General features: G+C 42.5%; 2 protein-coding genes across 4 annotated transcripts in view; one reads left to right on the top strand and one right to left on the bottom strand.

Annotated features, from left to right (window-relative positions):
• Window positions 1–13,107, top strand: part of Ociad2 (OCIA domain containing 2) — a 15,468-nt gene extending 2,361 nt beyond the window's left edge. The window contains exons 2-7 of the mRNA XM_021162934.3: window positions 625–750; window positions 4,601–4,697; window positions 7,515–7,568; window positions 9,160–9,207; window positions 10,488–10,605; window positions 12,926–13,107. Of these exons, the coding sequence (XP_021018593.1) occupies window positions 685–750; window positions 4,601–4,697; window positions 7,515–7,568; window positions 9,160–9,207; window positions 10,488–10,605; window positions 12,926–13,007 (465 nt within the window). The 5' untranslated portion in view covers window positions 625–684 and the 3' untranslated portion in view covers window positions 13,008–13,107. The remainder of the gene's footprint in view (window positions 1–624; window positions 751–4,600; window positions 4,698–7,514; window positions 7,569–9,159; window positions 9,208–10,487; window positions 10,606–12,925) is intronic.
• Window positions 13,108–23,503: 10,396 nt separating this feature from the next.
• On the bottom strand, window positions 23,504–45,233 carry Ociad1 (OCIA domain containing 1). 3 transcript variants are annotated; one of them, XM_021162930.3, is made up of 9 exons: window positions 45,022–45,233; window positions 43,461–43,523; window positions 42,806–42,886; window positions 36,664–36,717; window positions 33,738–33,785; window positions 32,607–32,742; window positions 30,557–30,732; window positions 26,830–26,982; window positions 23,504–24,002 (listed from the first exon to the last, which is right to left on the bottom strand). In XM_021162930.3, exons 2-9 carry the CDS (start codon window positions 43,516–43,518, stop codon window positions 23,965–23,967), a joined length of 744 nt encoding a protein of 247 aa, XP_021018589.1. In that variant the 5' UTR covers window positions 43,519–43,523; window positions 45,022–45,233; the 3' UTR covers window positions 23,504–23,964. The 3 variants fall into 3 exon arrangements, with proteins under 3 accessions (XP_021018589.1, XP_029333303.1, XP_029333302.1); XM_029477443.2 differs by lacking the exon at window positions 26,830–26,982 and having other exon boundaries at window positions 30,512–30,732; XM_029477442.2 differs by lacking the exon at window positions 26,830–26,982.
• Window positions 45,234–61,181: the final 15,948 nt, after the last annotated feature.

The raw sequence follows: 61,181 nt of genomic DNA, 5'->3' as shown, positions 1-61,181 counted from the left end.
TGAGACATTTTAAAGACCTAGTTTGTAGGCAGTAAAACATGTGCACAATAAAACCCATCACTGTTGGTAAGTGTGGGTCCATGACAGGATGTATAGGTGTGTATTGGGGAGTCTTTAGAAATTGAGATTTAGGGACTGAAGAGACCTAAGGTCAATTCTCAGCACCCACATTAAGTGGTTTACAGCTGTATATGTGTAACCCCAGCTCCAGGGCATTTGACTCTCTGATCTCCATTAACACTGATACATTATTACAAATTTTAAATCTTGTGTGTGTGTGTGTGTGTGTGTGTGTGTGTGTGTGTGTGTGTGTGTGTGGATAAAGGCACTTGCCACCAAGCTTGATAAGTTTGATTCCCAGGAACCACCAGACAGGAGAGAACTGACTCCTGCAAGTTTGTCTCTGACCTCCTTGTGTACGTGACATAATGTGCCCCCACTACACCCCCAATAATAAATAATTGTTTAAAAGCTCGAGTTTCTACATGGCTGCAGGTTAAAACAGATAACGAAATGAAAGCAGTAAGCTCTCTGTCAGTGGTGCTGATGTGAGGGGTGATTTGAAGCCTGGGGCATAAACATTCAGACCTGGTGTATACAGTGAGTCTCTTCTCCTTCTCTTAGTCCTTAGGACAAGGAGGATACAGAGCACTCGACGGCAATAGAAGAAAACTCAACAGCGTCATGGCCTCAGTGTCCACTCATGGGAACCAAGAGAAAAGCCCCCACTTGCCGCCACTGAGCAAGCAGGTAGGTTTGAGCTTGAGATTCTGCCATCTAAAGAAAACGGTCACACGAGACTCTCACTAGAGCCTGCCCTTGGTCAATCAGCCATGACTCCGTGTGTGTGTGTGTGTGTGTGTGTGTGTGTGTGTGTGTGTTCCTATAAGCAAAGGCCAGGGATTGATGCTCACCATCTTCCGTAGTCAGTTCACATCATTTCCAAAAATATTTATGTGTTTGTTTATTTGTCCATTTGTTGCTTATTTACTTAATCATTTCTTTTTCTTTCTTTTTTTTTTTTTGTTTGTTTTTTCGAGACAGGGTTTCTCTGTGTAGTCCTGGCTGTCCTGGAACTCGCTCTGTAGACCAGGCTGGCCTTGAACTCAGAAATCCGCCTGCCTCTGCCTCCCGAGTGCTGGGATTAAAGGCGTGCACCACCACGCCCCGCTACTTAGTCATTTCTTTAGCGTGTGTGTGTGTGTGTGTGTGTGTGTGTGTGTGTGTGTGTGTGTGTGCTGCACTCACACATGCCATGGCTGGCGAGTGTGTGGAGGTCAGGGGACAACTTGCAGGACTCATTTCTCTCTGTGTACCATGTGGGCTCAATGGATTGAACTCAGGCCATCAGGCTTGGTCACCAGTGCCTTAGCCTGCCCTGCCAACTCGCCAGCTCTCCACTTTATGATTTGAGACTGGCTCTCTCACTGAACCTGGAGCTCAGTGGTTCAGCCAGACTAGCCGGCTTGTAAGTTACAGGTCTGTCTCAGTTTCTTTAGTCCTGAAATTACAGACACATGCCCCTACACCCCGATTTTCAAGTGGTCCTGTGGATCCAGACTCTGTTCATCATGCTTGTGTGGCAAGCACTTTACCAGCTAAGACATCTCCTGACTCTTTTTTTCAAATGCTTTTTCTCAGCCAGGCTCTTTGTCAGATGGACACAGGAAGGAGGAAGGAAGATGCGTTTGGGCTGTCTTGAAAAGCACGTTAAAATTTCTGTTTGCAAACTCTTTACTCTTCCCTCTTTAGAATCTGGCTTAACTCACTCAGCACAGCAGTCAGTTGCTGAGCAGGCATTCTGAGGCAGAGTGAAGCTATGGTTTGTCTCTAACAGAATGACACAGTCTTATCTTCCCATTCTTGTCTCCCAGGGTTATGATCCTGGGCACACGCTGCTGCATGCTGCTTTCCGCATAACCGGGTTCATAATTACTAATTAGCCGTCAGATCGAGGGCACAAAGCCGGCGTGCTAGGCAGGGTGTTGTGGTTCAGGAGCCTGTGGATGAACAGGAGAGCAAGTGTTTGATGGGTGACTGGAGCTCTCTGGAGTCCGCTTTTCAGCTGTAACATGGTTTCTGGGTGGAGAGAGCATTTGAGCAACAAAGTACGGGAGAAACAAACAGACAAATGACAACAGCTGCATTTGGACACCCGAGCTGTCCTGTAAATGAGAGAATCCTAAAACATTCATGGCTTCTGAAAAAGATCTCCCAAGCCCCACTTGGGGACGACTCTCTGATCTTAAGTGCTGGACTCTCAGAAATTATGGTGGTCAGATCTCTCTCTCTCTCTCTCTCTCTCTCTCTCTCTCTCTCTCTCTCTTTGTGTGTGTGTGTGTGTGTGTGTGTGTGTGTGTTACCTTGTTCATGTTGGGAGGTTTCCTTTATTTCTGACGTGGCTACAGACAGACCAAGAAACAAATACAGATACGGCTTGATTTACAATGGAAATTTGCCTCAATTAACCTACTGTAAGTTAAAACTGTTTTCGGTTTAAAATGTTCCTGGGAGTCCTAGCTTAGCACTATGGTCCACTGGCTCCAGCTGGGTGGAGGTGGAAGTGCCCCTTGCTTATGGATGCCCCTTGTAATTTCACAGCTAACCTGAAGCTGGCCCTCCATGCTGCTGTCCAGCATCATGAGTAAATACCGCACGGCATAGCATTAGACTAGGACAAGTTTAAATTTCAAAGTGTTTAGTAGTTCCTACTGAACGCGTATTGCTCTCAGAACATGTGTCTTAGTTAGGGTTTCTGACCAATAGAAACTTGAGGAGGGAGGGAGGGGCCTTTTGGCTTATACTTCTACATCACAGTTCATCATCAAAGGAAGTCAGGGCAGGAACTCAGGCATGGCTGAAACCTGGAGGCAGGAGTCATGGAGGGGTGCTGCTGACTAGATTGTACACACCATCACCACCACCCCAGTTTGTTTAGCCTATTTTCTTATAGCCCAGGGACGTCACCATCAACAATGGGCTGGACTCTTCCTCTACAGAGGCATTCTCTCTCTCTCTCTCTCTCTCTCTCTCTCTCTCTCTCTCTCTCTCTCTCTCTCTCCAGAGATCCTCTACATAGTCCTGGCTGTCCTGGAACTTGCTCTGTAGACCATGCTGGCCTTGAACTCACAGAGATCTCCCTGCTTCTGCCTCTGAGTGCTGGGATCAAAGGTGGGTGCCACCTCACTCGGTTGGAGGCATTTTCTTCTTGGAGATTTCCTCCTCCAGATGACTTTAGCCGGTGTCAAGTTCATGACCTAAAGCTATGAAACACAACATGCTGAAGTAGAATAAAACTCTGAGCCACTAGGCTGGGGAGATGGCAAATGCCCAGGGAGTTTACAAACTGCCCGCTGTACAGGCATTGAGGATCTGGGTTCGGATCCTCAACAGTGACATAAAAATCCAGGTGCCACACACACCTGTAATCCTAGAGCGAGGGGGACTGGGACAGAGGATCTTTAAAGCTTGCTGCCAGGCAGCTTAACTGAATTAAGTGAGCTCTGGTTCAATGGGAGATGCTGTTTTTTAAAAACAAAACAAGACAAGATAAGACAAGACAAGACAATACACACCAACCAACCAACCAACCAACAACAACAACAAAATAAAACATAAAAAGAGATACACAGCCATTGGCAACCTCTAGCCTCCACACATCAGCATGTATACGAACATGTGTACTTACATGCAACACACACACATACACACACACACACAAATATGAGCTGCTAAGTCAGGGCCATCTGTGTTTACTGTGGACACATGGAAGAGTGCTTGCTCTGAGGACCCAGAGAGTAGACAGTAATAACAGTTGCCAGTCCCACTGGTGTGCATTGCCATAGCTGCTGAGCTGACTGCCGGAAGCCACGCTCACCTCTGCATTCCTCCACTGTGCTGTAAGGAGGGGCAGAGACATGAGAGAGAGACCTGCCTGCACTATTATAGAAGCATAGGCTCCCAGGGCCCTCCTGCTTTGTCAGAGCATCATTGGGTATGTGTGCTGAGTGTCAAAACGATGCCTGGACCATGAAGAATTCTCAGGATATGGTGACCAGCATCCACATGAATAGCCACAAGCAAAGAATCTAAAACAAAAGTAAACGACTGGACAAAATCAACAAGTCTGTCTTCACCAAGGATGCTATACTGAGGTGAAGGAGCCATAGGCCAAGGAGCAAGCCAGCATTGGGATCACCTTTGGCCTTGGACAGCGTGGAGGAGAGCTGGAACCTGGTGCCTGCAGTTGTCAGCCTAGGAGAGCTGTGCACACACTCCGGTCTCTGAGCTTCCCTGTCTCTTGAGCAGAAATTCCCCCTTGTCTAAATCTAGGCAGCATGGCCAGCTGGAAACCAGTGACTGTTGGCCTCTGGTCTGTGCCGAGAAACATCCCATTCCCTTCCAGAGATCACGCTGTGGAGGTTTCCTTCCTGACCTCAGTTTGTCATTGTCTTGCTTTTGTTTGTTAGTTTTCTGTTGTGATAGGACCTCACTATCTAGCCCAGGCTGGCCTTGAACTCAGGATCCTCCTGCCTGAGCCTCGCTGGTGCTTGGGCTCAACAAGCACACACTGTCTAACCCACAGTGTCTTTCTTTACAGAGCCTGTTGTTTTGCCCCAAATCAAAACTGCACATCCACAGAGGAGAGATTGCCAAGATTATCAGAGAGTGTCAAGAAGAGAGTTTCTGGAAGAGAGGTACTCTCACACTCTGGATCTTAATTCATAGTTTAATAATCATCAATTTAATAAAAAAATGGTTTGGTTTAATAAAATTCCTAAATAAATAAATTAATAATCGATTTAATAATTAATGTTGTAACAATAGAATGCCTTCGTGTCCCCTTAGAAGAGAATCACGATGACTGATGAATTTTGAGTAGGAGTTTTGCATAAGTCCCTAAAGAACTTGGGTGTTTATTTATGGACATTTAGGGCTCAAATCTATGCTCATGTCTTCAGGCAGAGATGATATTCACGTACCCGGCACTTTACCTCGGCCGGTAAAGACAGACACACACATGACTCTTCACGCACGCACGCAAGAACATGGGGCAGAAATATTATATAGTGTATATTACTTCCACAGAGTAGACCTTTGTAAATTCCACCAGCATCTCAGCTCAGAAGCAGTGTCAGGTTCATCTGGACTTCAGGCCATGGCTTTGCACATAGAGAATGGTTCAGAAAGGGCTGCTGATGGGCAGGAGCTGGCAGCTGGCATCAGCCCATCAATATTTCTCTGCTTACTGTTTTCTGCTGAGCTGCTTCCCCGTCCCATATAAGACAAGGCTGTGAGTTCAGGCTGTATTAAAATCCTTTGGGGTTTAAAAAATTCATAATTTGACATTTGAAAGTGGCATCATGGGACCTAGCCATCCAGCCCCATGCTGTGTACATTTCTGACAGACGCCTGATTGATTCTTCTTGATATCATAAACCATCCAGAGTCTGAATCGATCACTTTACAAGTGCATCACTATGCTTATTGATTGGTTTCCTAGACTCCCATTTCTTTTTCTGATAACCTCTGGACCAGCAGATTAACTGACCTGATAGATTCTCACTGCAGTGTGGCCCATTAGCCGGCCATCTGGTTCCTGGCCTTGATGGGAAATCTGCTTGCTACACCAGACTCCTCTCGGTTGCTAGGAAAGGTTAAAAGCTTACTGCAGCTCTTTGCTTTTGAAGAGGCCACCTGACGCATTGTGGGAGAGCTATAAACCCTGCATGTCAGACTCCATTGCTTATACTAAAAACCTTAACTAAACACGGCATGTGTTTAGCAAGAATGGAGTCTGGTTATAACCTTCAGTGTGCTCTTCAGGCAGATGTCCAACAGTGGGACAAAATGTTACGAAAGAGACACAAATCAGAACAGAAACAACAGGAAATTGCCCTAGATTGAAACAGATTGAACAGTCAACACACCACATACATCCTTATCTTCCACACTGGAAAAAACCTGCAGCTGTGCAGGACATTCCTGGAGTAGGTGGAGAGATTTGAACATAGATTTTGTATTAGAGAATGTCATTCCTCTTGAGTCTGAGTATTCAAACAGAAACTTCTTGACTAGGCTAGTGGTATTGTGGTCTCTCAGGAGGAATTAACTTGACTATAGAAACTCCCTGTTTAAAATAACCAGTTATAAAGAATGATGGTGTTTGCAAATCTCAAATGTCTCAGAAAAAATTAATGACAGAGATACAAAGCAAAGTATAGGGGTGCATCCAGAGATGAATCTGTAGTGAGCCTAAAAGAAGGCTTTCTACAAAAACTCATGGCATTGCTTTTCAAACTTTATGTTGGATTGAAAATATCAAAATATAGCTGGGTGGTGGTGTCGAATGCCTTTGATCCCAGCACTTGGGAGACGGAAGCTGATGGACCTCTGAGTTCTAGGTCAGCCTGGTCGGAGATTGAGTTCCAGGACAGCCAAGGCTACATAGAGAATCCCTGTCTTGAAAACCAAAGAAAGAAACACACACACACACCCATGCATACACCATACGTGCACACACACGTAAGCACACACACACACATAAGCACACACACACACACACACACATATATATATATATATATATATTCCAATTTCTGCTAAGCACACACACACACTGAGAGACCCGTGTTGTAGCCCTTGGAGTCACGTGTATAGAGTGTTCAGTAAACATGGATGTCAGGCTGGAGAGATGGCTCAGTGGTTAAGGGCACACCGATTGCTCTTCCGAAGGTCCTGAGTTCAAATCCCAGCAACCACATGGTGACTCACAACCATTCATAATGAGATCTGACGCCCTCTTCTGGTGCATCTGAAGGCAGCTGCAATGTACTTAGATATAACAATAAATAAATCTTAAAAAAAAAAAGAACATGGATGTCAGAGATCAAGTTGAATGTGGGTGTGGGTTTAAATTAATGTTGTGCATCAGGCTGAGCTGCTGGGATGAATCCAAAAAATTTTTCCATGTTGTTTTAAAGAAATATGTGTTGAATAGTAACGTATATAAAGTTAGCATAAAACTGAGAGCGGTGGCGCACACCTTTAATCCCAGCACTTGGAGGCAGAGGCCGGTGGATCCCTATGAGTTGAAGCCCAGCCTGGTCTACATAGTGAGTTCCAGGATAGCCAGGGCCACATAGTGAGATCCTATCTTGAAAAATAAAAGTGAATAAAACTCTCTGCCAAGTTAGGTAAGAAAAAAAAAAAGCTTAGAGTGATTATCTCTAATATCCAGGTGAGGGGCTGAGTCGGTCGTCTTTTTAAATTGATTTTTAGATTGTATTTGGTGCAGGTGTGCACTCACACACGCACATGTGCATGTGTGGGGTCAGATGACAGCTTAGAGTCACTCCTTGCACCTTGTATGCCCTTGGGGGTGAGGGGTGGGGGTCAGGCTCAGGTTGCCATGTTTGGAGATGCGTTTGCACCCAGGGAGCAATCTCCCCAGCCCAGAGGGACCGTGTGATAAGGCACTGATATTGAGGGCCATTTGTTTGTTTGTTTTACAGCCCTGCCTTTTTCTCTTATAAGCATGCTTGTCACCCAGGGACTCGTCCACCAAGGTAAGAGTGGGCATTCACCAAGGCTTTAACTTCAGAGAGCCCAGTTTCTGTAGCTTTCCCCGGAACCTTTGGATGCTTATTTTACTGGTTGAGCCCCTCATCTTTGGAAAGACTGAATGTATTTAATTACTTGATAAAGAGTTACGGGTGGCATTAAGGTCACTAGCTGACTTTATAATAGATTATCATTGATTTATTTCTCATCTAAATAAAGGATGGAGAAGGAGACCGGGGGATGTAACTAGAGATGTCAGTGGGTGGTGTGAGGTTTGGACTCAACATGACTGATTCTGAAGACCAAGGAAAAGGCCATGAATGTAGAGGCTACAGGTTCCTGTTGCCAGACAACAGAGGCGGCTTAAGGAAGGAGGAGCTCATTTTGGTTCATTGTTTAAGGAAGGATGGAGTCTGCCATGGTGGAGAAAGGGTGGTAGCAGTATCATGAGGCAGCTGGTCACATTATAACCAAAATCAGGAAGCAGGAAGTGGAATGGAAGTACGTCAGGCTATGAATTCAACACCCATACCCAGAGATCATTTCCTTTAGTGAGGCTCTACCTCCTAAAGTTTCTACCACCTTCCAAAACAGCATTCTCAGCTGGCTCTCATTGGGTTAAAATCAAGATATGGATACAGTTGCATTTCTCCTGGAAGTTCATCTTTTTTCCCCTGTCCAACTTCTAGAGGCCACCTTCTCTTCTTGGCTGGTGACCTCTTCCTATGTCTCTAAAACCAGCTGGGCTGAGCTAAGTTTTCCCACCTCTGATCTCTCCAATACCATTCATCGATCGTTTTGATTATGTTTAATCCACCTGGCCCATTCGAAACCATCTCCCTATTTTAAGGTGATCTGACTAGGCATTTTATACCTTAATTCCTCTTTCTGTAGTATAATAACCCCAGAGTTGCCAAATAAGCCCACTATTCTGCCTGGTGCCTAGCATAAGCTACAATGTTTTCATTTAAAAATTGTAATGAGCTAGGCATGGTGACACCTGCTTTCAGTTCCAGCACTCAGGAGTAGAGGTGTATAGATTTATGAATTGGAGGCCAGTTTGGTCTATATAGCAAGTTCCAGGCGAGCCAGGGCTACATAGAGAAACCTTGTCTTAGATAGATAGATAGATAGATAGATAGATAGATAGATAGATAGATAGATAGATGGATGGATGGATGGATGGATGGATGGATGGATGGATGGATAGATAGATAGATAGATAGATAGATAGATAGATAGACAGTTTGATCGATAGATCATTAAGAATTAAATTACAGCGCACATACTATGAACCTCCCTGTTAAACTTTCTCTGTTAAATTCCTCTTCAAAGACCGTGACTAGTCTCTTTGAGTCAATTTAAATCAGCCTTTAATTATGGGTTTCCTATTGTTTCCGCATGTTAAAGCCAAGATTTACCATTTGCCTAAGACAGCTCCTGGGAGTTAACTTAAACCACAGATCGATCATAAAAACATTCTTCAGACTAATGACGCACTCATTTTAGAAATGTTATATCGTGGGCCTTGATTTTTTTCTTACAAAGTTAAATAAATTGTTAAATGAAATAATACCTTTCTATATTACATTTCAGGTTATTTAGCCGCTAATCCAAGATTTGGATCATTGCCTAAAGTTGCATGTAAGTCATAAATACAGATTTGGGATGGGGACATAGCTAAATGGCTGAAGTACCAGGCCCCAAGTTCATTTCCAGCATCAAAGCAGACGAAAAAGTAGATTCATTTTGACAAAGTTTATACAACCAAGGATATGAATGCCCAGCTTAAGTGTGTTGCCTGGACCGATCCTTGCAAAGCACTTTCCTTTTTTTATCAATGACCTAAAGCTTCGTGGTTCACCCCAACACTTTCTGACCTGCTGGTTAACATCAGGGACTTGGGCCACTGTCTTTCTTAAAGCATGAGCAGAGACTGGCAAGATATATATAGCTTCTTCCTGATCTATGAGAGATAAATTCATAGATAGCCCCCAGATACCCAACTGCAGGGACTTCAGTCCCTCTTACAAGTGATGTGGCACTTACCTCCAATGGTGTCCTCTTTTTAAAGACTCTCCAGTTACCATTAGGACATGATGCAAAGCAGACACCATGAATGCGGTTGTTGTATGATACACTTGGGGAATGATGGATAAACGACCTGTACATGTTTGAAATGGGTTTTGTTTTTTGTTTTTTGTTTTTTTTTCTTGAATACTTGGTTTCCACCTGCTGTTGGTTAAACACAGCTATGGATCTGGTGAGAATGGAACCGGTGGCTGTAGGTTAACTGCTGACAACAGAACCTTTAGTGGCGGATTCACTAGGGTGGTGATGGTTTTTTCTCTTGGCTTGGACAATCTTTTAAAAATATTATCTGGAATGCATATTAAAAAGTGAGTGATTTTTTTAAAAAAATCAGAGATGTTTTAATATGAAATTTACTGCAACTTCAGGGTTTCATCTCCTTAATACACATAGATGGGTTTTGGTAGGAGAATTCTCCAGTTAATTAATTGAGTCTCATTTCCAGCTAGAGAAGATTTCCTGTACAGGAGGCCCCCTCCCTATTGACTCCAGAGGCATGGTGGGGGGGGGCACCAACAACTCCAATAGGCTTCACTACGCAGTAACAGAGAGGCTACCCATAGTCACAACCCAGACCTGCCCTCCCTCCTCTTCCAACTTCAGCTGGGTCATGTCCTGGATGCCCAGTCTGGGACAGCCTTAGTGAGTGCTCCATCCTGGCCCTCCTGACGTCAGCTCAAAGCAGAGATCAGAAAGTCTCCAGAGATGAAACCTGTCCTTAGTGGAGACTTGGTTTAATGTAAAAAGGACGAGGGTTAAGAAGGCATAGCAATGGTTAACAAATAGGATTTTGAGCTTCGAAATTGTCTGTTTTTCCTAACCTGCTTTTACAGTGGCTGGTCTCTTGGGATTTGGCCTTGGGAAGGCTTCCTATATAAGAGTGTGCCAGAGTAAATTCCATTCCTTTGAAGATCAGCTCCGTGGTGCTGGCTTTGGTCCTGAGCATAACAGGTTTGTGGTCTGATGGAGGGATTGTAATCAAGATAATGAAAGAAGTGAAGTAGCTGAGTTAAATGATGGAAGCCTTTAGTCCCAGCACTGGAGAGGCAGAAGTAGGAGGATCGCTGTGAGTTCAAGGCCAGCCTGGTCTACACAGTGAGTTCCAGGGGAGCCAGGGCTACATAGTGAAGCCTTGTCTTGAAAACAAACAAACAAAAAGAAGTGAAGTGAGACTTTACTCACTATAATATGAAGCACATAAATAATTTTATTTCTTAAGGAAAAACTCTTTAACCCTCAAGCTTTGATTTATTACTATTCAACTTCAATAATTATCTATTATTTAACTTAATCACTACTAATCATGCTACTTAATGTGCATTTAATGAATACCTACTACATTCTAGGCCTTGTATAAACCTCTGAGGAATGCATTGCACAATTGCTCAACATTTAAACAGTCTTCCTTACTACAGAGATTTTCAGAGCCTTTAATCTGTCTCTGTCTCTGACTCTCTCTCACACACACATACACATACACACACACACACATACACACACATTCACACACATACAAACACACACAGACACACACATACACTCACATAAACACACATACAAACACACACACACTACATGTCCTGATAAAAACAGTCTCTACAGGGACATACATAGTTGGACTGAAGTGTACAGCAAGTCCCCTGCTCCTGTGGACTTGAATTGAAAGTCAGTTCTACCACAATTTTCTTATACTCTCGTCTCTAGGTTCCTCATCTGTCTAAAACGACCAGAATAACTTCCCTGGGGTGTTGTGAGAAAGGAAAATAATTATTTATGACATTCAAACAAATATTACTTCTATTGTCTTGCCACAGAACTAGTTGGAAACACAGTCCTCTGAAGACCTCTCACTTGTCACAGTGGGCTGCATCTTTTATTTTAGAGACCATCTCATGTAGCCCAGGCTGGCCCCAAACTTGCTCTGTAGCTCAAGGATGACCTTGATCTTCATTTCTGCTTCCCTGTCTCTCCTGAGTGCTCCTGTGACAGGTATACACCACCTCAGGCTGTTGTATGTGGTGCTGGGGATTGAAAATAGGACCTTGTATACTCCAGAAAGCACCCACTGAGCCAGTCACGCTATGTTCTACTTGAAGGGCAGCAGCAGAAACACCGTGGGACTAGATGTCAGGGTCAAGTTGTCTTCCTGGTGGCCTGACTTTAGAATGCTACCGTCCCTGGTCTGGTAGACGTGGGTGGTCTCTAACCATCGCCTCTACCCTGAGTTACTCATAGTCCAGAGATTCCCACAGAGGACACTGGCAGTTCTAGGAAGATGAGACTTCAACATCCGATTTGTTTGCAACCCCTGACATTTCCCTTTATGGGTTGCAAGGCCAGCGGGGAAGCATTAGCTCAGTGTTTACTGACAACTCCAGAGTGGCTCCATCCTGGCAAAGCTGTGTTTTGGAGTCACCTTACGGTGCACTTGGCCCAGGATTCTGATGTGTGTAGGGAAAATAAAGAAAGGCAGTGTCAGCAAAGGAGGCATTGTGATGACTCTTGGTTTTGGAACAATGATGAAACCTACATTTTTCCAGAAGCCGTACTTTCTGTTTCAGCTTGGCATTCTATAGCTGTTTCGCCCGCCCGATTCTGGCATCAAAAACCCCACTCGGGCTGGCACTGGTGGAAGGTAACGCAAGGCTTAGCCCTGTGTAAAAGGCTACTACCCTCTCACCTCAGAGGCGGTAAATACACGGCCATTTGCTTTTCTAACAAAGTCAAGGTATAACAAGCTCCGACCAATGTTGCAGTCCAAGAGGCGGTGTGTACTTATTGCTACTTTTTAGGCAAAAGTCTCACCAAAAAAAAAAAAAAAAACAACCCATAGGCCTCTTCCCAGCCTAGGTCCTGAGCTCGGAGACTACAGAAGTGAGCCACTCCACCTGGAATACTTTGTGATTTATTTATTTTTTTGTTGTGGTAGAAATCACTCCAGTGATTCAAGGTCAAAGAGTCACTGTGTTTAGCTTTTGTGTGACTCCAAGCACAAATACAACCATCTGTTTCAACATAAACATTGAATGATATTTGGATAATAGTAACCTAAGAAACTATTATCCCACTTAAAAAAAAAAAGGTGAGCTAGTGAACTATAAAATCAGACATGTCTCTGTATTGCTTACTGTGGTAAGATGAGCACTTGGGAAGATAGGAGATAGAAGACACACAGACAGACACAGGCAGACAGACAGACAGACAGGCAGACAGACACAAGAGTTCCAATTGTCAAAGTACGAGTCACCATCTGTTTCTGCTTCTCTCCTAGGCACTGCCTGCTCACCTGTGAGGACTGTAAAACCAGGCGTGGATTAAGCGAGAAGGCAGGGTCACAGCCATCTGCTTCTTAAACCGAGTCTGTGGTTTCCAACCGTTTTTAAACCTCTGACTTTGTACACATTTAAAATTTCAAGTGTACCTTAAAATAATATACTTCTATTGAAACAGAAACCTGTAATTCTCTCACCCCTTTGAAATGCTTGCTGGAGAAGGCTCTCGATTGACATGAGCGTGGCGTATTCTTGGCTTCATTGGGAGCTATCACACACTACACAGGAAAGAAGTTACACCCTGCCTTGCTTAGAGCTTCCTGGGAGATCTTTGAATAGCTTCTGGGTCTTCATTCCCTGCACCCCCGCACCCCCCCCCCAGTTCGCTCACTCTCATTTAATTTTTATTTTCAGCATTTTAAGTTTCCTGGTAGAGAACAGGAATGAGTGATGTGGAAGTTGGTTGGGAAGTCAAGACCCATAGAAAACTCATGTCTATGGAACTAGAAATTCAAGAAAGGTTGTGTTTTAGTATTGGAAGCCCATTCTGAGGTCTAGAGCTGAGTGAGGTCTGTAATTGGAAAACATTTCCTGTGAAAGGGTCACCATTCAAACCTAGGTGGTCAACAGTGTAATCAATGTGACTTGGTGGCTCATCACAATGGTGGAGCTATAAAAGTGACCATCATCTATCCGTAGGTGACCTGCTTGGCTCATGGGTCCATTCTCATGGTCAGCACTCAACAGTGGGTTCTTTTACCCATTATTAGTGGCCTCAAATAAAAAAAGACATCTTCTTAACTTGGTCCCCCAGACCACAGCTTCCTGGAAGGAACAATGTAGGACTGAATTAATTCTAAAAATAAGAAACTCTGGGGCTGGAGAGATGGCTCAGCACTGACTGCTCTTCCAGAGGTTCTGAGTTCAATTCCCAGCAACCACATGGTGGCTCACAACCATCTGTAATGGGATCTGATGCCCTCTTCTGGTATGTCTGAAGAGAGCAACAGTGTACTCACATAAAATAAATAAATCTAATAAAATAAAATAAAATAGAGAAACTCTGGGAACCTTTGGGATCGGAGGCAGCCAATGCAGTGGTGTGAGCTGGACTCCTTCTCCAGCTGAGTCTGTTCATGGGAAGTTTGGTCCTCCCTTTTTAGAACCCTTTGCTTAATTTAAGTTAGCTGAGCACTGTGTGAAAGCTGTCCTTGCATCTTTGCAGCCTCTCAGGAAAATGCTTTGTCTACACATCACCATTTAAATATGGGGTGTGTGGTGTGTGTGTGGGGTGGGGGGAGTGTCTCTGTGTGTGTGTGTGCGTGCGTGCTTTTACTCAGCACATCTGCAAGCCTAAATCATGGAGGTAAAAAAGGGAAATTTCACTAAAGGTGAAATTCCATTTGATGTGAAATATTTCATTTTGAACATCAAAAATATTTTTGTGTGAACACTGAACGAATTTGCCTGCGTTGATTTTTTATATGACATACCCTGTTTGACAGTCAATAAAATTCTATTTCTGAAAAATCACAAGGCAGAGCCAATACGCTGGCTTTTTCTTCTTTTGTTGTGTTGGGAGTGGAGTTCAGGACTTTGTAAGTGCTAGACAAGTGTAGGAGGCCCAACGGTCCCTGTGCTCCCAGGTAAGCACATGGAATGTTAATCACTCATGGTTGTTCCTTCAAAGGGAGGGAAACATACCATTATTTACCCAGAAGGCTGGGGACTGACACAGTTAATAACAGTCCAGTGACCTTTGCACTATGAGGCCAAGACCACACCGGATCCTCCCCCAGGTTCTTATCATGAGGTCATTTTAATTTTTTTTTTTGCAGCCTATATATAGAACCCATCTATATGTAAGGTGTCACATGTACTCAATCTATAGAACCCATGTTTATGCACGTGTACTTTACAAAGAATTTCAATGTAGTCACTTCTGATCTTTCTTTGGCTTCCTTTGTTCCTCAAGGAGATACGTGTACACTTTATAGTGCACAAGTGATTGCGTTATCGCCAGGAACGTTGTCATCAAATTGCGCTGTATTTAAATATGTCTAAGACAAACTATGCAACGCCAGACTCCCAGAGTTTGAACCAACACTGAACTTAGTTGTGTTGAGCCAAACTACCTTCTCTTCCGTGGATGTTACTCTGCTGGCTGTGGTGGTGGCAGGGACATCTTCCTCACACACACTGCAGACAAGTGCTCTACCAGTAAACTACATCCCAGACCCTATTCTGGCTTCTTGAATACAGTTTGACTTTTGACTCTGACAAGTAGAAGTTAGTGGTTAAGATTACTCAGCTCTTGACATCAATTTAGCATTCAGCACAATCACGTCCTCCATGACAGAAAGATCTCTCTCAGGAAACAGTCAGTCAGTTACAAACCAATCTCTGGCTACCGGGGAAAGAGGTGTCACCACCATCAAATAGAAACTCTTAAAAATTGTTGACATCTTTATACTTCTCATTTAAACTGAGTTTATTGTTTGGGCTGTCTACTTTTTTCTTAGTGGATAATTTGTTCTTTGAAATGCTTAACAATGGTGATCTGTCTTGTAGAGGAATTTTAATGTAGCAATTGGCTGCTCCGGGAAGGGATCGCCTCCAAAGATATTCTAGGTCTATGTGATGTGGCTGGAATAACACACCTTGAATCCTTCTGGCTGGAATACAGACACGCCCTTAGCACATACTTTACAACAATGACAGTAAAGTTAGTTGGTAGAAAGCAGCACTCATTTTGAAAGTGACATCTAGGGCTGGAGAGATGGCTCAGTGGTTAAGAGCACTGACTGCTCTTCCAGAGGTCCTGAGTTCAATTCCCAGCAACCACATGATGGTTCACAACTATCTGTAATGGAACCTATGCCCTCTTCTGGTGTGTCTGAAGACAGCTACAGTTCACTCACATGCATAAAATAAATAAATCTTTAAAAAAAAAAAAAGTGACATCTAATTGAGGGGCAGATGAAGTGACAAATCAGAGAAAGATTCTACAGAACGAGTTAAAGATATGCCCAATTCTCATGAGGATAGGAAAAAGAGGTGACAGAGAGAGAGAGAGAGAGAGAGAGAGAGAGAGAGAGAGAGAGAGAGAGAAGTTGAATGCAGTGCAGTGGAGTTGAGTTTGTGCAATTCAGTAGTGCAGGTTAGCAAAGGCAGTTGAAGCCACAAAGAGCCAGAAGATTAGAACATATTGCCAGAGTTAGTTTAAGAACAAGCAGAGCAGACAAGACAGGCGGTGGTGGCACCCGCCTTTACTCCCAGCACTTGGGAGGCAGATTTCTGAGTTCGAAGCTAGCCTGGTCTACAGAGTAAGTTCTAGGACAGCCAGGGCTATACAGAGAAACTGTGTCTCGAAAAACCAAAACCAACCAAACAAACAAACAAACAAGCAGAGCAGCAGAAACCCTGTCTCACAAACAAACAGAGAAACCCTGTCTCACAAACAAACAAACAAACAACAACAACAAAGAGCAAGCCGAGCAATTCCGTGAGAAGCCAAGAGAAGCCAGTTTGAATCAGTCAGCTTGGAGAAGAGTTTGAGCTGGAACAGCTGAGCTGAACCAGCCACCAGAGTTCAGAAAGAACTAGAACAGAAGAGTTTGTTCAGCAGTGAGTGACCACAATTACATTTGGTAAATAAAAGCTACATTTACATTGGTGTATGAAGCAGTCCACGGGGAGAAACCTGGCAGGACCCCTAGTAGGTCCTGATCCTTCTGCTGTGGATCCTCAGTACCTGCTAGGAAGCAGGTACCTGGAGAAGTCTGCCACGGTGTCAGGGGCAGTGTCGCCATCTTTTAAACTTACCAATCACCAGCACTCACCATCAATTGGGCCATAAATTTGTGAAAGAACTTTCATGACAGGGCTTGGGGTGGGGTGATTGGATGACAAAAAGCCTGTCAAGGGACAGCAGGTCACATGTGCAGAGATACACTTGCAAGAAAGCAAGTAAGATAAAGTGGTAAATGCTGTCCCTAGCCAGCCTCATCCAGAGACTTTCTTTCCCTGGGAGATAGAGCATAAGATGTAACCCATTATTGATGCTGCTCAGTTCAGTGTCCTGGTTAAGCTATTGAATGATGAAAATATCTTGAGTCAAAACTACATTTAGTAGACCTAGCTTACATAACAGCAGACCTTAGCCTTGCCCACTCTAAATGTACTAAGAACACGGCCGACAGTTGAATAGTGATCTAACAGGAAGCCTGTTTTATAATAGTGTTAATTATCTCATAAGATTTGTTGAACTCTGTAATGGATTGAGAAACAAGACATTGTATGGTTTACCCTTACTTACATTTTTATCCTTATCATAGAACACAGGCCGAATCATCCCAGCTTGGAGACCACATGTGTATTTTAAAGATAATTAGTGGAAATTAAAATGTGCTATTAATTTACTTTACCCTAGGATGTACCTACAGAAGAGACAAATTTGCTATCTGAATTGACAAGCCTATCTCACACATTTGGACTTTGTCTAGACAACATAATGAAATGTTCTTAGCAGAGAATGACTGAGGGAAGAGCCTTGCTCAGGAAGAAAACTCGAAATGATTTAATGTGACATCTCGTGGAGCACTCCGAGGATGTTCTAAGGATGCATCTGTATCTTTCAGGACCAAGCTTAGAGGTGCCCAGGACAGTCCAGTGTTCATAGACCATCATAGGCTCCAACAAAACTAGGCTCTCTTGAAGCCCTGATAATAATAGGCTTGCTTACCTATGTGCAAAGAAGGCTGGGAAGCCCCCATCCCCATGTGGTGTGTGCCCAGGTACCCAGGCAGACTTGGAGGGGTTAATTCTAGGAGACCTAATGTCCTTATGAGATTACCTAAAAGGTCGCACTCAGCAGGACCTACAATGTGTGTGTGTGTGTGTGTGTGTGTGTGTGTGTGTGTGTACACATGGGCTGAATGCATCAGTGAATCATTGTGAAAATGTCAAAGGCACAGAGTCAGAGAGTGAATAAATACTACGCTTCTTAAAGTAGTAAGAATAAAGACTTGTTCTATGAGGCGGGAAAGTATATTTATTTCTTGGGCTATACACAAGGAGATGGCTGGGAAAGACCTTTAACCCTAGCATTTGGGAGTCAGAGTCAGGGTGATTGACCTCTGTGAGCTTGAGGTCAGCATGGTATAAATAGTGAGTTCCAGGACACACAGAGCTATGTTAAGAGAGACCTTGGCTCAAAAGAAAAAAGAAAATGAAAAAGGGAAGGAAGGAAGGAATGGAAGGGAAGGAAGAAAGATAAAGAAAAGGAGAAAGAGAAAAAGAAAAAAATGAGGTCAAATAACCAACTCCATTAGCTAAGGCAAACACTTGTCTCTCATATTTTCCCTAATTTGTGTGAACCTGGAGTTCAAAGCTGGAATTGAAGTGCATTCTACATAGAATATTTAATAATAATAATAATAATAATAATAATAATAATAAAAAGCAGGATAATTAACCTATGCCTGTTACCTTCATCTAAACATAACTTCCAACAGGATCTTATATACACCTATTCATTATAGACACATTATATATTTATAACATGACATAATGAATATATATGCTTCTTACGGTTTTGACACTTGCATGTGGGCAAGGATGCTGTTTCCATGCTGGCCCAGGAGATGCTCTCCATTTTCCCTTAGCATCACAAAAGCAACAGAATACGGCCTAATGAAGTGCAAGCGTCCTGCCTTTAATACTCAGTGCTAACTACCAATTAGCAACAACTCCTCCAAGTTTTTCAATCAGAAAATGTAATTTTGTATATTTAGAATTGGCCTCGAGTCCAGGATCAGGGAGATTATAAAGAGAGGCAAGGCACATATGAAATACAGAAATGTTCTCTGCTTGTCTCCCTCATAGAAAAACTTCAATCTTTAATTTTTTTCCCCTTCCTCTCAGCCTTTCCCTCACCCCACCCGCAGGGAGGTTGAGGCTAGACTCTAAGTTACTGTATGTTTAGGATGACCTTGAACTCTGATCCTCTTGCTTCCTCTCCTGAGTGGGGACTACGGATGTGTGCCACCATACCCTGTTGTGGTGCTGGGTACTGAACCCAGGGCCTGTGTATTCCCGGAAAGCACCCTCCTGAGCTACATCCTAGCCCAAATCTTCAATTTCCCCGTTTTTGATGCAAAAAGGTTTTGAACTGTTTCAAGACCTTCCTGGAGATCAGCTGAGTGGTGCACTGGATTGCACTGACTCAATCATATACTTAAAACACTGAATGTGTGCACTCTGCGGAGGCACTGCCTAGGGCATGAGACTGAAACGGTGAGATCAACCAACAACACTCCAATTTCCTGGTGGTTACACCTGCCTGTTCCCAGGCTTGAGACCACCGAGTACCACTACCCTACTCCATGCGGAGGTCACTTCTGCACTCAAGATGGTAGGCGAGACTCCAGGCTCTCCATGTGACCTTCCTAAGGAACAACACCAGATGCCCCTTGCTTCAATCCAGCCCATAGCCCAGCAGCTCCGTTCTGCAGAAGAGCCCTGTGTAGGGCTCTGCTTTAGGCCTTACTGCACCCGGCCAGAAACTCCTTCAGGACAGGATGCTTGACTTTGGTGTCAGATGCCAGGAACTGGAGTTTTGAATGATTATAAGCCACCATGTGGGTCCCTGGAGTTGAACCCCAATCCTCTGGGAAGAGTAGCAAGTGCTCTCAACAGCTGAGTCATCTCTCCAGTCCCATTGTTTTCACTTCCACATCCGAGTATGTGGTGTTCCTGGTAAGTGCTTAATCTTTATTGGTAGAATGATTTACAGGGACTAAGGTACTTCTCCAGCCTTTTGAACAAATAACCTTTTGGGTGTAGGCTCTGTCTTGAGTCCTTTCTAAATAAGAACCTCAAATAGTGACTTAAGTTCATAAAGAGTTATTATCTCACTTCTAAATGTAGGTGGGAAAGGAAAGGGGGTTAGGAACTCATGGCAAACAGTGACCCTGGAAGGTGGGAATCAGCGAGGACCATCAAGTTCAGCATGAGCAGCGACCCTAGCACCTCACGTGGAATTCAAAGGTACTCTCAACTAACAGTGGTTCTCAAGCCAATCTCAGCTATGTAAGACTTGTCTCAGAAAACCAAAACAAAGCACCATCAAAAATAACTGATAACCGGCTGGAGAAGTGGCTCTCAGTCAAGAGAACTGGCAGCTCGTCCAGAGGTCCTGAGTTCAATTCCCAGCAACCACATGGTGGTTCACAACCATCTGTTAAGGGGATCTGATGCCCTCTCTGGCATGCAGGTGCATATGCAGATAGAGCACTCATACATTAAATAAATAAAGCTTTTTTTTTTCATTTTTTTTAATTAGGTATTTTCCTCAATTACATTTCCAATGCTATCCAAAAAGTCCCCAATACACTCCCCACCCCAGTCCCCCACCCACCCACCCCCACCCCTTGGCCCTGGCATTCCCCTTGTACTGGGGCATATAAAGTTGGCAAGTCCAATGGGCCTCTCTTTCCAGTGATGGCCGACTAGGCCATCTTTTGATACAAATGCAGCTAGAGTCAAGAGCTCTGGGGTACTGGTTAGTTCATAATAATGTTCCACCTATGGGGTTGCAGTTCCCTTTAGCTCCTTGGGTACTTTCTCTAGCTCCTCCATTGGGAGCCCTGTGATCCATCCAATAGCTGACTGTGAGCATCCACTTCTGTGTTTGCTAGGCCCCGGCATTGTCTCACAAGAGACAGCTATATCTGGGTCCTTTCAGCAAAATCTTGCTAGTGTATGCAATGGTGTCAGCGTTTGGAAGCTGATTATGGGATGGATCCCTGGATATGGCAGTCTTTAGATAAATAAATAAATCTTAAACAAATAAAAAACCTGATAACTCCTAGTCCTACCTTCAAGGAGGATGGAGAAGTAACATGTCTGTTCCACATGTCAGTAGGGTTCAGGGCAGTGCTTACCTTCAGCGGCCTGTTTGATTCTCGTCATCTCTTTCCCTCCCCCTGCACTGCTGCCATTTGCCAGTCGTTTAGCCTTTTCCTTCCTACTGTGAACAGGGCACACCTATCTTGTCGAAATAAGAGATCTTCTGCATGTCCCTGTCTCTGAGGCCGCAAGAGGATCCTGGTCAGAGGTAGCCTGCAGACTGTCACAGCAGCTTCCCAGCCGAGCAGGGTCTCGTTCCCACTGTTAATCTTACTCTGCACCACGCACAACAGCTCTGCTTTTCTATCAAACCCTTACTGTAAAATTGGTAGCTACAAGAGGGTTTATTTTGAGATCGAGCCGCAAGTAGATGCTGTCAGGACAGGCAACAGGGAGGGTGTCTGGGGTGATCCATGAAGGATTACTGAAGAGTTCTTAGAAGCTGCAAACAAGAGACCCTTAAAGCAGCGAGGTTCAACAGCACTCGTGTCTGACAAACTTGCCAGTCTTGGGAAGCTCCTAGAGCAGCATTAAACAAGAGCTACCTGGCCTTTCTGTTGCTCTTTCTGATGCTGCACGGAGACATATCTAAATTACTCCGTCTCAAAATGAAAACTGGGGAAAACTAAAAATCTCAGAACAGTGCTTCCTACTGGCTCAGTGTTCTGCTCAGGAATAGTGACCAGATAAAAATGAAACTCAAATGATTTTTATTCAAAAGGGCTGGAAATATAATTTAGTGGTAAAGCATTTGCCCAGAATATGCAAGGCTCTGCGTTCACTCCATCGTACAGAAGGAAAAACTGTTCAGTCTCAGAACGATGACAGTGCTTAAGCCATTTCAAAGAGGGGACAGAGACAGAGGCTTAGATGACTCAGGAGCTAAGAGCACTTCTGCTCTTCCAGAAGACAGATTCTGTTCCTGCTATCCACAGATGGTTTCACAACCATCCTCAATTCCAGTCCCATGAATCCCATCAGTCTTCTGATCTCCATGGCACCAGGCATGCATGTGGTGCACATACATGCAAGTAAAATACTCACATATATAAACCTTAAAAAAGAAATTTTTTAAAAGGCATTTTGTACTTGCTGGTTTTGTGTCAACTTGACTCAAGCTGGAGTTATCACAGAGAAAGGAACCTCCCTTGAGGAAATGCCTCCATGAGATCCAGCTGTAAGGCATTTTCTCAGTTAGTGATCAAGGGGGGAGGGCCCATTGTGGGTGGTGCCATCCCTGGGCTGGTAGTCCTGGGTTCTATAAGAAAGCAAGCTGAGCAAGCCAGGGGAAGCAAACCAGTAAGTAACATTCATGGCCTCTGCATCAGCTTCCTGACCTGCTTGAGTTTCAGTCCTGACTTTCTTTAGTGATCAACAGCAATGTGGAAAGTGTAAGCTAAATAAACCCTTTCCTCCCCAACTTGCTGCTTGGGCATGATGTTTGTGCAGGAATAGAAACCCTGACTAAGACACATTTCAAACATACAAATGGCTCTCTCTATGGTTTCTTGGACATGCCTTGGTGCTAGTCCATGGGAATCCAACAGACATGGGAGACTTGTGCAATAAAATGACTCATTGATCCATGAGAAGTTCAAAGTTTTAGAGAGGATTAAGTTGGTTCCAGCAGGATGGCATGAGGCCTTTGGCTCTTCAGCTCCCTGTGAACAGGATAGGCTGAGAAAACTCCATAGACGCAAACACAAGAGACCTTTATGGAAAAGGAGGATTCAGGGTAGAGGGTCAAGAGCCTGCAACAGTAGACAGAGGGAGGATACCTAAGTCCCATTCATAAGAAACTATATGAAACTGGCCAGACCTCAGAATTACTAAGGACAAAAGACTGGCGTTTGGCTTTAAGTTCTTCAACAGCAAGAGCTAAATAGTGACATTATGCCTAATAGATTAGCATATTGAAAGTTTGCAAAGCAGGTAACAAGAGTTCACAGGTCTCCAAGATGAGAGGAGCTTTACCCAGAGTAATCTACCCAGACCAGATTCTAAGAGCACTTGCACTTTTTTTTTAAAGATTTATTTATTTATTATATGTAAGTACACTGTAGCTGTCTTCAGACACTCCAGAAGAGGGCGCCAGATCTAGTTAGGGATGGTTGTGAGCCACCATGTGGTTGCTGGGATTTGAACTCTGGACCTTTGGAAGAGCAGTCAGGTGCTCTTACCCACTGAGCCATCTCTCCAGCCCGCACTTGCACTTTTTATGAGCTGTGCAATAAGACTCCTAGGAAAGAGGGGTTTGTTTGTTTTGGTTTTTGTTTTGAGACAGAATCCTTACTATGTACCACAAGCTAATCTAGAAGTAATCATTAGGGCTGGTGAGATGGTTCAGAGGGTAAAAGCACTGATTGCTGTTCCAAAGGTCCTGAGTTCAAATCCCAGCAACCACATGGTGACTCACAACCATCTGTAATGGGATTTGATGCCTTCTTCTGGTGTGTCTGAAGACAGCTACAGTGTACACATCATATATTTTAAAAATAAATAATCTTTAAAAAAAAAACAAAAACAAAAAGACAGCTATTACTGTGTATTGGAGTCTATTTGCATCACAAATTTCTTTTGCTTAAAATACCACTTACTTAAGACCTTTACATGAAAACGCATTAGCAAATTTCAAACAAAGCCATAAAAATGTGAATGACAGTTGCTCCGTGTTTTTACATTTTATTCATCACAAACATTAAGATGCTCGAGAAATGCTGGAGAAAAGCCTTTTAATAACTGATGCGAAGCTGAGCCCTAGGCGTGTGCTTGCTCCCCCCTCCCCCCCTCAACATGCACTATCAGTTATCGTCACATGGGCTGGGCTGATCGAGAGTCACAGTTGAGTTTCATGAGTCTCTCCCTGTAACTGAAACCAATTTCACCAAGTGCACACAACTGTGGCATAAACCCACCATTCTCAGTGCCCAGGCCGGTACATTTACACAATAGCAAACATAAAATCTGAGTCTGTAAAGCATTGTATGTTAAATCACACAAACCAGGATTTCGTTTTAACTGTATTTATGAAATCTGCTGCTGAGTCCAAGCATGTAGGTACAAACGACACCTGGATGAAGCTGGATATGGAAGGAAGGCCTTCAGTAGGTCCAATGATGGGAGTCTTTCACTCATCCCAAGTATCTCCATATTTGTTTACTTTGACTAGGAAAAAAGCACAAAGAACTGATGATTCCAAACAATCACAGACACCACGTGAACTCTGCTATGATGATGAGACGCTCGCTGTGTTTGCACTGGATGAGAAAGACCCTCTGAGCGCCAACTGTAGTGGGGCTGCCTACAAAGGCCCTATTATCAGACTACAGAGCTGTGCAACCCCCATTTTACAGGTGAGAAGGCTGATTAGTAACTTGCCCAAGGTATAAGCCTTAACAAGAACTGAGATGGAAAGATCTGTTTTAAGTCCAATGTCTGAGTGTTTGCCTTTACAGATTTACCTAAATGAATATGGGGTACATACCAAAACACAGTTACCAGGAAGTTATTTAAAAAGACAAAACAAAAGCAACTAATAAACTAGAATTTTGCTTTTCATAAAAAGTAATACAAGTATAATTGATCTTGCCTATCAACTGTTAAATGACAAGGAGAAACTATTTCCCATATTCTGGCATCTCACACTTTAAATTTCAAACTCACTACTGTCTTCTGTTGACAGCTCTGATGGAAGCCAGGGCCTCCCTAGGGCAGCTGGGACAGCACCCTGAGCTACACCCAGCCCTATTCCCTGCATCCCTTTAGTTTCTATTCTCCAGAGATTCCATCTGTGAGTTAACAGCTATGGCGAAGCTCAGGTAATTCTAACAATGCAGAGATGAGGCTCTTCTGAGAGTCTAGAAGTCACATTCAAATCACGGTCCATTGCCCCAGTGTTCTATCAGTTTGCTTTGTTCTTTATAACCATATGATATTTTTCTAGAACCATACCTATGATGTGTGGTAGTATTGCTCTGTTAATATGCTTTCTATCTTCATTTCTAGTGAAATAAATACTAATATAAATAATCCAAATAAAGCTCAGTTTTTGTTTTGTATTTTTTTTGAGACAACAGAGCTTCTTGTCTGTGTAACAGCCCTGGCTGTCCTGGAACTCACTCTATCAACCAGGCTGGCCTCAAACTCCAGAGCTTTATCTGCCTTTGCCTCCCCAGTGCTGAGACTCACAGCATGAGCCACCATTGCCCAGATTAAAGCTCAAATTATTAATACTTTCAATGATTCTGGGTCTACACTGTACCAATGTCCAAATTTCTATCTAGATTTAAGAACATTTTAGAAAAATAAAAATCACAATTTCATAACAGGTATTTTCTTTACATTGTAATATAAAGCACAAGAAAATCCTCAATTTTTCTCCTAGAAGGAAAAGAGCTGTTTTCCTGTGCCTTATTCCTGTGTCGTGGAACAGCACCCCAAGAACGTCCAGTTCAAGCTCCACATGCCAAATGGAGCAAATGCCACAAGCACACCAAAGCTTTCCCTAGCCTGTTACACTAAAACGTGAGTAAAATAAATTAAAATACAGTAGTTCTTGTCTGACTCATGAGTGCAGATGTATCTGTGAGACACGGAGTAAAGAAGCATAAAAAGGGGCAGAAAGCTTACTGCCCTCGTGTGTGCGTCAGGATTGCACACAGCCTCTGTCAGCCAGCACAAAGGCCGTGCCTACAGTGAGGCCACAGCGGCATTCCAGGTCTCATATCTACTCCAAAGGTACAGAGTTTTACAGCAACACTGAGATGCCTCAAGGCTGCAGAAGCAGCTGTAAGATAAGCAGCTGTCAGCAACTAGACAGACTTGGCTGTAAGTTACCAAGGACTGCTGTGCAGTTTTGCACTTTGCCACACATGGTCCTCCAGGAGGCATTAAGACTTGTCCCTGCCTTTGATAGTTTATTTACCCATTACATATTTATTACTTTGTTGTGCTATATATAGAAACCAGGGTCCTGTGCATTTCTAACCACTTCCCTCAACTTTTAAATAGGCACACAGAAAAACATGGGCCAGCCCTTGACATTCTTTAGAAGTCATAAAATTCTAAATAAAAATGGTTATTAAAAATGTGTCCAAAGTTTTACTTTTTGAACATATTGCTGTCCAACAAAATTAAATTATAACTTAGAGTTTATGAATTATAGAGAAAAAGTAAAATTCCTCCTCTGGAAAAGCCATAGAAGCCTGCCTGTAAGATGTATAACCCTTTCAATTACACAAACGTTCAATAAAGCACCTTACTACTCAATTGTGACTCCATAATTTTGCTCGAATACCATTACTGGACAGTCATCAGCCTCTGGTCGCTAGCCCTGGTTAGGCGACAGACACACTCAATCGTTAGGGAGAAGGTATCAGTTCCCAAGGTGATTCTCTGTAAGGAAGAACCCTGTACTAAGAGCTGCTTTCCTTGTTCTGTCTTCCTAACTAACTAACGTTTGTTTTCTTGCACACAACATTCTTTGAAATACCTTAAAGTGGGAACTGTGAAATAAGTAACTTAAAAAATTATTAGTTGGCAGTAGTGGCACGTGCATTTAATCCCAGCACTCAAGAGGCAGAGACAGGCATATCTCTGTGAGTTTGAGGTCAGCCTAGTCTAGAGAGTAAGTTTTAGGATAGTCAGGGTTACAGGAAAAAACCTTGTCTTAAAAAAAAAATGTTTGTTATTATTTATATCAAATAAATAAATAAAATGTTGTATGTTGCATCATGTTAGAGTTCAATTTTCTGAAGTTGGTTATTTCTCTCTAGCATCCATCAGATCCCCAGGGACTAAATGCAGTCATCAGCTTGGTGGCAAGTGCCTCTACCTGCTGAGTCATCTCACCCACTCTTAAGTGACTATTCTTCTAAAAATAATTTATTTTGGTAAATATCTTGAAGAGTTAGACATATTAGCATAATAACCTCTTAAGCTAAAACTTCAGTTTCCAATCTAGAGTCATGAGTAGACTCAACTGTCATCATACCTTCTTTTTGGGGCACTCTTTCCTGCATAGGCCTGACTGAGGGGTCAGTCTTGTGGGGTAAAGTTACTCCATAGGACTCTCTGTTCTTACTCCTTAATTCCTCATATGTAACACCTTTTCTTTTGGGACTTTCTTCAAGGTTGGGCTCAGGTCCTAAAACAACAAACAGTTAATAAGTGGTCATAGGAAATGGATAAATCTAAAGTGACTAAATTTTGCAAATGCCTTTTACTTAAAACTGAAACAAAAAGATAAAAAAACATAAGAGCAAACTATTGCTACCATTCCAAAGATACTAGAGGCGTCTCCCAAGAGAGCTACAGAAGTAGATCCCTTCTCCCCTATATTTCTAAAATTTAAGATTAATGTTGAAATTTTTATAAACTTAGCCATGGCCAGAAAAAGAATAGTAATTATAAGATCTAACAGTATGGCTTTAACTTACGAAATGCTGCAGTCATTATGCTATGTATAGAGTTAGAGAGTCTACTGGTCACAACAGAACAAAGCTTGACAGTAAATCATATTAATAAATCTATGGGCACATACAACTTAAAATTTTTTTTTAATGGATGTTTATGGTATTCGAACAAAAATACTTAAAATAACTATTTCATCGTAAGAACCAGCCTTTAAGCAGAGTGGGCCTCATTCCACCAGTCTGACTCACAATACTGAGGTGGAAGAAAAGGTCAACGTCAGCCACTTGCTCTCTTCCCTACCAAAGAAAGCTCATGTGTGAGCAACGTCAGAAACAACACCGTGGACTCTGTCGTTACTGACATCAGAAACAACACCGTGGACTCTGTCGTTACTGACATCAGAAACAACACCGTGGGCTCTGTCGTTACTGACAGGTCAAAGATGCAACACAGTTTAAGTATAGACATAGCTAAAGGGCCATACAAACATTTCAAAAGAATAACTGATGAAAACATTCAGTGCCTGTCCTACTCAAGTCCATACACCACACAGAAAGTACTTTCCAGCAAGGTCCACAAACAAGTCATGTTATTTTAGCAATATACAAACTAAATTTTGAATCAATTTTTATAAAGGGTATTAATTTAAAACCCGAGAATAATCAGAATCTTTCAAGCAACGAGAATTAAGTAGCACTTTCAACTTTAATCTTTTATTTTGGTAAAGTATACTGTATCAATATAAAACAGGATTTCAACTGGTAATTTGCTCTAATATGCCATGATTAGAAACTAATATTTGCTGGATAAAAAGAAAAATAATTCTTACATTAATTTAGAAATGATCTTATATTCATTTTAAACATTTGAACTGCATTAGTGGTAAGCAACCAATGAACTCATTTCCCCTCCCAAGAGGATCTTTAAAGTCCTGATGTCGTCAGGACTGCTGGGTCTGCAACCCTCACTTGACTAGCCACTGGGCAAGTCCTTGGGCAAATCACTAAGCCTCTCTGAGCCCTGTTTCTCCACCTGTGACATAATGCGACCACATGACCTCTACAACTCCTTCCAGGTCTCTTTCTGATGCAAAAAGAGAAAAACATATTTTTCTGATGCTTTGTGATAAATGAAAATATAAACCCCACACAAGGTTGGCAGAGATTTCACATTTTCACCATGTGGAAAGCTGACTGAAAACACTATGGCAGGATACTGTGAATATACTTTACAGCTCTGTGCAAGTTACTAAGACCTGGAAGGAATAAGAAAGCGTGTAACAGCAATGGCTAGAACTAACCAACAGGTATGGCAGAATGCCTTCTCATTGAAAAGATCACTAAGTCTTTGGATCCTTGAAAAAGAGCTAACAAGGGGGCAAACAAGTCTCCAGCAAAAGTAGAAGGTGTCTTGGAAGGGACAGCAGCATCTGGGCAGAGCACGGGGGTAGAAGTCCTGGGGGTGGGGGGTGGGCGGGGTTTGACACTGCAAGGACGGTGGACAGGGATGGATCCACAGGGGCGACACTGGTGAGTGCTAAGTTTGATCTGGAGGGAGGATGACAACACACTCACAACCCCACAGCTGGACAGATGAATGAATGGCTGCCTCGGAGGGCACTGGTTATATTAAGTATGGATCTTTCTCACTTGTGGGTAAAGACCAAAGAGACTTTTATCTGCTTTTACATGGAAAAACTTAGAACACAAGATTATGCTGATGAAAATGGCAGGAAGGATGCACATCACTGCAACCAAAGACCTGGGCAAGCCTAAAATACAAGGAGAACAGGTCTGAACTGGACTGGAAAATGAAACACAGGCAAAGGACAAGAGCTGCCTTCATAGAAAGCTGGTATCTCAACTCCTCCTGTTCCTGGAATATACTTGGTATCTTTGATCCCACCAGAAGAACATGGAGGCCATCTTAGGATTAAGGTATTCAACAACATTCCCCTGAGCTCAAGCGGCTCATCTTTTCTGCAACAGCCCCCCCCCCCACTCCACCCCATCTTCAGAGACAGTATTCTGCATTGCCACATCCAAACCAAGTGTCACACGCAGGCTAATGAGCAACTGAAATGCTACCAAGACAACAAAAGATAACTTTGTATCTCCCTTAATTCTAATTAATTTAGAGAGCCATACTTGTGGATCCTTTAAGCTCAGAGATACCCAGGTCCCTTTTGGCACCATCTTAAGCACTCCCTCCCTAACCTATCATCAGTTTCTCATTTTCCACTGCACTCTCTCCCCACTCCTTCATCTGTATGTAAATTCAATCTAGATTCCAAAAGACAAAACAAAGCCAAGACCATAACTGTTGCTAAATTAGCCTTCAAAATTATTGTCAACACGTACTCTACAAAGTTCTATATAATCCAAGCCATCTGAGTTAAGATGTCATAAACTTTAGAAAAATATTATCATATATAATATCCCCACACTGAAGGTCAGGATGGGAATGAAAATAAGTAAACATATCGTTTTATAACAAAACATGGGAAAAAATTATTTTAAATAAACAAAGACCGCATCATGTGTCCCAGTCCTAACTTCCGGTTTCCACAACTCTTGGTGTTTTAGGTTTTTAGATAAAGAACTTCCTTCTTTTCACTGTAGAGTAGAATGAAAGGAAGAGATCTAACATTTGCTAACTGTCTACTAGCATTGTGTCCAATTACTTCATCAAATTCCAACAGTTCTCTGAGAAGCATTACCATCTCCATTCAAAATGCAAATATAAATTAGTTTTCTGATGACTAATTACAAGATCAGAGCAAATTTTAAATAATTTAGATCCCAGCCTTAATCTAAGGTTTTTACCTCACGTTTGCACCCTGAACTTTGTATTTACACAAACTTTGCAATGGGTTTTAAGTGGATTTTCTTGCATGACAACAGCTATAACTTTCTTTACAATTTTAGACTGGAAACTGAAAGTCAAGTATATAACCTACACCTCCCTGAAGCCCCTGCTCACCACAGGCAGAGTCATCACTTCTTTGCTGGATTGTGAACATTCAGCCACTGGACAATCTCTAACTTTCCCATCTACTTCTGTAGCCTAAGACAAACCGACAAAGCAGGCCTTGCCCATCTTTGTTCTTTCACACCTAGCAAAGTATGTTGGATGAATGAAGAGACCAACAAAAAGAACAGACATGCTGAGTCAGGCTGATGGATGAAGTTAGGCTGACAGCAGACAGTAGCAGAGGTGAGATCCAGCAGAAAAGAGCATCAAATAAAGTGTATACATACGTTGGACCATAAAATGCTGAAATTCATTTCAAGAGAAGTTTCTACCTTGGGCAATATGGTCAGTAATACCAGTGGGAGTGGACTCGTTCATAGAAGCACTAAATGGAATTGGCTCATAACGAGGAAGCGCCTCCTTTTCTATGTTGTCTGCTGCTGGAGATGTCCCGAAAGAGGACTGACCACTCACATTTGAGTCAAATTTAGGCTTTTGAGTATAGTGCCTGAAAAAGAATAGCATAATACGTAAGAACAAAGAGTCATTGCCCTTAACATATAAAAGCTATGAATTTCTAAAATACTCATAACTTTAAGTTATTTATAAGCAGTTGAATAAAGTTTGTTTCTGTTATAAAAGCAGTTATGCTATGTCCTGACCCACTTAGGCACCTTAAACATGGTTACTAAGTAAACATGATGACGACTATGGTAAGGCTCACTTAGGAATATCCTGGGGCTGGAGACCAGATTGGGCTATAGTATAACTGCCTCAGAAGTAAATAGTCATTCCATAAAGGGAAATAGAAAAACATACATTCCATTTTCTAAATATTTAGCTTTGGGGGTAGGTGTCTCTCACAAAGAAAAGCCTCCTTCAGATCAGGTTTCATAAACATGTCCATGCTGCCCATAACGAGGAGGAGGACGTTATGTCCACAGCTACAGTCCATATAATCTATGCCTTGCTGACACAGACATGGGTATTACTACACATAAAATTTGTTGTTTCCATTACAAAATAATTCATCAGTCAGCTTAATGATCTTACCTACCTAGATATTATAGTTTCACAATATAAAATCCAAACCATTTCTTTTTTTCCTCAAGAAAGTCAGAAATGGGCTATACATTTGCTTTACTAAATTTAGAAATCCGAAAAAAAATTTGTTTGTTTAATATTAATAAAATATGATTTTTGTTTGCTTTATTAAATTTAGAATTCTGAAAAAAAAATGTTTGTTTGCTTGCTTATTTATTTTTTGGGACAGGGTCTCACTGTGTAGCCCTGGCTGTCCTGGAACTCACTTTATGGTTCCAGGCTAGCCATGAACTCACATAGATCGGCCTCTAAAGTGCTGGCATTAATGGCATGTGGCACTACATCTACCTTTGGAACCTGAGATTTTTAACATTTCCAAGTGTTTAGTTTTGGCAGCAGGACAGAGATGGGCACAGGCTGGTCCGACTAAGCTCCTGCCTTAACTTTCCCAGTGGTGTGGATTGCATGTGCCATCCCACTACATTATCTTTTTGCAAGAGTTTTCTTGCAGTTGTTTTGTTTTGAAGAATTAACGTTAACTTTAAATAACAAAATCATATTGTAGCAAGTTTGGGTAAGGATAAAATATGACACGTGGCTAAGCGCTTACACTATTTTACTGGTGTAAACTCTTCTTTAGAAACAATTCTATAAATACTTAATTTTATATTGTATCTCTTCAGTTTATCAAATACACGTCACCCAGACACTTCAGACTTCATAGTAGCTCACAATGCCCACTAGCACACATGACCACCCATCCATCCATCCCTCTCCACTGGACATGATGCTGACTCCAAATTTTCCTCTATTTAAAACTGTAAACAACCTTGAACCTTCAGGTTTTGCTTTTCCTTTTTTATCTGATTTATAGTTTTGTAAATAACAAAATAAACAAAACTCCAAATAGCTTTATCAGCACCAGCTCACGTTTGAAATATATACTTAAGAATTAACTATGGTTCTTGGTATGAGACAATTAGAACATAAAGGTACTGTGAGCTTCACAAAAATCAAATAGACAAGCATTTTCTGCTAAGCTTATTTTCCTCATAAGCAATAAAGAGAAAAGTGACTATCAGTTGAGCTGGACAGACAAAATCTGGTAACTTGAAAGAAATCCAGAATGCAGTAAACCAAGTGCTTGCCAAATTGATCAAAACAAAAATCCTTTATTCTTTTACAGGTCCTAAAAGCAGCCACATCTTGCCCCACTTTTTAACACTTCCATGCCAGAGGAAATGGCGACAGGCAGAGTTTCAAGCCTTGTGTTCTGACCAAGAGTTGTTTCTTAAAAAGCAGAGTCGGTGTGAAGGTGTGATGTGTGAGGGCACTTACCCTGGTGGTGAAGAGCGCCGCAATTCTCCCGACCGCAGTGCTTCTCCAAGGGGGGAATTTTCAAGCTTCTTGAACTTTTCTTGGCAAGTTTTCACATAAGAAAGCTTTCCAGCAAAGTATCCCACGATACAAGCAACTTATGTGTAAAACATAAACAAATAAAAATCATGTCACTGAATGGACCTTTTCTGACAAATTTTTTTTCTGAAACAGCATTTTTTAAAAAAATACATTTCTAAGTATCTCTTCGGTTCAGGATTAGACTGATTATAACCATGCAACATAAAGTCACATTCCTAGAGACAGTCTGTGGCTATAACTCACTTTCTCCTTAGGTTCATGGTTACCTAGACTGATCATAACCATGCTTTACCGCGCATCCCTACAGACAGTCTGTGGCTGTAACTCACTCTCTTTCTCCAAGGTCAGTCATTCCAAGTTAAGCAGCTGTAGCATGAGCAATCCTAAGACACTGCTTCATACACAACAGCAAGGGAGAGAGAGATGATGGGTAAGCAACCAAAATTGGCTCTAGCCTTGTGGATTTGCGCAATTTCTTTTATTATAAAATGGAATTATGCTACAAGTCCCAACAATCCCATAAAATTGCCTTTAAAAACAAAACTGTACAACAAGCTTATTAAAATAATGAACTAAAAGTCTAACCTAATATGACATCCTCATCACATCGTGTTTCCAACACAAAAGAGAAGCTACATGGACAGATTCAGGAAGAGCTTCATAAGCAGTTTCTAAAGAATAGTTTTAGCTTCTTTTTTGTTACTCACACAATAAAATATAAAAAGTAAAGAAAAAAATGCCAATTCTAGGCATAATTATTTGACTAGTTGAATACTTAAGCAGCCTTCTTTTACCATAAATAGACCAATAATTTATTTTTAAGTATTGTGTTTAAAGTAATCTCAAATGAAGTTCTTTTATATTGCAAAAGGGAGAACCCTTGAACCAACACAGGGATTTTTATGCTGACATTAAAACTGTCAAGCAGTATATTTAATGAAAATTTTTATTTGATTTGTAACAGCATATAAACATGTAACATAAATTACTTAAAATATCTGATCTAAATTTAATCATTTCTAGGAAAAACTCAGCACTGTTCATACTTACATATAAGTTTAGGAATGGAACCATATTTTGGATGACTTGACAGGATTCCTAAAGAAGAATTAAGTATTTCTCAGTAATGTTGTTAGAGAAGGAAAAAAAAGTTTCAATTACTGCAAAACAGCAAGTGCCAACAGTAACTCCTTTTTGTGAATTCAGTGTCAACAGAACTTTTTCTAAATGTCAAACTCTATAGACTACTGGACTAGGTGAATAAAAAAATGACCACTTGACACAGTCAAGAGACTGAGTAAATGTTTTTATCTACAAATCAACAACAAAGTCTGAAAAGAGCTGATTAATTATAGGGCTAAAATCATCCAAGAGCCAGGAAGCACTGCAGCCATACATATAAACAGTTCCACATTAAAAGTGAGAAAACTGAATATGACAAAATACACCATGCTCAATAGGTGAAATGTTAAATACTGTGAAGAAGACAATTCTCCAAAAATTCACCTACAAACTCAAGGTTCAACTTAAAATAAAAACATTTTGCTTATTCCAAAAAACATATATAGACACAAAAAGCCAAGGTAACATTGAAAAATAATAAACTATCACCAGGTACTAAAACCTATTATAAAGTAAGAGTAATAAGTAAGACAGCCATAAATGTCGGAGGACGCTGAACAAAGCCAGAGCTCAGAGGTGGACTCACACCTTAACTGTCTTTTAAGGAAAACGCATCAGTGTAGTAAGCAAACATACTCCTTTCAAAGCAGGGCGGGGTCCGTGACACGTGCCTTGAGTCCAGGTGGCTTTTCATTTTAATTATTAAAAAAAGTGTAAGAGACCACCTTCTCATCCTAGTAGACCATGGCTTTACAGCGACCACAGGAACTGGATATACTGGGCTCTAATTTAAAAGAAAAAAGTAGCTCATCAATGCTGGTCTAGAGACAACCACGGAGACCTGATTGCTTGTTCACTGTGTGCGTGTATGCGTGTATGGACTTCGTGTGTATGGTTGGCCAGCACCCCAGGGACACAAGACAACTTGCAGGAGGTGGTTCTTTCCTACCACAAGTGGGCTCAGGGGACAAAATCCACGCTGTGAGGCTTAACAGTAAGCACCTGTACTTTCAAATCACCTCACTGAGCCAATCAAGGGGATGTAGCTGCAAGCACTGTCTCTAAAATCCATGGCACTGCTAGCTTAGAGTAGGGTGTATGCAGCTCAGTGACAGAGCAAGGCCTTCAATTTCCAGCTCCCCTTGTGAAAAATGTGCATAGGATACAAACAAAAAGTCAAAACAGGACTCCAAAGAATACCATACTGTTGTAGGTAGAGGCTACAAAAGTCTGGTCATTCACAAAATAAATTTAACAAGCAACTAACTCTGCTGACCACACCAGTAAGGTATTAATCCTCAACCTACACTGAATCTCAGAGACATACACTGTACTACTTAAGCTAACAAGTTAGTTCCTTTGGGGAATATTAAAAAGATTACTATCAGCTAGGGACACAGCTCAGTTGGTAAAGTGTACATAATAACCCCAGAACTGGGCCTTGCTGGCCTGCCTAGTCTACCTACTTGAATTCTGGGGCAGGGAGATAACCTGTGGAGGTGTTTGATGACAAACAAGACCACACCCACATGTACACACAGACAGGTAAAACCGTATTATTAGCCAGACTCCTAAATTTCTAAATTATTTTAAAGATTGGGTTCTTGGCCTATTGGGTTCTAGAACTGTACTTACAAATAACTGTCAACCACTGTGTTGGTTTGAATAAGAATGGCTCCCTAGCCTCCTGAGTTTGAATGCTTAGCCTATAGGTAGTGGCACTATTAGGAGTGTGACCTTGTTGGAAGAAGTGTGTCACTTCAGGCTTAGAGGTCTTATGTGCTCAATCTAGGCCTAATAATGTGGCACATAGTCTCCTCCTGCTAAATATCCAGATGTAGAACTCTCAGCTCCTTCTCCAGCACCTCGTCTGCCTGCATGCTGTCATGCTTCTTGCCATGACAATAAAGGACTAAAGCTCTGAAACTGTAAGCCAGCCCCACTTAAACATTTTCTTCTTAACTCAAACTAAGATAACTACCACATGGGTACTTGGAATCAAACCTGAATCCTCTGCAATAACATGAGCACTCTTAACTGCTAAGCCATCTCTCCAGGCCTTCTAAGTATTTTTTGAATGCCAACTCATCCTTACCTATGCCCCAAAATGAGAAGACAAAGCCAGAATAGGGAACTATAGGTCTTTAAGCCAGTGCATATGAAAAACCTTAAATGTGTAAAACAGACTGCAATATTGACTCAGCATGCTTAGTATGGACCCATAAACTGTATTTCTAAGAATCTCCAAGATGCCACAGTGTTCAGTTAGCCCAGGTTTGTTGTTGTTCTCCTTGCAAACTAGCCAGCCACAAGGGTTGGTTGGTTGGTGTTTAATTTATGCCTGTGTGAGAAGCTGAAGTGGGAACAGGAACTAAACTCAGGTCCTCTGGAAGAATATCAAATGCTCTTAACCACTGAACCATCCCTCCAGACCTAGCAACAAATGTTAAGGTACTTTTCTGCTCTTACAGATTGTTTTGGTTGGTTGGGGTTTTTGTTTTGAGGCAGGGTCTCAAGTAACCCAGGCTGGCCTTGAACTTCTGATCCTCCTGCTTCTACTTCCCAAGTGCTGGGATTACAGACATGTGCAAGCACACTCAGTTCTTTTACACAGTGCCAGGGTTCAAGCTCAGGGCTTCCTGCACATAGGCAGGCACTGCAACAATTAAAACACATGCCCAATGACATCAAAATATCAAATCAATAGAATCCACTGAGTGGGTCTAGATAGTTATTCTAACACTGTATAAATTTATCAGTGATCGTGGTTATTGAGTAAGATACTATTTTCTTATCTAAGAGTCAGGAAAATAAGATAAAGGCAGATATCCAAAGTGTGAATGTAAACACTTACCTTTACTAATTAATCCTTGAGTAATCAACATACTTGTGGCAGCCAACGGCACAGCTATAGGCAGAAAAAGAACTCGTATCAACAAGAGGAAAACACTTTTGAGTATACTAGGAGATAAATCAGTCTCCGTAACAGGAAAACCATTAAGATGAAGATTCAACAACCAAGATTTCTATAGCGGCACTGTGCATACAAAGCAAAAATAAAGGAGTATTTTCAGAAAACATTTCAAAATATTAATGTAACTCAAGAAACCATCTGTATTTAGGTTCCAATAGCAATTCATTAAGATAATCAAGTTACAGTAAAATGATGAGGAGTCTCATCTGAAGTAACAGGGAAAGCAGGAATGCTGGAGAAGCAGAGCACAGGAGGAGCACTTGGTACCAAGCGGTAACCAAATCCCACAGTCTACATGCCTCGAGTGGATTATCTCAGGTGCCTTTTATCATCACATCCGTAGCAGGGAGCTCACAGTACTACCAGTTACAAAATAAAGTGCAGATATTAAAAACCTTATTCTATACTTAAATCAGCATTAAGTCTCACAACCTACCGAAATATGCCTAATATCTGATCCGAAGACTTTAGGCTCCATATTATACTATCTAAACCAAAATATAAAATATATTTGACCATGTGATTAGAATAATATCATGTATTTTAAATATTCCTTGAAACCATATGAAGATATCTAAAAGATGCCTATTTTCTGCAATGATGGGAGTTGATCCCTGGGTCACTAGCTTGGCAAGAGCTAGCTTTGCTAACTGACCAGTAGACGGCTTCCTAGACTGATAATAAATTTACCTAAATGAAATGTCTCACCTTTTTGTACAAATAGTCTATACTAAAAACCTACTTCTCATCCGGCAGTCTAGAACTTCAGTACCAGAGAAGCCAAGGGTGCCCATGTGATCAGTCCCCAAGGGTACCCATGTGATCAGTCCCCAAGGGTGCCCATGTGATCAGTCCCCAAGGGTGCCCATGTGATCAGTCCCCAAGAGAAACCCTGATCCTAGGTCTCTAAGGAACAGACACCATAGAAAGACTCTGAGACCCCAGTGCCCAGCTCCCTTTGAACTCCACCAATGTTCCTTTAATTAATTCTGCCTTTTGTTTTTAATCATAAACTATTTTTAATTCAAATAACTACATGCACCTGGTAAATGGCATGCTTTATAAAGTGCCAGAGAGTAAACAGTCTTCGTGCAAACTATACAACTGCCATTTTGGGGGCTGGAGAGATGGCTCAGCGGTTAAGAGCACTAACTGCTCTTCCAGAGGTCCTGAGTTCAATTCCCAGCAACCACATGGTGGCTCACAACCTTCTATTATAGGGTCTGATGCCCTCTTCTGGGGCGTCTGAAGACAGCTACAGTGTACTTACATATAGTAATAAATAAATAAATAAATCTTTTTTTAAAAAAAGAAAAAGAAAACAAAACAAAATACAACTGCCATTTTAAGGCAAAAGCACCTCAAGACAAAACATGAAAAAAATGAACTTAGCCTTTTCTAATAAAATATTACTTTTAGACATAAAATATTAATTCCAGTAATTTGCATACATATGCAATCAAATCAGCCTTTTCCTTCCAACCATTTTAAACATGTAAAATTATTTTTAGCATACTAAATACAAAAACCACATTCAGTCCATGGCTGTAGTCTGCTCAACTCTTGTCTGAACTATGTGGCAATCTAAAAACTAACAATTAATCATTTTAACTATTATAAAAATTTTATGATCAAGATTTCTAACTCTGTAATTGGACACTAGCTTTGCCATCAGACGTAATTTGCAGCCACCCTAAGGTTTGACTGCTTCCTACTTTACTTATTAACAGGTTTTACCTCTGCTGGAAAAATGCTCTCTTTAATGTCTGCTGGCTTGAATGCCTTCAAGTATTATCACTTAAGGATTTTTCAAAGGACAAACCATCTTTGATTACAGTATCAGTTCATTTTGGTTCAAGGACTGTAATACATAGTACTGAAGAACAGCAGAAGGATACGAGGCGATGCATTAGTTAGCCACCCTACAATGGACAACACTTTCCCGTCTGAGACAGATTGACAGTCCAGGCGATGGGATGCTGGTGCTATTCTACTTCCATTTGCCATCATGCCATCAGACCTTCCCTCTTACTCCATGCAGGGTTGATGGATTAGGCTTCAGGTCTATCCAACAGACATGATCTATTTTATGTCACACAAAAATAGAGTGGTTAGCTGCAGGAGCTCTCGGCTGTTATCTAGTCTTTGTTCTAATTAGAGTAAAGTGATACCCAAAATGGACAACTCATGTGCTTCCAAACTGCATAGGTGATTCATAGGTGACCTAGGGTCAGAACCCAAGTTCTCTGGCTCCCAGGTCAGTGACCTTTACCACTGTACTATATAATTACTACTCCCATCTGTAAATAATCTGCTTCTTTAAGTAAATCTATAGTAGTGATGACCACTGTCCACACTATATCCAATACAAGCATTCCCACAGTTTCTTGAGGTCTTTTCTCCTCACAACTACAAAATGCTATTCTAAATTTGCATAGAAACTTCACTGTATTAGACAGAATACACACACACATTTAATAGATACCCACCATTTGTAAAATTAGAAGTAATTCCCACAGCAATTACATGACATAGGTAGCTATCTTCCCCATTTTGCAGATCAACAAGGACATAAATAGAAGCTTATCCATATCTCACATCTCTTAAAGTGTACATAGGTGGAACTTGAATCCAGACCCAAGATCTATGTTTTTTATCATTAATAATACTGTCTAATTTGAAAATAAGTAGTTATAACATCACTTCTCATACAGAGAAGTGAGAAGAGTCTATTCACCCAGATAGAGCATTAATACATCAAAGGAAGATTTCAGAAGTCCCATGAGCAACTTATGGTTGGCTGTGGCACTGAAGCATGGCTGACTCACAAAAAGCTACATCAGTGATGTCTCCCCTCAACAACTTTTAAATAGCTATTTTATTGGGGGGAACAAACAAACAAACCCTTTCCATTATCCAGGCTATTGCCACTGCTGTTGGTGACATGGCACAAATAGATACCAAGTCCCTAACATGGAAGGGTCTGCTTGCAGGACAAAGAAACCAAGCAAGCAATGTCCTCCCTAGTGGCTAACACTTGTGGTATCAGGCAGCTTATGGCAGGAGGATGGGAAAGAACTATGGACAGCAGCCATGGTGGCCATGCTAAGCAAGATGTGGTTGCTGCTATAATGTTGGCATGACTAATATGGGTGCCATCTTCTTTACAATAATGAGTCTGATTTTAAATTTTATACCAGAAGGAATAGTTTACAGATGTCAACAGGGTGTAAACTTTATAATCAGTACATTTCCAGGGAATTATAGTTACTTTAATATTCTGTTCTGATCAATACTCACAAGCCAATACTCTCCTCACTAAATTCCATTACTCATTTCCTAAATATGTACTTCATATATAGCATTCCATATCTAAGAAATGTTATAAAATTTTCTATTACATGACTATTAAATCGTCCTGGTACCTATACTTTTTAAATTCTTATCATCTGGTTATATATTCCCAAAGTTTGGTGCTAATATGATAGAGAACACTTAGTTCATCTCTGTTTTAAGAGTCTAAAGTGGTCCTATCAGGGAGGCACAAGGGCAGCCTAGACTATATAGTGAGTTCCAGAAAACACAGAGCTCTATCTCACAAAACAAACAAAAAAGTTAATTATTAAATTAATTGCATATTAATCTTTTGTCTAGTAGCTCAGATAGAAATACAACAGCAAGCTAGTTTTCATCTATTTCTCTCTTCAAGTTGGAATTAACATGTTGTAATTAAAAAAGTATCTTATTGTTCATTTATCACTTTACTATATATGAAATCCTGCCTTCAGATAGATCACTGCCCTTCAATACAATTTAAGCATAAAGTTACAGGTATTTTAAGTGACACACACAAAAGCATAAATTTATCAGACAGAAATAAATCTGGACACAATAGTATCCATTAACTTAACACATTACATTTCATACCCACGTACCAAGTCTAGTCTTTCCATGGAGAATCTTGGATTAGCCGATTCTCAGGTCAACTAACTATGCACCTCCAAGGCCAGACTCAAATTCAAGACCCTTCTGTCTCCTTCCCCAAGATTGCAGGGGTTTCTTTCTTAATTCTATGTCATCAAGTCTTGGAAATAATTTGTTGCACCATAAACGCAAACCAGCCATACTAAATTTATTTCCCCAGACAAATAGTATACCTTAAATGAGTACTCTTATAAACTAAGTATCTTGATATTATCATCTGACCTTTATTTTTTATTTATTCCCTCTTATTAACCTTTTAGAAAACTGCCATTTTACATCCTTTAAAAACTGGAATACTACGATGGCATTCCTATGGAGGTCAGAGGCAGCTTTTGGGAGTGGTTCCTCTCCTTCCCTTCTTTGTGTGGGTTCTATACACTAGACTCAAAGCTTGGCAGACTTTCCCACTGAGCCATCCTCCAGGCCCCTTCCTTCTTTGTTTCTACCCCCTTTTAAAATCATATCCTGCAGGGCTAGGGGGATGGCTCAGCAGATGAAAGAACTAACCACTCTTCCCGAGGGCTGGGGTCCACACGGTAGCTCAAAACAGTTTCTAACTCCAGTAGCAAGTGGAGTGACACCGTGTTCTGGCTTCCTCAGGCCCTGAATACATGTAGGCCACAGACATACAACACAGGCAAAACACCTACACATATCAAATAAAAATAAAGATGCTTTAAAAATCCTTACAGTCAGCCAGGCATGGTGGCTCACACCTTTAATCCCAGCACTCAGGAGGCAGAGGCAGAGGCAGACGGATTTCTGAGTTCGAGGCCAGCCTGGTCTACAAAGTGAGTTCCAGGATAGCCAGGGCTATACAGAGAAACCCTGTCTCAAAAAACAAAAACAAACAAACAAAAAAATCCTTACAGTCCATCCTACCTCTCTGTTGGAATTACCTACAGCAACTGTAAAAAATATAAAGGGCATGGTGGTCCACACAGACTTCTAGCAGACACAGGCAAAAGAATCACCTCAAGGCTAGCCTGGTCTGGTTCCCTTGGGAGATTGGTTATTTGCTTGAATTTAAATTGGAGGGTGGGGGCATCTTTTTGTAATTCCTTTACCACCATCCTGATACTAGGTACCAAACCCAGGGCCTCATGAACTCTATCACTGTATAATGTCCAACACCTGATCTGGTCTACATATCAAGTTCCAGGCCAGCCAGGTCTACAATAGACAAACAACATCATTATACTAATCATAAGATCTGTGGTCAGAAAGCAAGAGTTGATAGTATAGTAACTCCTCACTATAGTGAAAGGCAACAAAGGCAACAGTTGTTACAGCAGTCATTAAATGTAAGAGTTAAAACCCCAACCAAGCCTTTGATTCAGACACACCCGACTTCGAGAAAGAACAGTGACTTACCAGCTAACGTGTAACACAGTAGACACATTTAACACCTCTAAACCTTAGTTCCTTCATCTCTAAAGTGAGGGTAGTTATCAACTTTACTAACCTATTTTCATGCTATTACTACTGACAAAATTGCTATTCTATTTCCTTAATCTCTATTAGTAATAACCACAATATCCCAAAAGTGTCCCAAAATAGTCTATAAATTATACTTTCAAACATGCACTTAGGTCAAGTTTGTAAGTGAAAGTTTTGGATGGGATTATGCTAATTAAAAAAAAAAATGATGAGCCAGGGCTGGAGCGATGGCTCAGTGGTAACACGCATGAACTGCAAACACTAGGCTCTGAGTTCTGATCACCAATACGCATCTAAGGAGGCAGAGACTGAAGATCCTGCCAATTTAGCCAAATGATGGAAACTCCAGGTTCAGTGAGAAAGATGGACCAGGTATTGGTGGAGACGCATGCCTTTAATCCCAACATTCAAGAGACAAAGGCAAGAGGATCTCTGTGAGCTGAGGCCAGCCTGGTCTACAGATCGAGTTCGAGCACAGCCAAGGCTACACAGAGAGACCATTTCTTGCTGCCTTCTGCCCTCTACACACACACATACACAGGTACCACAGAACCACCCGATACATTCTTTAAAACAGTTCTTAGACAAGATAACTCACATCTGAACCAGAAGCACTCTTCATGGCACTCTGCAAAGAGTCTCCACTCCTCCTCTGTCGGAATATAACCGCCTCCTATGTCTTTTAAAGAAAGATTGGAAGTCATTTTCTCAAAAGCCTAAAAAGTTAGCTTTGTCTACTAATAACAAGAACATTTAAAAAATAAAACTAAGACAACTGGCTTGTCACTTTTTTTAAAAAATCAATTTTGACTTCCTACAGAATTTATTCTTACTACCCACTAGTCAGACAGGCAAGACACGGTGCTAAATGAAAATATGTAAAACAAACCCCCACCCCTGTTCAGATAGTAAGAAATTTAGAGACAGGAACAAGAGAACATTTAAGCTGTGTGTGTGACTATGTCACACCCATAAGACCAGCCCAATTTCTGTTACTCCGGCAAATAAAATTTCCTTACCCAGAAAGTGTTACAAACTATAAATACTTAATATGAAAGTTACCAGGAGGGGCTGGAGAGATGGCTCAGCAGTTAAGAGCACTGACTGCTCTTCCAAAGGTTCTGAGTTCAAATCCCAAAACCACATGGTGGCTCACAACCACCCATAATGAGATCTGATGCCCTCTTCTGGCGTGTCTGAAGACAGCTACAATGTACTTACATATAATAAATAAATAAATTTTAAAAAGTTACCGGGAATAGGTCTTGACACTTGTGCATTTGGCTCTCGAAAATCAGCCCTCCCATTCATAGTTCCTGTATCAGAAACATTTATATCCAAATATTACAAAGTATCAGAATAAACCCCCATAACCAGTCTACCTGTAAATCAACAAATATTTACTGAACATTAAACATTTTTAGTTAATTTTATTTTACGTGCATGGTGCTTTGTTTGTATACACTAATATGCCTGGTGCCTGAGATCAGATGGCACCCGATCCCCAGGAACTGGAGTTCCAGATGGTTGTGATACTGTGATAGGACATGTGGGTACTGGAAACTCTGGAAGGGCCAGTGCTCTTAACTGCTGAGTTATCTCTTCAGACCCTGACTTTTACATTTCAACTACCTGACATAAGAAAATAACTGGGGCTGGTGAGATGGCTCAGTGGGTAAGAGCACCCGACTGCTCTTCCGAAGGTCAGGAGTTCAAATCCCAGCAACCACATGGTGGCTCACAACCATCTGTAATGAGATCTGGCGCCCTCTTCTGGAGTGTCTGAAGACAGCTACAGTGTACTTACATATAATAAATAAATAAATCTTTTAAAAAAAAAACTGAATGAAAAAGGGTCATAAACATATTTGAACTAATTATTCACATTCAACCCTTTGATTGAAAAATGGGTACATAAAAACAACGGGAAAAAAAATTCCCTTCTAAGGCTAGGTTAGGTTATTTCACATGATTCTGTACCTGGATTCAAAAACAAAACAAAAACTACAACCACATCCAAATGATTAGGGAAAAACCTCAAGTCACTTCTAGGTTTCCAATTAAAACAAAACTGCATTGTATCCCATAACTCAGCAGTCAAAAAATAATAATAATGACGTCACATTCTCTGCAGGTAGCTCCTCTAATGGCAAACTTCCCTGTACCAGCCCAAATAATCTTCAAACATCTTAAATAAGTTTTAAAATCCAAGAGCAAATATATTCTTTCACCTTCCTTTAAACTTAGACCTCAGCATTTCAGACAAAATAAGGAGCACGTCTTCGCTGAAACAAACGCATCGCAGTATGACTTACAGGATGTCAACAGCAAAGCACCTTTCTGTAATTCGTTTAGTGACTAAAATCATCACCTACTGCATACCAATATCCCTTCAAAGAAAAAGGTTTCAGAAAAGGTAAACTGAACTCTTGGACAGATGAAGCACTCAGAGGAAGCTTCTCAAACTGCAAAACCCTACCAAAAAAAAAAAAAGAAAAAAAAAGAAAATCTCGTCCCCAGGGAGGCTGGAGGGCAGTGCGACCTGTCTGATCACTACAGCTCAAAGCTATAATCACAAAGAACAAGGCTCAAGCGAAGCAGTAGCCGCGGACGCCAGCACTCCTGTCCCTGACCTGCCATCCCACCTCGGCCATCGCGGCTTTCCCCACCCCTCCATGCAGGTCCCCCGGTGCCCGAGTCACCGGCGCTGCAGCAGAGCTTAGGCCCGCAGTACGACCGGACACCTCCGGGCAGGAAAATGGCGGCTGCGGGCGAGGGTGGGAGACTGGCGGAAAGCCGCGCTACCACACCCACCTCACGATGGAGGCGGCAACGCGGGGAGCAGGACCCGGGGTAGAGGCCGGGAGAGGACCCCAGAGACAGGCACGGCGGACAACGCGGGAAGCGGGGAGGGGAAAGAGGGCAGCTTCCAAGCGATCGCCAAGATGTCACCCACACACGAGCGCCAGCGGGCCGACACCCGGAAGCAGTACCCTTGGCGGGAAATGACGTCAGGACAGCGGCGGGCCAGTTTCTCAATACTCAAGGGTGTCGATCACGCCCCGTCCAACAAGTCCCGCCCCCTTTCACCGCCCCCCACCCCGCCCCAGGCCGCGGCGGTCCAGAGCTGCACTGCGGCTGCGCGAGTTAAGGCCTGCAGCTTAGCTTTGCCTCTAGGTTCGATGCTCTTGTGACATACCCCAGAGACTGTTCAATGACAGGCCGGTAGGGACATTTTGGAACCTCTCCATCCTCAAATCCCCTCCTTATCCCATGACTTTCCTTGGACTTCCCTAATTTTAAGATTTACAGAAATTTTCTTATGCTTTAAGCCTCTAGGCTAGGTAGTGAATTTTAAGCGTGAACTCCTAACTGTCAGAACCTCCAGTCTAGTGTCCGATCGATTCTAACACTAGAGTCAGGATACACTCCAACTCGGAGACTCAGAATTTACTCATCTGAATAACAGAAATAATGTGTGTTTCACAGTTTTGGATTAAAACAAGTCTGAAAAGGAGTTTAGGCGCTGGGACTGTATTACCAGGAGACTATATTTTAATGCTAGGAGACCAACTTTTCGTCAGAGCTCAGGCTGCCACTCCTAACTGCCAACTATTCATTTCTTACACTGATCCTAGGCATGTTTACTGAGTGTGTATGCTGAACCAAGTCCTGAAAGTATATCGTTGATACCTCTGATAGCTCCAGCCCACGCAGTTATGAATTCCTATAATTGTCAGATTTCCCACCATTCCTCATTTCATATGTTTCTCACTGGTTCTATGGCATCCACAAACTTGTCTGTATGCTTATTTAAGAAAGTCATGTAAAACATGAATCCGGAGTCATGGCTAGGCCTCTATGGCTCCTGAACCCCACACTAAGGACGAACTCAAACATAACTTGGGTGAGCTCCAAAGCCTTCCTGGAAGCTGATGCCCATTCAATGGAGAAAGGCGATAGGATTTGTTAACCATCTTAGACCCTTGCTATGGCACCAGGAACGTGGGGATCACCAGAAATCATGGAACTTTAAGCTCAGCTGTGAAAGCCTTGGGTTCCATCCTTGTGATCAAAGCAGTTGTGGTGTACCCACTGGAGACCCTCAAAAGATTGCTTCCACGAACATGCCCTCCTGAAGAGTCAAGAGCTCAGAGGCACATCCTTTCCTCAAAGGTACAAAATTGAGCATATATGCTTGGGAGAATGATGTATTAAGAGGCATAGCTGGCAAGCTGCCCATGATTTGGAAAGTAACTTTAATTAAGCTCATTAGTTCACCAAGCAAGACTCGATGGAATTATTCCTTCCATTTGCCATTGTTCTTTGAGAGGAATAGAAACGTCCCTGGAAAAGTCTTTAACAAACACTCTTTCAAATATCTTCATTGAGCAAATAGCCAAGGAGGTATCAGCCCAGCTTTACCTGTTAGATATTACTTTTGTTTTTCAGATGTCACTTTATTTGTTTTTAAGTATTTATTATTTTTATTTCTGTGTGTGGCTGCATGAGTCTATGTGTACCATGTATACCCCACAGGTTCAGGAACTGGAGTTACAGGCAGATGTAAGCTATCTGATGAGGGTGTAGGAAATTGAACCCAGATAATCTAAAGGACAGTAAGTGTCCTTAGTCTCCAAGGTATAGCACCAGCCCTGTTAGCCTGTTAGACATTACTGTGAAACCATTATTAAAGGAATATGTCAGAGTAATCCTTAATTCATATAAATTCAAGTAATCTAATGAATTTCTTCTTGACTTCAGTGACATCAAAGTTTCCCTTTTTAGCTGCACTCTTTTTTTAATTTTAATTTGTGTTAGTGTGTGTGTGTGTGTGTGTTACAGCACTCTGTGGAGGTCAGAGGAGGTTGTTCCGGGGTCAGTTCTCTCCTTCCACCTTGGGATCAGGGTGTAAGACTTGTGTGACTGCCAGGCAGTGGTGGCGCACAACTTTGATCCCAGCACTTGGGAGACAAAGGCAGGTGGATTTCTGAGGTCAAGGCCAACCTGGTCTACAGAGTGAGTTCTAAGACAGCCAGGGCTACATGAGAAACCCTGTCTGGAAAAAACAAAAAACAAAACAAAACAACAACAACAACAAAAAAGACTTGTGTGACTTGCTAAGTCATCTCCTCAGTGCTGGATGGATTTTTTTTAATAATATTTTTTAAAGATTTATTTATTTATTATTATATGTAAGTACACTGTAGCTGTCTTCAGACAGACCAGAAGAGGGTTTCAGATCCCATTACGGATGGTTGTGAGCCACCATGTGGTTGCTGGGATTTGAACTCTGGACCTTCGGAAGAGCAGTCGGGTGCTCATACCCACTGAGCCATCTCACCAGCCCTGGATGGATTTTTAAGATTTAAAATTGCAATTATTATTGTTGCACTTGTGTGTGTGTGTCTGTCTGTCTGTCTGTCCTGCCTATGTATGTGGAAGGGCACACTTACCTGTACATACATGTTTAGAGGCCAGAGCTTGACTTTGAGTATTTTTCTCTATATTCTTCATTGTTTAAAAATAACAATTATTCAATGTATTTGCAGTTGTGTTCTATGAGGGCAAGTATTTTGCCTTATCAGTTCTTAGAAATCATTAGAAAGAAATCACTATAAAGTTCATAGACTATACAGTGAGCAATTACAAGACAGAGGTCTAATATTTACATGCTTTTGGCAAATAATACATTTTGTGTTCTTTTTCTGGGAGAAAGAAAGAAAGAAAGAAGAAAGAAAGAAAGAAAGAAAGAAAGAAAGAAAGAAAGAAAGAAAGAAAGAAAGGAGAGAAAGAAAAGAATTAGAGCTCTATGCTAATGCAAAATCTGGTTTTTATTTGCCTACTAATGAGGCTAGGAGGTCTGTATTGTTCAAAAAAATGCAATGTCATAGAAGCCAGAGTCAAAGAATATCCCCGAAAGGAGAATGTGGTCAAACCAAATGTTCATAAGGACTGTGAGTCAGCTACTAACCGCATCAGTAAGATTATTTATAACGTTTACAAGTATTATTTCATTCAAATCTAGATTATAGGGTAGGGCAAAATAAATCCAGATTATAATGTACTACGAAAAGAACAGCCGGTGTCAATGTGTGGGAAAGTATTGATTAGTCTTTCCAGAAGTTTAGCTCTTTGGAGAAAGCATATCTAAATGGTAGCTGAGGGAAAATATGAGAACTCAGTGAAGGGTAGCTTTTGTTTTATAAGCCTGTACAGACTTGGCTTTGTTCACAATCGTAAACTGCAGGCAAAGAGAAGGGATTGAAAATGGTGGGAGGAGAAGGTGGGGAAGGAAATAGAAGGTAGACAGGTACTTCATGACCGTATCCCAGTCACCCTGCAAGGTTTCTGTGCGCTCACCCAGACTTTGGACAGACCCCTGTGTCTGCATTTCCAGCAACTTTTTGAGAGCAGCTAAAAAGGAAAAAGATTTACAGCAAGTAACGGGGAGGGGGGGCGGGGGGGGGGGGGCGGGAGCATACCTGGCTGTTGCCAAGTAACTGTGGGATGGAGCTTAGACAAAATGCTACCTGAAGCCAACAACTGACTTTCTTGTAGAAGCAAGAGAGAGCTTCATGGAAGGTGCTGCTGCAGCTGCAAAAACTGTCCAAGAGAACCCAAAGCTCAGGCTTCGCACTGATTCCATCTCTGACTCCGTATAGCTGGGGTGGGAGGTGGGGTGGGCTGCTCTAGCAATGCAGTGTACAGCCCCCTTATTATTGTGCCATTCTTGGAATATAAAATTCATATGGATTTATAATTCCTTTGGGTTTTCATAATACTTATGCCTGCTGATAAGGAAAAAGACTTTTGAGTTTATAAATGTTGGCAAACTGCCATTTTAAATATTTGGTGGTCCTTGCATTTAACATTTCTGTTGGAGAGAGCCACTGAGGAATGAGACTGCGCTTCAACACTATTAATCAGGAAGCCTGAGCAACAGCTTGCTGGGATACAGAGTCACCTAGAGTCACATGTGGCTGTGGCTGTGAGGGCACGTTCACACTCGTGAACTCAAGTGCACACGGGCATGGATACTGCACATATGTAAGTGTTCTAAGAAGAAGCCATTTCTAAAAGACAATGTAAGCCTTCTTATTATAAAAACGTCTCAGTTTTCGTCGATGTTGTCTGTTGATGTGCCTTGGTTTTTACTTCATCATCAGTGTGTTGGGTGTTGGGGTCGAACATGAATCTGTCCACTTTGCTATAACCACAAAGACACAGCTCTTACTCAAGTCTCCGTGAGAGAGACGTTCTTCCACATCTAAGAGGGTCTGGATTTCGGAGGATTGTTTTCACTGTAATATGTATCTGAAAAGAAAGATTTCTGAATAACAGTTGTCTTAGAGTTTTACTGCTGTGAACAGACATCATGACCAAGGCAACTCTTATAAGGGCAACATTTAATTGGGGCTGGCTTGCAAATTCAGAGGTTCAGCCATTATCATTAAGGCAGAAGCATGGCAGCTCCCAGGCAGGCATGGTGCAGGAGGAGGTGAGAATTCAACCTCTTTTAATAAAGGCAAACAGGAGAAGAAGGCATTCAAGTAGCTAGGAGGAAGCTCTCAAAGCACACCCTCACAGTAACACAATTCCTCCAACAAGGCTACACCTCCAAATAGTGCCGCTTCGTGGGCCAAGCATGTCCAACCACCACAGTCGTCTCTCCTGCTTCTAATAGGACAGTTTGATTTTCAGACAAAAGCTAGGAGAGGAAAGGAGACGACATTGCATCCCCAGGAGGTGACCCCACCTGCAGTCCTTCTTAAACTGTCAATCTGCTACAGACCCATCTCTCCACTCTAGACTTCTGGAGCTGTGATACACATCTGCTGTGTCTCTTCTACCGTCACTTATAGAACCTCCCGGAAGCTGTTAAATGAATGAGGAGAGCCAGAGTGCAGCTGCATGAAGCTGAGTTTGGATTTTGCATCTGGGTCCATCTCAGTCCACAGAAACCCGACTATGAAATGAGAACCACCAAGTGAATTATTCATGTCCTAATGCTAACTTGTAAGAGCATGGATCTCACTCAGTTCGTGTGCCTGGAACTCTAAGATGTATGTATGCACAAAGCTTAACAATGTTTAAAATTCAAGCCCACTGTCAATATCTAAGTAATCATTCGTGAGTTCCTCATTTTTATTTCATGTGTTATTGTTGTTTTGATTTTCGAGGTGGAGTCTCACATAGCCCCTCGGCTAGCATACAAATCATGATGTAACCAAGGCTATCCTTGAACTCCTAGTCCTCCTACTTCCAATTCTCACATGCTGAGATTATGGGCATGTATAGGCATGTATGATCACACCTGTCTTACATGTTTTTTTAATTTCTCTTTTGTTTGTTCGTGCTGGAGATTCATCACAGGGTGTTATGCATTCTATGGCAAGAGCTACATCGAAACTTTCATCAGTTCCACCTAACCAAAAGAACAAAACCTCAGGGGATTGGAGCCAGAGCCCAGTGCTTCTAAGCAAGTGTGAAGTTCTGTCTCCAGCAGTCCATGATAGGTTTATTATCCCAGTACTGAGGAAGTAGATGCAAGACATCGGAAGTTCAAGGCTTCCCTTGCCAAGGCAGCAAGCTGGACCCCCGCTTCAGGAACATGAGGCCCTCTCTCAGAACAGAAAGAGGGCTTAAGAGATGGCTTAGTGTTTTAAAGAGAGCTTGCTGCTTTTTCAGAGGACCCAGGTTTAATTCCCAGCACGCACAACTCACTGAACCACAACTGGCTCACAAATGTCCACTGCTAGTTCTAGGCACACGTGTGGTGCATGGACATAAATGTAGAAAAATACTCATAAACACAAAATAAAAAATAAAACTTATTAAAAATTAATAGGCAAAAAAGAGGGGAGGTTAAAATCCATACTAAAAAAAGTAATTGTAAAACTTTAACCAAAGAACCAAGTTCTGTCTGGAAGCAGGACTGATGTCTGCTACTGAGATGCAACAGGCAGAAACTGGGACCAGAGATCTAAAATATTAATACCTTTAGGCAAGTTTTTCTATATAAACCTCAAGCTGACCAAATGCCAAATATAGCCTTTACTTATCTGTCTCAGAGGGCAATGTTTCTCACATTGCCAACATCTAATTGTGTCGAATTTAAAAGCTACTGGTCTGGAACATTGGCTGTAAGACACTCGTCCTGGTCTCATACTTACACATGCTGAAAGTTCCATTTTTCTCAGAATTAGCCTCTGCAGCAGTTTCGCGTGCTTTCGAGATAACACTTACCAAACCACAAATATTTATTTACTTCTCTTTTGCAAGCAAAGGGACTTTCCCCATAATGTTTATACCAAAATCGTAGCATGTGTGTTTGACACCTAAACAATGTTCAGTGAAATGAAAAGTCATAGCATGCAATTAAACAGCCTGTGCTAGATATAGTCAGAAGCCCTTGGCTCTTACAGCAGCATCCACCTATTTACCTGGCCTCTATACTGTCTTTCTTCCTGCTACTCTGTGTGGCTTTCCTACAAGTGAGGGCTCCATCCCAACCTCTTCCATTTACCCACATTCTACCCACGGTCTCTCTGATGCCTTATTTCTTCCAGTGTTGGAAAAGTCCCACCAGCTCTATGCACGAGCTATATTTATACAGTTCCAAAAAAAGATTGATTTTTGTTTTTATGTGTCTTATCTACATGTATGTATGTGTCCCACATGCATGCCTGGTGCCTCTGGAGGTTAGATGAGGGTGTTGGATCTTCCTGAAGAGAAAGTTGTAAGCCATCATGGGTACGGGGAACTAAACCTGGGTTCTCTGTAAGAGCAACAAGTGCCATATCCCTTGTCTTCTTACCAGAAACAACCCCCAAACATTTTGGATTCCTACAGTTCTATTTATTTTCTTTTTTTATGGTAAAATTCGTACAAAGAAGACTGTGTACTTTCTGTGCACACACCCTCTCCCAGTCCTTCTGGGCCTACTCCAAATGAGTTTTTCCCCTTGAAAAACAGTCTCCAACAAGTCCCTTGCTCAGTTTTCCATACGTGTGTTATATAACTCGGGGCAAAACTTTAAAAAAATGGTTGCTCCTTCTTTCTTTAAACATTTTCTTCACATGGTTCCAAAATGTCCCTTTCACTTTCTTTCTCCCTTTCCTCTCTCCTCACTGACATTTGAAGAAATGTTTTTTAACTGTTCTTTAAAAAAAATTTTGTGTGAGGGTATGTGTGCTGGTGTGTGTGTGTGTGTGTGGTGTGTCATGGCACACATGTGAAGAAGAGGGGACAATCTGGGCGAGATGGTTCTCACCCACCATATGAGTCACAGGGAACCACCCAGAGTCATCAGACTTGGTGGCAGCCTTCTTTACCAGCTGGACCATCTTACTGGCTTGATAATAATTTTTTTCCAAATGACTCAAAACTGCATCGATCTTGCTATATGGGAAATATTAAAAAAAAAAATGGACAGGAGCCGGGCATGATGGTGTACACCTTTAATCTCAGCACTTGAGAGGCAGAGGCAGGAAAAGCTCTGGGAGTTCAAGGCCAACCTGGTCTACAAAACCAGTTCCAGGACAGCCAGAACTTTAACACAGGAAAACCCAGTGATGAAGAAGGACGATGATGATGATAAATGCATGAATAAAAAATGGACAGGAAAGTTTCTAGTAAACTTTCTACATCTTTTTCAAACAAATCCAGTGTAAGCAAAAGAGGTAACCAGAAAAGGATTACAACTGTTTATGATATAGACAGTTTGGGAAGGATTAGGAGGTGTGACCTTGTTGGAGGAGGTTCATTACAGGGGGTAGATGCTTGGAGGTTTCAAAAGCCTGCAACATTAGCTCGCTCTCCCTCTCCCTCTCCCTCTCCTCCCTCTCCCTCTCCCTCTCCCTCTCCCTCTCCCTCTCCCTCTCCCTCTCCCTCTCCCTCTCCCTCTCCCCCTCTCCCCCTCTCCCCCTCTCCCCCTCTCCCCCTCTCCCCCTCTCCCCCTCTCCCCCTCTCCCCCTCTCCCCCTCTCCCCCTCTCCCCCTCTCCCCCTCTCCCCCTCTCCCCCTCTCCCCCTCTCCCCCTCTCCCCCTCTCCCCCTCTCCCCCTCTCCCCCTCTCCCCCTCTCCCCCTCTCCCCCTCTCCCCCTCTCCCCCTCTCCCCCTCTCCCCCTCTCCCCCTCTCCCCCTCTCCCCCTCTCCCCCTCTCCCCCTCTCCCCCTCTCCCCCTCTCCCCCTCTCCCCCTCTCCCCCTCTCCCCCTCTCCCCCTCTCCCCCTCTCCCCCTCTCCCCCTCTCCCCCTCTCCCCCTCTCCCCCTCTCCCCCTCTCCCCCTCTCCCCCTCTCCCCCTCTCCCCCTCTCCCCCTCTCCCCCTCTCCCCCTCTCCCCCTCTCCCCCTCTCCCCCTCTCCCCCTCTCCCCCTCTCCCCCTCTCCCCCTCTCCCCCTCTCCCCCTCTCCCCCTCTCCCCCTCTCCCCCTCTCCCCCTCTCCCTCCCTCTCCCTCCCTCTCCCTCCCTCTCCCTCCCTCTCCCTCCCTCTCCCTCCCTCTCCCTCCCTCTCCCTCCCTCTCCCTCCCTCTCCCTCCCTCCCTCTCCCTCCCTCCCTCTCCCTCCCTCCCTCTCCCTCCCTCCCTCTCCCTCTCTCTCCCTCTCTCTCCCTCTCTCTCCCTCTCCCTCTCCCTCTCCCTCTCCCTCTCCCTCTCCCTCTCCCTCTCCCTCTCCCTCTCCCTCTCCCTCTCCCTCTCCCTCTCCCTCTCCCTCTCCCTCTCCCTCTCCCTCTCCCTCTCCCTCTCCCTCTCCCTCTCCCTCTCCCTCTCCCTCTCCCTCTCCCTCTCCCTCTCCCTCTCCCTCTCCCTCTCCCTCTCCCTCTCCCTCTCCCTCTCCCTCTCCCTCTCCCTCTCCCTCTCCCTCTCCCTCTCCCTCTCCCTCTCCCTCTCCCTCTCCCTCTCCCTCTCCCTCTCTCTCTCCTCTCTCGCCATGATCGTTATGGACTCTAACCCTCTAGAATCATGATCCCCAACTTAAATGCTTTCTTGGATAAATAGTCATGGAGTTTTGTCACAGCGGTAGAAAAAGTAACTAAGCACGTCTTATTTCCTCCCGTCTTATGTGGAGGGTCAGGACTGTGGGCGTGAGTTAGGGATGTGGTCCTGGCTCAAGGTCTGCTAGGAGGCTGTGTGAAGATGTGGGCTGGGGCTGCAGTCACCTAAAAGCATCTATTGGGCTGTGTGGTCCTCTTCCAGAGCAGCTACTCACAGGCTCATGCAGGGCCTGGGCTCCCCCTCAAAGATGCTTGATAGTCTTCTTAATCAAACATAGACAGCGAGTGAGCAAACAGACTAAGGAGGAACCATTAATGTCTCTTACAATCTGCTCATGGAGGTTACTTCATGTTGTCAGAAGCCAATAACCACACTCAAAAGGGAGAAGAGGGTAAAGCTCACTTTCTTCTTATAAAAAATATTTTATTAATTATTTGAGAATTTCATACAATGTATTTTGATTATATTCACCCCAACTCTTCCCAAATGAACCTTCCTACTTCTCCCAACTTTGACCTTTTTTCTCTTTTTAAAAAATTAATAGTTACACATATATGTATAAGAATAAATATATATATGCAGATGTATATTATGTATGTATATATGTGTACATATATGTGACAATAACATTTTAATGCATGCATATAGATATACAAATAAAACATGTTGAGTCCATTTGGTGTTTAGGGCTGACCACTTGATATTAGATAACTAGTCAGGGGCTCACTCCTGGACAAGACTAAGCCTTCTTCTCTTAGCAGTCAGTTATTACCTATAGCTCTTCATCTAGGGCTGAGGCCTTGTGAGCCTTCTCCCATCCACATTGGCATGTCAACTGGTGCTGTCACTGTTCAGATCTTGTTTAGGCAGCCATACAGCTGAGATAGGTACAGCTTCCCTGTTCTAGATGGAAGACATGACCTCACAGTGGCTTTCCTCTGGCTCTTAGAATCTTTCAGTCTTCTCTTCTGAGAATGCCCAAGCCTTAGGCATTATCCACTGGGGCTGGGTACCCCACAAGCAAGTTTTTCTCTTAAGTGTGACTGTGCATTTCTGTCTGCTCTAAAGGAAGCATCTTGGTTGAGGGGCGGGAGGTACAGTTACCTGTGCGTATTAGAACACAAGAATCCGTATTTCAATGGGACTACACTGGTTTAGGAGAGTGGCAGTAGTGAGTTTTCATCTATGGTTCATGGCTTCACTATGGTTAGTGGGTTAGGCTGACAGTAGTAATCATGAACTGCCTGCTACTGGGAGGGGAAGACTCTCAAAGGATTCGTATGTTTTCCTGGCTTCCACATGCCCCACTCTAGGCCCGGGGCTGTCTTAAGCTGTTCTCTGCCTGTCCATCTATTGCCCAAATTTCTTTTCCTTTTTTTTTTTTTCAGATGGGGATGTCAGGCCTGTTAGCTTAGAACACACACACTAGTGACTTAGTTTTAGTTTGGTTACTTCTGTAAAGACATCATTTCCAAATGCGGTCATCTTCTGAGGCTTTTGGAGGGTGCAGTTCAACCCATAACAAATAGCATATTTACTTTCTCAAGAGGCACTGCCAAATGAATGAGAAAGCCTGCAGAATGGAAATAATAGAATGATGCTGTGAGAGGCAATGTCACAAGTCAGGCACCAGCTGAGCACTAAAGGTGCCAGAATTTAGATAGATAGACAGACAGACAGACAGATAGACAAATGATAGATATCATAAACAAAATAATACTAATTCTAAATTTTTTTTAAAGATTTATTTATTTATTATATGTAAGTACACTGTAGCTGTCTTCAGACACTCCAGAAGAGGGCGCCAGATCTCCTTACAGATGGTTGTGAGCCACCATGTGGTTGCTGGGAATTGAACTCTGGACCTTCGGAAGAGCAGTCGGGTGCTCTTACCCACTGAGCCCTCTCACCAGCCCTAATTCTAAAATTTTTAAAAAGCTATCATATACCATGAGAGGGTCTACCACACCATAGCAAACAATTACGATGTGCCACTTGCCAGCCCCATTTCTTTCTTATTTTGGTAGCAATATCTTCAGTTTTCTTTGTTCACTTTTATTTTGTGATGAGTTGGGCGCTAATTCTATTCTCAAGTACCTTTACCTGCTAAACCATCTTGTCAACCTTCCTTTCTTTCTACCTTCCTTTCTTTCTTCCTTCCTCCCTCCTTTCCTCCCTCCCTTCTTCCCTCTCTCCCTTTCCTCTCTTCCTTCCTTCTTCCCTTCCTTCCTCAGGGTGAAAAATAAAAGCAAGAAACAATCCTGGAGGAAGACAATCTGTGCTCCGTATGTGTAAGTTCTTTATCAGTGGGTTCAACCATGAGTTGAAATAAAATTTAAAAGAAAATAGGCCTTAAACATGTACATACTTTTTGTTGTCATCCTCCCCTAAACACTACAGTATAACAATCACTTATATAAGGTTTGCATCTTTCAGACATTGCAGATAATCTAGATATTGAAGTACACAGGAAGATGTGCAGCTGTTCTGTACAAATACAGTGTTAGTGTATGCATAAGGGTCTGTGAGCTTACATGGATTTTGGTATCCAGGAAGATATTCTGGAACCAAGATCTTACAGATACCAAGGGATGACTGTGATGATGAATTTGGTAATAGTGCTTGTCTTGGGGTTTCATTGCTGTGAAGGGACACCATGACCAAGGCAACTCTTCTAAAGGAGAACATTTAATTGGAGCTGGCTTACTGTTTCAGAGGTGCAGTCCATTACCATCATGGCTGGAAGCAAACAGCAGGCAGGCAGGCAGGCATGGTGCTGGAGTAGCCAAGAGTTCTACATCTTGATTGGAAGGCAGCCAGGAGGGGACTAGACTCTACAGTGGCAGAGCTTGAGCATAGGAGACCTCCAAGCCCACCCCCACAGTGACACACTTCCTTTAAGAAAGCCACACTTCCTAAATGTGGCATTCCCTATGGGCCAAGGATTCAAACACATGAATCTATGGGGGTCAAACCTATTCAAACCACCACAATGTTCAAGATCTCTGAGTGTCTTAGCACTTTCACATTGAAAGGGCACTGTGTACCTCCACTACCAGATTTGGCACCAGATAGAATGCATGAGAGCCAAAGAGAGGGCTCAGTGGGTAAAATGCTTGTCATGTAAGCCTGATGACCTGGGTCCAATCCCTAGACCCCACATACAGAGTGTGATTTGTGATCCTAGAACTCTTCTAATGAAATGGGAGGTCAAGCAAAAGAATCTCCTGAAGTCTGTAGGCCAGCTGGCCCGGACTACGAGGCTCAGCCGCGGAGCAAGGTGAAAAGGGACTCATGACTCCCTGACTTTCATGTATATACCATGGCTCACGCACCCCAAACACCCCACACAATTAACAAACGATTTTAGCATGTGGCACAGTCAGTTACTTTTCTGCTGCTGTGGTGAAAATGGCGACGGTGATTGGTTAATTTGTCAACTGACCACATCTTCCATCAAATAAAACCTTAGCAGCTGGGAGGGATTATTTTTGATTGGAACATTTGAGGTTGAAGACCCGCCCCCAATCTGGGCCAGACCTGGTGGCAGCCCACAGAAAAGGACACCTGCCAGCTTGTGCATACTTTGGAGGAAAAGCTCACCTCTCCTGCCACTGGGGAATCCCTTAACTGGGATTAGAACCCCTGTCTTTTGGGTCTCAACACAGACTGAAGACTAGCTGAGACAACAAGTTTCAGGAACTGGAATCTACTGGATTTTTGGCCTTTCTGTTAGTCAACAGCCACTTTTGGATTAGCCAGACTGTATCCTGTAAGCCACTCTGATAAATATATACATATGTTGATTCTATGAGTTCTTTTCCTCTACAGAACCCTGAATAACACAGTAGCCAAAAGCAATTTATGGAAGAGTTTGTTTGGCTTATGGCTCCGGGGGGGGGGGGGGGTCTGTAAGTGTCAGGAAGCATAGGTACAGGTAGCCAAGCAGGAAGCTAGAGGCTCACATCTTTAACTTTAAACATGAAACAGAAAGAGCAAGCTAGACGTGGGTGTGAGGCTATGAACTCTCAAAGCCAACACGTTCCCAGTGGCATACTTCCTCCAGCAAGGCCGTACCACATCCCCAAACAGCACTGCCAAATGGGAACCAAGTGTTCAAGCGACCGAACCTATGAGAGACATTTCTAATTCCTCAATCAAAACTACCACGTATGGAACAGGGGAAAGGCTGAGAATGCACTCAGACCAACAGGGGATTTTAAACAAGAAATGACAATGTCCTGTATGTAGCTTGCACTTTTATCTTTATGAATGCTACCAGTTGTTGCCTCTTTCCAAACAAGATCATGTTTAAGGAGATTAAAGAACAAGAAAAAAAAATCACAAAATTTGCAAATAACTGAGCTTGCTCTTAAAGTGGGGTGTTGAAGGGACCATGAGAAAAAAAGGGATTATTTGGGGGGAAGGAAAGTGAGAAGAAAGAGGGGGCAGGTGGGCAAGGGAGGGGGAGAACAAATTAGAATGGAGTATGAGGGCACATATAAATGAAAAGACTATGGTGAGATCTACTGCATCTTTATGTTAACAAAATGTAAAGGGGGAACTAGAGAGAGAAGTGGGTGTGGTGGCAAATACTAGTAAACCAAGCACCCCCCAGCGGCGCGGGGTCACAGGTTCAAGGCCTGCATTGGGCAATAAAATGAGCTCAAAGTCTATGCTACAAAGTAAGACCCGGCTCAAAAAAGCAAAGCAAGATGAACAAACTGAACTGAAACAAAACAAAGAGCCCTTGCTTGCTTTGCTTTGCTGCTGTTCAGAGCGTGGGGGACCTTTTCCTAGAAGCTGCCCGTGATAATAATACTAGATGTTTTTCCTGTGACTCATTCTGAAGGCTTTCCATTCCTTAGGGAAATTCCACAGTATTATTCTTGCTCTTTAGGAGTATTTTGGTTTTGATATTGTTCAGCTTTTACTAGACAGAAAGTGTAAATGTAATGGTTATTTGGGTAGCTCTTTAAAAATAACCACAATTCAGGGAAAATATAAATAAGACAACTCCAGAGTCACATGTGTACTATCATTATTATTATCATTATCATTATTATTATCATCATTATTATTATTTGTGTGGGGGTGGGAAGGAATGAAGGAGAAAAGGTATTAAAAATACCAAGAATTCCTATTGACCAAAACTGAATAAAATATTTATGACTGAACCATCAATAGCACAAAGAAGTGAAGAAGCTGAGGGGGGTGGGGGGGGTGGGGAGAATCTGTGTACACAGAGAGGAAAATGGCCTGTGGATCTGCAAAAATGGGCAACAGACAGCCCTAAATAAATCCGGCTAGGAACTGTGTTTGCCCTGAAGGCAGGGCAAGAAGGCTGCTTCCAGCACAAAGAGCAGCAGAGGCCATTAAAGGGAATTTTCAGAAGGGAGTGACATTGTTAGAATGGCAACAGAGGAAGTTGGTTTTGGCAGCAGTCTTGGGAAAGACTTGAGAAGGGAAAAAAAAAATGAAGAAAGGAGAGGCTTTTCTCAAGGGAGACAAGTCCACACACCATGCTTAGGTGGGGTCACAGGAACAGAAAAGACAGAGCATTCAAGAGCTGTGCATTTTCATCTTAGCAGAAACCTTTCCTTCAAGTCCTCTTCATCAAAGCCTGTTCTGCAGCTGTCTTCCCACTGTGCTTTGAATTCAGCCTTCATTATGGCTTGATATTACTGTCATGACAACAAGAGCACTTTTTTTTTTTTTTTTTTTTTTTTTTGAGACTGACTGCTTCTGCCACCTGCCCAAACCTTGTGTTGGGACAAGACTCCAGGAGCTGGTCAGTTTTCAAGTGGAAAGATCTGGGCATTCTAAACTTCAGTCAGATGGGTCACACCTTGAGCCAGAAAGGGTGAAGTAAAACAGCCGTTGTTCCTGATGCCATTCTGTGTTATAAACGTATGTTAAAAGGTTGGGGAGGTGCAGAGCCCTTAGTCTCTCCGTATAGCATTAAGCTTGTTGGGACAAGTTTCATTCTTTGAACCCTCCTCCTCTTAATGTTTATCCAGCACAGTGCCCTGTTGGCTAATCACCTCATAGCCTGTACGTTTTCTCTCCTTTGTGTTTTGTTTTTCGAAGCTGTTGCTAATTTCATCTCTACTGGCTGCTTTGTATTTTTAAACTATATTCGGACAAAACGAGAATGTTACTACGTGTTAGACAGCGATGCTGGGAATTCTGATGGCAACTGTGTAGAAGAAAAAAATACGCACACACGGTTATTTTTATACTTGCTTTTTTAAATCGGGGAATTCAACACGTTTAACATCGATTGTGAGACTTCTTTTTATACACAGTAACTTTGGTCTTTTAGGGACAGAGCCATCATCACATCATGTTTGACTGGTAGTGTGCGGGGGGGGGGGGGGGGGGGCGAAATGTCATCTGTAGGCTGGAGCTTTTTCATCTCAAATGAGGATTTCTAGGGAAAGAAGCATTCGTAGCCCCAGGGTGAGGATGGGCCTGGGAGCCACAGCTTGTGGCTCTAAACCCTGGAGGAAAACTTTCCCCAAGGAATGAGTCCTTGATGACTAAAAGCAATAATCTATAGACTGAGACACCCATGGGAATGTCACTGACCTAGGCAAAGTCAGTTCTCTCCTGTCATACCACCCACAGCAGAGGTAGAGAGAGCCCAGTGGCCAGCAAGGCTACGAGAGTATGCTGCCTGCCTATCTCTATAGGTTTTGAGGAAATGAACTAACAAAGCAGAAGCTAATAATGAAGACTGAAACCCACCGTGAATTCCATCAGGTCGAAGCTTTATAGACCACAGAACAAACAAGGCCAAGAGACTGAAGAATCTCATTCACTCCATGCTCAGAGATTTATGGTTGTAACCTTTCTCGGGTTCTTCCAAGCTGTAGCCATGTTGCCTCAAACACGCCACTTACACAAAACCTGGAAGTGATGTCCTTGTTTCTCCCTACTGCATTTATAAATGTTTATGTTCTCCCTTCTTTAAA

Source organism: Mus caroli, unplaced genomic scaffold (assembly GCF_978045245.1).
Source record: "Mus caroli unplaced genomic scaffold, Mus_caroli_1 scaffold_4, whole genome shotgun sequence".
Classification (NCBI taxonomy): domain Eukaryota; kingdom Metazoa; phylum Chordata; class Mammalia; order Rodentia; family Muridae; genus Mus; species Mus caroli.
This window is presented reverse-complemented; position numbering and strand designations above follow the sequence as displayed.

Excerpts from the sequence above, each read along its gene's own strand:
- Ociad1 (XM_021162930.3), bottom strand. The coding sequence starts at position 43,518 with ATGAATGGGAGGGCTGATTTTCGAGAGCCAAATGCACAAGTGTCAAGA. Across the intron at positions 42,887-43,460 it reads AGTGTCAAGACCTATTCCCG|ACATAGGAGGCGGTTATATT; the intron begins GTAACTTTTTAA and ends TTTCTTTAAAAG. Across the intron at positions 36,718-42,805 it reads AGAGTGCTTCTGGTTCAGAT|CTGTGCCGTTGGCTGCCACA; the intron begins GTGAGTTATCTT and ends TTCTGCCTATAG.